This window comes from Macaca thibetana, chromosome 11 (genome assembly GCF_024542745.1).
Source record: "Macaca thibetana thibetana isolate TM-01 chromosome 11, ASM2454274v1, whole genome shotgun sequence".
Classification (NCBI taxonomy): domain Eukaryota; kingdom Metazoa; phylum Chordata; class Mammalia; order Primates; family Cercopithecidae; genus Macaca; species Macaca thibetana.
Genome location: NC_065588.1, coordinates 46,226,095 through 46,292,870, shown reverse-complemented (window position 1 = coordinate 46,292,870; position 66,776 = coordinate 46,226,095). Strand labels below are relative to the sequence as shown.

Below are 66,776 nucleotides of genomic sequence, written 5' to 3'. Positions count from 1 at the left end.
ATTCTGGAATTAGGTAGTGGTGATGGTTGCACAATTTTGTGAATATACTAAAGACCACTGAATTACATTTTAAAAGGGTACATTTGTGGTCGGGCGTGGTGGCTCATGCTTGTAATCCCAGCACTTTGGGAGACTGAGGTGGGTGGATCACCTGAGGTCAGGAGTTCGAGACCAGCCTGGCCAACACGGTGAAACCCCGTCCCTATCAAAAATACAAAAATTAGCCAGGCATGGTGACACACACCTGTAAATCCCAGCTACTTAGGAGGCTGAGGCAGGAAAATCACTTGAACCCAGGAGGCGGAGGTTGCAGTGAGCCAAGATCGTGCCACTGCACTTCAGCCTGGGTGACAAGAGTAAGACTGTCTCAAAAAAAAAAAAAAGAAAAAGGAGTAAATTTTACATTATATGAATCTTGTCCCAGTGCGATGGTTTGGATATTTGACCCTTCCAAATCTCATGCTGAAATTCGATCCCCTCTGGTCTGAAGAAAAGATACTAAAAAGAAAAAAAAATTTTTTTTTTTTTAAAGAAATTTGATCTCCAGTGTTGGAGGTGAGGCCTAATGGGAGATGTTTGAGTCATGGTGGCAGATCCCTCATGAATGGCTTGGTGCGGTAAAGCGGGGAGTTCTTCCTCTATCAGTTCCTCCTAGAGCTGCTTGTTAAAAAGGGCCTGGTTCTCTCCTCTGGGTTGCTCTCTCCCCATGCGATCTCCAGATACACCAGCTCCCGTTTGCCTTCCCGCATGACTGGAAGCAGGCTGAGGCCCTCACCAGAAGTAGATGCTGGCGCCATGATTCTTGTTACACCTGCAGAACCATGAGCCAGATTAACCTCTTTTCTTTATAAATTACCCAGCCTCAGGTATTCGTTTATAGCAACACAAAATGGACTAAGACAGTCAATAAAAAAGTAATTCATGGTTACCATGGTAAATTTGGAAACAAACATTTTTAAAAAGAAGAGAAATTGGCTGGGCGCGGTGGCTCACACCTGTAATTGCAGCACTTTGGGAGGCTGAGGCAGCTGGTACACTCGAACTCAGGAGTTCAAGACCATCCTGGGCAACATGGCGAAAGCCCTGTCTCTACCAAACAAAAAAAAATTAGAAAAATTAGCTGGGCATGGTGGTGTGGGCCGATAGTCCCAGCTACTCAGGAGGCTGAGGCTGGAGGATCACTTGAGCTCAGGGGGCAGAAGTTGCAGGGAGCCAAGATAGTGCCACTGCACTCCAGCCTGGGCAACAGAGCAGGACTGTGTTTCAAAAAAAAAAAAAAACGAAGTTAGGGCAAGACAGTCCTTGCCCTTGCCATTGCCCTTGCCATGGCCAAGTTAGGAGGAGGTGATTTATAATAAATCTGTCTGTCCAAAAGTGAAGTTGCCTGCCTAGTAAGTAATAGTTATCATGTGTTAAATACTTTCTATCTGTCATGTGTTAGGTGCTTTAGGTAGATTACCTATTGCATCCTCCGAACAGTCTTAGGAGGTAGTTACCAGCATTATTACTCCCTTATACATGTTAGCAACTTACCCAGGTTTCTAGATTTGGAAATGGTAGAGATTCTGACCCCAGAAGAAAAGACCTTCAAGCTCATACTACTAAGCTGCCAGCCTCCAAAGTGCACATAATGACTGCCTTTGTCAGCACGGCCATGAGGCACTTGCATACCTCCTCGACATCACTTAGTTGTGGGCCAGACGCTGGGCTGGGCGATGGGGACACAGTGGTGACTAAGGCAGGGCCCACCCTCAGGTCATGCACAGAACTGAGGTGGGAAATACACATGGATGCTGTTCTTTTCATTGCACAAAAGAGAAAACTGACACTTTGAGAGGTTGAGAGGCATTTCTGAATTTTACACGCAATGAAGCATGCAAAAGCTTAGCACAGTGCCTGACATGTAGTAAAGCTTGATAAATGTCAGCTGTTGTTATTATTTCCAAAGTCACACAGCTAGTCTGTACAAAGCTGTGGCTCAAATCCAGCTCTTCTGGTTCAAAACTCAATGTTCCTTCAAGAGAAGTGCCCGGCAAGGAAGAGCCTGGCTATGCAGAGGTGAGTTCGGGTTGTGTGGTTCCTGAAGCTTACACAACTTGTGGCAAGCTCTTTAAGAAAAATAAAAATTATAAAATATACAAAAATATATAGCCATATGAATGCATGGCTAGGGCCTGTTCCAAAGTCCTAGAAGAGCCCATACAAGCCGGGCCCTGAAGCTTAAGCTTTCTTACCTCCGTGGCAAGACCACTTCTGCTACCACATGTGGAAGATTTGCTACCTGCGTGGCGGGCTGCTGGCTGGCCACCGAGGTCCCTTCGGAGACTGAGATTTTGTGATTCTGTGTCCTAAAGTCTATGCAGGCGCACTGCACTCAGAAGCAGGCCAGGGGGCTCCTGCTCTGGCCCAGTGCTTTAGAGGGTTCTGCCATATCACGTATATCCACAGCAGAGACATCTGAAGGACCAGTGACTCTCAGGACACAGCACTGCCTGGAACCCAAACATCCACTCTCATGACCGACACCAGTCAGGCCCCAGGGAAATGCTTCTTCACACCTTTTACCTCATGTTCTCGAAGCCAAAAGTTCTGGAACCCTAATGCTGGGGAGGTTTGTAGGTTGTACAACTGCCACATGGGAGACAACTCTGCTTTCAGGGCAGGGCACAGGAAGCATTCAGGATTAGCTCATCCAAGCTTTCTTCTCAAATCCAATGAATGTAATAGACTCCTACCTAACAAAGTATCCTTTCCCAGAAATGCTGAGTGTCCCTATTCTTGTATGTCTTCCTGTTCCAATTCATGGTCCTGGACATACTCATGAGTTAGTTGCAGTATTCACAAAACTTACATGTGGCATTTGAGGAATGCTTTGTAAGACTGATTCTCATAACTCTTATATATTTGCACATTTATAGGTCTAGACATAACATGTAGCAGCATGCTACCAATTCTTTCCATCACTCTATAGCAGCCGTGCTCAAAGTATGGTCTAAGGATTCCTGGGAGTTCTTGAGCTCTTCTAAGGAGTCTGTGGGGGTCAAAATCATTTTCCTAATACAGGTTGTGCAGCCCTCACCGGAGAATCCAAAATCTGAAATGCTCCAAATTCTGAAACTGTTTGAGACTCAACATGACCCTACAAGTAGAAAATTCTACGCAGGACCCCCTGTGACAGGTCATAGTCACAATCCAGACAAAACTGTATCATGCTCAAAATTATCAAAAATATTTTATAAAATTACCTTTGGGCCATGTGTATTAGGTGTATAAGAAGCCTAAGTGAATTCTGTGTTTAGACTTGGGTCCCATCCCAAGATATCTCGTGATATATATGCAAATATTTTTTAAAAATCTGAAAACCAAAACATTTCTGGTCCCAAGCATTTTGGATAAGGGATACTTAATCTGTAATGCTAAGATATCATTTGCCCTTTTCGGGCTAATTCTTTCATGAGTATACAGTGGAGTTTTCCAGAAGCTACTCAGTGTGTGATGTCATCGTCACTCTGATGACTAATGGGATGTGTGCTTGTGTGCTGGGTTTTAAAAGTTATCAGTTTTAATTTCTAATTTGGCAAAAATTGATAATTATAATTTATATAAACAAAAGGGGTCCTCAACAGGGTCTTTGGGGTCCTCAATTACTTGTAAGAGCATAAAGGAGTTCCAACCTCAGAAAATTCGAGACTTGCTTGATATTGCTTTAGGAAATTTTCATGATGTACAGGATAGCACTTTATAAGATGAAATAAAAACGTTTTTGTAATTTTGTTGTGACAGTGATAATTTAACATACATCATCCCATTATTTAGTTTGTACGTGGCATATAAAATCCATGGTTTAGTTCTGTATCCAAGTATTGCTTTGAGAATTATATTGATAATTTCCAGCCTTAGAAGAGTGTAATTCACAATTTTTCCAGTGTGAAATTGATAAAAAACTAAAAACGATAATGACTCAAGAAAAGTTATCTAATTCAGTATGACTCTCAACAGAACACAAATTATATAAAATTGTGTTTATAACTGCATAATTGGTGGCTTTGCTATGACAAAGGCAAGAAAAATAAATTTGGTTAAATAAACATGTACAAATTTATGAAGTATGTATATATGTATTACTCAACCAAACATAGCCCGCCGATCATGTGCAAAATAACTAAATTTAGTCTTCTGATGTTTTGTCAATTTTCAGCTATATAAAAACCATAGCTTTACACATTTTTAAGTTTTGTCATTATGAAAGTATGTTGTCAAAGTACAGTCAGGGCATATTTTTATTTAACACTTTATTAGCCCAGTGGATCATTTTTCAATATTTAGTCACATGGTATGACAACCTGCCTGGGTCCTATGAAAGTTAAGCTGTGCCTACTACTATGGATCGGGTCATTTCTCCCAGAAGTGGGCAAGAGTTTCCAGAATGTTCAGATCCTGGATCAACCACTTCTTACTCTAGCTGGTAGTTCTGCCACTGAGAAAGAGATAAGAAGGTGTGGATCCACACTGATTAGCTAGAATCATGGTGCTTGCTGCCTTTTCTGTAGCTCTGGAATTCCCATCTATATACATGGAACCTCTTGAGTGTGCAGCGTAAGGCAAACATTTGGCATATGCAGAGGTCCAGATAGGGAGACCACACTGGGACCACGCCTCCTATCCAACAGTGTCCCCACATGGATTGCAAGGGTGAATGTGAAGTCCTGGATGAGAAGGAAGAGCAAGGTGAGTCACTTGGGCAGGATTGTCCTTCAGGGTGGCTGACCCAACACCTTCCAGAGGGCTGAAGTCTAGGGTTGTAACTGGCTCCGGGATGCTCCAAGCCTGAGGCACCCTGTGGCTTGGCAGGTTCGGCCAACAAAGCTCGACTTGCCCAGTCATGGTTTCTCAGCACAGGCTGCCTGTCAGGCCAGGATACCTGGTCCTTCTCCCTCCCACCATTCATCCCCTGCCCCAACTCCTCTGCCCAAGAAAACCTGTCAGCAGGCTTTGCCCAGACCTCAGCTGTCTTTCTAGAGGCTGCTCAGGTGAAGAGCAACCTAGAGAGCCGTGGGTAGAGGATGCAGGGTGGCAGCCAATAGGAAGGCGGTGCAGGGTCGCCTTTGCAGAAGGAGATGTGGCAGAGGAAGCCCGGTCCCCTGCACCTCATCTGTGTGGTGGAGCTTGACCTCCCTGTCTATGTCATATGCTTTTCTCTCCCAACACAGAAGGAAGGATGGAAAACTGAGGGAAATGTGACCTGTCAACCTCTGCTTTCCCCTCTGCCCAACCAGGAGTATGGGACATACATCAGTTGAGGGTTATAAGGACAGAAAGAGCCATCGCCATGGGTCCTCCTTTTCCGGTTCTTCCTCTCCAGTTCCCACTGATCAGCTCACACTGGGTGCTGCACAGGGTTAGAAAGGTGATGCCATTCTCCACTCTGCAGGCATCTCATGGCAGGATACCTCAAGGATATAGGTGCCTGCTGGTCTTCACCCGGGTGAAATCAGAAATATTTGGAAACTCGGCTGGGCACGGTGGCTCACACCTCTAATCCCAGCACTTTCAGAGGCTGAGGCGGGCAGATCATGAGATCAGGAGATCGAGACCATCCTGGTTAACACGGTGAAACCCCCCTCTCTACTAAAAATACCAAAAAAATTAGCCGGGCGTGGTGGCGGGCGCCTGTAGTCCTAGCTACTCAGGAGGCTGAGGCAGGAGAATGGCGTGAACCCAGGAGGCGGAGCTTGCAGTGAGCCGAGATCGCGCCACTGTACTCCAGCCTGGGCGACAGAGCAAGACTCCGTCTCAAAAAAAAAAAAAAAAAAAAAAAGAAAAGAAAAGAAAAGGAAAGAGAAATATTTGGAAACTCACTGGACAAGGCAAGAGGGCCAAGGTGGAATAGTGGAGGCAAAGGCAGAGGTAAGGGTGCAGGGCAGATGGGTTGCACAAGGCCCAGCCCTGAGAGTCCTGGGTGGTGGATATACTAGGGTGTGGTGGGGTGAGGTCAGAGGCTCAGGCCATGCCCTGTTGTGAGTTCTCATGAGCACCTACTACGACCTTATTCCCTGCAAAAATGTCCCTTTCCTCACAGCACTTACAATTTTTTCAACCAATGTATATGCATTGACAATTTACCATGTACTTGGCTCAAAGCTGGCCACCAGAGTCTCAGAGATAAATATAATTCTAAGACACTTACAGTAAAGTGAGAGTCACGTGTGCACACAGATACGAACTGATTAACACTGGAATAAGTCATTTAACTTCCAAAGAACTTGAGTTTTCTCATCTATAAACTAAGGGAGTTTGACTATTTGTAACATATCCTATCTACTTCCAAAAGATTTTCAAATAGCTTCCAAAAACACACATTTATAATAATTTTGTTAAACTAGAATTAGAAAACTAAACAGCAAGTGGAAGAAGAGATACCAATGGAAGGGGAGAGGAGACAAAAGAAAAAAGCTAATATGAGGTCAGGTTGGGTTGAGAAGTCAGATGCCAACCGCCCTGGCTACGTTGTCACTATAGTGGATCATTAGATGTGATTTTTGAGCTTCTTGGCAGCCAAGGAGAAAAGAGAAACAGAGGGTTTATATGATTACCATCGTATGGCAAAATAAAACATCAGGTCTTCAGGAGAAAATAAATCTTTCCTGGTAGTAAACACTGAAGATAATTTACTGTGTGGGCCCTTCCTTATATATTTAATGTAGATTATAACGCTTTTAGTGGTGGTTTATCCAGGACAAAAAAATGCAGGTTTTCATGTGGTCATTTCTTCTGCCAACCATCAAGAGATGCCAAGCATATAACATTAAAATGAAACCTGGCTGAAGGCATTTTTCCTGGGCAGCTAAGCTAAGGTGGTTCTAATGTGTAGTTTTTTAGTGACATGAACTGTTACTAGGATAGAACTCAGAATCTACAGAGGAACAGTTATATAAGTAGTTTTTCTCACACCATCACCATCCCTGAGTATTGGCAAATGTTTTCATTTTTGCCAAGCAGAAAGGTGAAAAGTAATGTTTAATTTTAGTTTTATTTTGCATTTCTTGAATTATGAGTGGTATTAAACATCTTTCTATATGTTTATGGGCCATTGATATTTCTCTTTTTTTTTTTTTTTTTTTTTTTTTTTTTTGAGACGGAGTCTCGCTCTGTCGCCCGGGCTGGAGTGCGGTGGCCGGATCTCAGCTCACTGCAAGCTCCGCCCCCCGGGTTCCCGCCATTCTCCTGCCTCAGCCTCCCGAGTAGCTGGGACTACAGGCGCCCGCCACCTCGCCCGGCTAGTTTTTTGTATTTTTTAGTAGAGACGGGGTTTCACCGTGTTAGTCAGGATGGCCTCGATCTCCTGACCTCGTGATCCGCCCATCTCGGCCTCCCAAAGTGCTGGGATTACAGGCTTGAGCCACCGCGCCCGGCCGATATTTCTCTTTTTGTAAACTACTTGTATTGGCAAAAACACTTTTGCACCAACCTAATATATATTCTTTGACTTTTTTTTTTGAGGGGAGTGAAGTCTTGCTCTGTCACTCAGGCTGGAGCGCAGTGGTGCAATCGCAATCTTGGCTCACTGCAACCTATGCCTCCCAGGTTCAAGCGATTCTTCTGCCTCAGCCCCTCAAGTAGCTGGGATTACAGATGTCCACTACCATGACTGGCTAATTTTTGTATCTTTTTCCCCCCTGAGATGGAGTCTTGCTCTGTTGCTCAGGCTGGAGTGCAGTAGCATGCTCCTGACTCACTGCAACCTCCGCCTCTGGGTTCAAGCAATTCTCCTGCCTCAGCCTCCTGAGTAGTTGGGATTACAGGTGTGTGCCACCATGCCCAGCTAATTTTTGTATTTTTAGTAGGGATGGGGTTTTACCATGTTGGCCATGCTGGTCTTGAACTCCTGGCCTCAAGTGATCCTCCTGCCTTGACCTCCCAAAGTTCTGGGACTACAGATGCATGCCACCGTGCCCGGCAGCTATTTTTTTAAAAAACTGCTTAGGTGTCCTCATCTATAAAATGGAGATGGTAATAATAGCACCTACCTTATAGGGTTACCTACTGTAAGAATTAAATGAAATAATCCATATACTTAAAATAGTGTCTAGCACATAGTAAATGATCATTAAGTATTAGCAATTAAAACAATTTTTTTTGTATTCATTAGTATGAGTTTCTTTGTAAATTAAGGAAATATCCCCATGTCATATTTTTCTCAGTTATTGGAAAAACATTTCTATGGTGGTTTTCCATACAGAAGTTTAAAATTTTTTTATGTGGTTGAATGTATCAGTCTTTTCCTGTATGACTCTGGGTTTTCCATTCTGATTAGAAAAGCCTTCCCACTATGCTATGTGGGTGATGGGTTTGATAGTACCCCAAACCTCAGCATCCTGCAATATATCCTTATAACAAATGTGCACATATACCCCCCAAATCTAAAGTAAAAGTTGGGAAAAAAGAGGCCGGGCGCGGTGGCTCAAGCCTGTAATCCCAGCACTTTGGGAGGCCGAGGCGGGCGGATCACGAGGTCAGGAGATCGAGACCATCCCTGGCTAACATGGTGAAACCCCGTCTCTACTAAAAATACAAAAAACTAGCCGGGCGTGGTGGCGAGCGCCTGTAGTCCCAGCTACTCGGAGGCTGAGGCAGGAGAATGGCGTGAACCCGGGAGGCGGAGCTTGCAGTGAGCCGAGATCGCGCCACTGCACCCCAGCCTGGGCGACACAGCGAGACTCCATCTCAAAAAAAAAAAAAAAAAAAAAAGTTGGGAAAAAAGAAAGGCTTTCCTATTCCAAAATGTAAATCAATTTACCCATACTTCCTCATAGAATTTACAAGACTTTATGACACTTAAATCTTTGATCCAAATGGAATTGTTTTGGTTCCATTTTTTTTTTTTTTTTTTTTTTTTTTTTGAGACGGAGTCTCACGCTGTTGCCCAGGCTGGAGTGCAGTGGCGCGATCTCGGCTCACTGCAAGCTCCGCCTCCCGGGTTCCCGCCATTCTCCTGCCTCAGCCTCCTGAGTAGCTGGGACTACAGGCGCCCGCCACCGCGCCCGGCTAATTTTTTGTATTTTTAGTAGAGACGGGGTTTCACTGTGGTCTCGATCTCCTGACCTTGTGATCCGCCCGCCTCGGCCTCCCAAAGTGCTGGGATTACAGGCTTGAGCCACCGCGCCCGGCCAATTTTTATGATTCCTCTCCAACAATAATCTAGGCATCCCAACACCATCGATTGAATATTCTATTTTCTCCATTGAGTTGAATGGACATGTTTGAATCTTTCACTAAAGTTCCGGAGCACTTTCCCTAGCTTAAGGTTCCTTTTGGCTATAATGTGTCAGGATGGATGCCGACCCATGGGAAGAGACAGGCATGGATGTGGAGTAAGGGAAAGAGGTAGAGCAGGGAGCAGAGGCTCCAACCCTTCTGTACCATCAGCTTGATGAGTGATCTTAACACATCATTTCTGCTTCCTAGGCCTCTGTTTCTCTCTCTGTAGAATGAGGAGAGAAGACTGGTTGTTTTCTAAGGCCTCTTCCAGTTTGAATACTGTTTGATTCTAGAGATTGCAGAGAGCAAGTGTGCGGGAGTGAGAGAGCAGGAACTGAAAATCGAGGCATCCATGGTATTTGTCAGTCTCTTCTTTGCCGGTCCTACCCTCTCCCACCATCCACCACCCCTCACCCCCCAGCTCCCCTGTCCAAGGCCCAGGGGCCTGGGAACCAACCAGACCTTAGCCCTGGCAGGGGAGGGCAAGACCTAAGAGAAGCTACTGATTGGGGGACAGCAGGCAGAGGACACAGGCCCCTGAAAAAGGCTGAGAAAGCCAGCGCTATACCAGCACCACTAGGGTCTAACCACCTCCAAGGCCCTAGACCCATCCCAAGAGAGGAAGGGCTGGGTAGGACCAGAAAGCGCCACTCTCAAGGTGGGATGTGACTGTAGGAACATACACATGCATGCACACATGCACACACACACACGCATGCATACACACACATGCACACATACACACACGCATGCATACACGCACATGCACACACATGCATGCATACATGCACACAAACACACACGGACACATGCATACACACACACACACACACACGCATGCACACATCATCCCAGGATGCATACACACAAAGGGGGGCAAAATTACTTAGGCTTTGCGGTGAGACAGACCTCAGTTCAAATCCCTGCTCCACCACTTAATCTGTGTGACTCTGGCAAGGTATTTAACTTCCAGAGCGTCCTTGCGAATGAACTTCGCAGGATTTTTGTGACAACTCAATGAATCCTAACAGTGCCTGGGACACAGTAGGAGGCCACTTCAGGATACCCCACGTCCACTTCTGCTCCCTCTTTCTATGTCTTAGATGCTTACGTCTTTGATCAGGCCATAGCATGGTCCAATAGAAAGAGATCTTGGCTTTGGGGTCAGACCACCCTGCATTCGAATCCCACCCATGCAGCTTCATTAGCTCACATCCATAGAGCAATCGGCATGGTGCCGGGCCCACAGTGGGCACACAATAAGTGGTGTAAATACTGCTGCTAGGTTCATTTTCAAATGATGAGGCCAGCATCCAGGCAGGATCAGGTAGGACAGGGTGTTCAGGCCTGGAGGGAGGAAGGCCTGAGTCTGAGGGATTCACTAACAAATAAAGGCTTAAGACGATCACGCAGTAATGATCCGACGGCCTCACTGGGAGCCTTGACACTGACTCATCCTCATGTTCAATTCAGTCCTAGGCAGCCTTCACAGAGCCATTTCCTGGCCTACACCCCTGTCATTCCCAGCCAGTCGATAAGCCGCCATCAATAAGGCCGCCAGATAAAATCTAGGACACACAGTTACATTTGAATTTCAGATAAATATCAAATGATTTTTTTAGTATAAAATGTGTCCCAAATATTGCATAGGGCATACTTATACTAAGAAATTCTTATCTGAAATTCAAATTTAACTGTGTGTCCTGTATTTTTATTTGCTAAAGATGGCACCCCAGCCACTCCATCATCCACTACTTATAATAGTAGCGACTTACATTTGTGAACACTTAAGCGACCATTACATCAGCTGCATGCCGCCCTTTGCAGTCAAGGTTACATTCACCAGCTGGTACATCCCTCCTTTGAAGAGGTGGCACATAACATTGTGGCGAGGGGACAGCAGGCGCTGCTGAGGAGGGCGGGGGACAGCGGGCTCACTGGGCGTGGATGGGAGCTCTTACAGCAATATCATTATTATTACCTGCATTCAACAAGCAAAAAAACTGAAGTGCATTCATTTAACAAACATGTACTAAGACTGGTGCTTTTCAAGGTCTGAGAGGAGAGGTTAACTGATGTGCCCAGAGTCCCCTGGCTGGTGGATGGTGGCCAGCCCAACTCTGCAATCCTAGGGGGAGGCAGTCAAATGCTTCTCTGCCCTCTCCATCATGCCAATGCTGGAGAATCCCCAACAATACATTGCAGGTGTGTCTGAATCTTCTGTGTATGTGTTCGTCTCCCTCTGCAGTTGGCTCCACTCCTCTCACCTCACTCCAGGCTGGGAGCCCCAATGGCTAGAGACAGTCTTATTAACCTTTGGATTCCACTGAGGAGCTCAGAGTGGGTGCCCAGTAATCACAAGGAGTTACTGACGGGGGTCCCATCTTTACTAAGCCACTACTTTCTTGGGAACAGGGGCGTGACACTGGTTACATATTTTCCACAGCCCTGCTCTTCTTCCTTCAGGTCACAAATGCCAAGGGCCTCTGGAAGGAGTCAAGAAGGGAAGGGCAGATACTTGGGTGGGACAGAAGAGGAGAGGTTGAAGACAGGATTAAGGCGGTAAAATACAAAACGCATACCTACACAAATAACATGGTTTTGGCATCAGCAGTGCTGGCATTTACTGTGATGGGTGGATCCCTAAAATTAAAGTTGATTGGGGAAGGGGTCAGGGCAGGGACAGGTTCAGAGTCAAGATACTCAGGGCAGTACTGAATGAGTCTTAGAACACTAGCACGTAGGAGCAGCATTCCACAGCTGGCCCCTGTCCCTCACCCCACCCCAGCCCTTGGCCACTCCACTCCAGCCACACTGGCCACCTTGTCTGCGTGCTCCCCATCAGGGCCTTTGCTCTTGCCGTTAACTGCTTGGAACGCTTTTCCCCCAGATGTCACTCAGTTGGCTCCCTTGCTCTTTCCAGTCCCCTTCTCAACAAAGCCAGTCCTGCTTTGTTGAGCCCTGTCTCAACAAAGACATCCTGCTGAGTCCTGGAACTGCCCCATCCCTGCCCTCCTCACCCCCTTGCCTAGCACTGCTTTCCCCTGTCCATAGCATCTCTAACTTCTAGAAGTTATTTGTTATTTTGCTCACTGATGTATCCTGACACTGCAGAATGGCACCTGGATGGTGGGTGCTCAGTAAACATGTGTTGTGTTAAATTTGTTGAACTGAATCTGGAAGGACCTTGATCATCTAGTTATTTCTAACCAGGTGTGCTTTCCGAGCTGCCGGTGGAACTTCTCAAAACACCCCAACCAGAGTTCCTACCCCAGACCTCCCAAGTCAGCTTGAGGAGCTCCCCAAGGTTTCAGATATTAAAGATCCCTTCTCTGGTGCAGTCTCCCCTCTTAGCAACTGGCTTGCCGAGGCTCCCAGAGGGCCCGTTCTCTCCAAGGCCACTGCGTAGTTGGGGGCTGAGCCAGCAATCCCACAGTTCTCTCCACTTGGAGCCCATTCCAGCTCTTCAGGCGGATTGGACAGCACCTCCTAGGCCAGTCTGGGGGACCCTCAGTCCAGAACACTCATTGTCAGAGAGAGTGCCTGGTGCTATTGTTCTGTGTCTAGTTTTCTCCCAGCCCAGTGCCTAGCACATAGCTGCAGCTCCTGGAATGTTTGCTTTTATTGTTTTCTGTCTTACTCTTGGTGAGCAGATATGCTTGGGCCTCAGTCCAGTTGATCTTCATCTCACGTTCTCCAGTGAGCTGAGTAGGCACAGGGCTGGAGAAGTGAGGAATGGAAGGATGCCCCTGCCTCTCTCACTATGACCTGAGTTTCGAAGCAAGGTCCTGTGACAGTGAGAGAACTGGCTTGGGGCCAGTTGTCTATTGCTGTGTGGCCTGAGCCGGTCTCATAACCATTCTGTTTCCCAGCCTGTAAAATGGGGCTGGCACCCGGGGTGGACATGAGGATCCGACCTGCTAAGGTATTGCTGGAGGCTCATCATACAAACCCAAGGTTGCACTCTTGGTCCATGCCTCCTGTGGCATCCCCACTCCCCACCCAAGGACAAAGTTCATTTCCTTGGCCTGGAACCTGAAGTTCTTTCACCTTGGCCCCAGTCCCCAGCCCCTTGCCTCATCTGCTGCCACTCCTCTCTACACACCCTTCACTCCGGCCACAGTTAGTCACCACCCTGAACAGGCCACACCGTATCACACCTCCACACCTTTACACAAACCGTTCCTTCTGCTGGGAATGTCCCCTCCCTTTGCTACCCAGAGAATCACAGCATCACCAACCTCTGCAACACCTTCTTCCTGGTCTGTCTGTATCTGATGTGGAGGCCCGCAGCCTGGGTTACACCCCTGGCTCCACCACCTACCTGCTGAGTGACCTCAGGCAAAGTTCTCTACCCTCTTAGCCTCAGTTTCCTCATCTGCAAAATGGAGAAGATAACAAGACCATCCTTCAGGACGTTGTAAGGATGAACTGAGATCATGTGGGACCTGGCCCCTTCCTGGCACACACGAGGTGTAAATGATAACTGTTAGTGCTGCCCTGTTCCTATCAGTACCTCACTCTGCCCAGCTGCACTCAGGATCTCTGCCCTCTAAGATGACCCAAAGACCACCCAGGCTAGCTGATTCTGCAGAAGCATGGGGATGGGGAGCTTTCCTGCAGTCAGCCCTTTCTCTTTCTCTTTCGCCCCCTCCCTCCCTTCTTTCCTTCCATCCATCCTTCCTTCCTTCTTTCCTTCCTTCCTTCCTTCCTTCCTTCCTTCCTTCCTTCCTTCCTTCCTTCCTTCCTTCCTTCCTTCCTTCCTTCCTTCCTTCCCTCTCTCTTTCCCTGCATCCTGCTCCCACGCCCCCACCCCCAACTACAACAGGATTTTGCTCTGTCACCCAGGCTGGAGTGCAGTGGTGTGAATACAGCTCACTGCAGCTCTGACCTCCTGGGCTCAAACAATCCTCCCGCCTCAGCATCCTGGGTAGCTGGAACCATAGGCACGTGCCACCATGCCCAGCTAATTGTATTTATTTAATTTTTTGTAGAGGCAGGGAGAGGAGTGAGGTGTCTCACTATGTTGCCCAGGCTGAACTCCTGGCCTCAAGCGATCCTCCCACCTTGGCCTCCCAGCATCAATCAGCCCTTTCTGATTAATGAAACAATTAGGAGGAGAACCATAATGGCAACGGAAACAGAACTCACCAAGAACAGCTGTGTTCTTATGCAAGGGTGTGGGTCACAGCAGGTGAGGGGGGAGTCTGGGGAAGGGGAGAGACTGCAGCTGCAGTAGGGGTTGCACCCTCCACACGCGAGGCTTGACTGTACTCCATTCCTGAGAGGAGGTGCCAGGGAGGGCTCTGCTCGCCTTCTGGCATGGTCTTCCCATCTGTCAGGGCCTGCAGGAGGGCATCATCATCGCCCTCTCTCTTCTCCACAACAACCGCTAGAGGACAGTGGGCTGCGGAGTCAGACGCCCCTGGTTCAGGTCCCTGCCGCGCCCCTTTCTAGGTGTGTGACCTTGGACAAATTGCTCAACCGCCTGTGCTTCAGTTTCTTCCTCATCTCTAAAGTGGGGACAATAATAACAACTCCCGCTTCACTGAACTGATAGGAGGATTAAATTGCCATCATGTCTTTAAGACGCTGAGCACAATGCCTGGAAGATAATAAGCACTCAGGAAATGTTAGCTATTATTAATCATTTCCCTATTTGGGGGGTGGGGAAATAGAAGGAAACAGAAGTTAAGTAACTTGACCAAAGCCATCCAGCTTGTAAGTGGTGGAGCCAGGATTCCACCCATGGCTTGTTTGCCTCCAAAGTCAGAGTTCTGTCCATTTTTCTATGTTGTCCCTTGAAATCACCCTCACTCCCTAAATTTAAGCTGGAAAAGCAATTTTTAAAAAATGCCCTAACTGGCTGGGCGCAGTGGCTCAGACCTGTAATCCCAGCACTCCAGGAGGCCGAGGCGGACAGAGTATGAGGTCAGGAGTTCGAGACTAGCCTGGGCAACATGGTGAAACCCCGTCTTTACTAAAAATACAAAAAGTTAGCCGGGCATGGTGGCAGGCGCCTGTAATCTCAGCTACTCAGGAGGCTGAGGCAGGAGAATCGCTTGAACCCAGGAGGCGGAGGTTGCAGTGAGCCAAGATCACACCATCGCCATCCAGCCTGGATGACAGAGCAAGACACCATCTAGAGAAAAAAGAAAAACAAAATACCCTAACTATAATGGCAATGGGTTGAAACATTTCAAATATATGTAAATCCATGAGTTCATGATAAAAATTAATGATCACTTTCAGAGATGCTAGGGAACTCGCTCATTATTTTGAAAACTACAGGATTTTCAAGCCTCTAGATCTAGGGATGCAATCAAACTCCAGACTGTGGGAAATTCTACAGCAGAAATGACCTGGTTTCCTCAACAAATAAATTGTAAGGATGGAAAAAGAGAAAAAGGGAGACCTATAATTTAAAAGAGACTTAAGGCCATGCGTGGTGGCTCACGCCTGTGATCCCAGCACTTTGGGAGCCTGAGGCAGGCAGATCACATGATGTCAGGAGTTTGAGACCAACCTGGCAAACATGATGAAACCCCGTCTCTACTAAAAATACAAAAATTAGCTGGACTTGGTGGTGCGCATCTGTGATCCCAGCTACTCAGGAGGCTGAGGCGCAAGAATTGCTTGAACCTGGGAGGCAGAGGTTGCAGTGAGCCAAGATTACGCCACTGCACTCCAGCCTAGTTGACAGAGTGAGATCCTATCTCAAAAATAAATAAATAAATAAATAAATAAATAAATAAGACTTAAGGCACAGTGGCTCGTGCCTGTAATCCCAGTGCTTTGGGAGGCCAAGGTGGGAGGATCGCTTGAGGCCAGGGGTTTGAGATCAGCCTGGGCAACATTGCAAGACCTCGTCTCTATAAAAAATTTAAAAACTTAGCTAGGCATGAAAAGAAATAAAAGAGAGAGAGAGAGACACTGAAGAAACATTAATCGTTTGCAATACAGTGTATGGACTTTATCTGGATCCTAATTTGAACAATTTTTTAAATGAGAAAACTGGACAATTGGAACAGTGACTAAGTATTTAATATTAAATTATTGTTAGTTTTTTAGGCATAATAATAGTAGTGTAGCTATTTGTTAAAGTCCTCTTCTCTTAGAGACACATCTGAAATAGTTACAGATGAGATGGTGCGATGTCTGAGATTTGCTTCAAAAGAACCCGGGGGTATGACTGGGCTAGAGATGAAGCTCAACTGGCCGTGAGTTGGTAATCATTGAAGTGGGGTGATGAGTGCATGGGGTTATTATATTACTCTCTCCACTTTTGTATATGTTGGAAAACTTCCATAATAAAAAGTTAAAGAAAAATCTGAATGATGTAAAGCCGTTTTGTCTTTATAACTGCTTCTAGGAATTGATCCTCTTGGAGCCTCATTTCCCCAACTGCAAAGGGAACTAAACTGTCTCATGGTGATCGCCAATGCCCAATGCTCACTGGGTGCCAGGCACTGTTTCAAGAACTTGATTTGCTTCCAGTCAATCTCTGAACCACACTATGGGCAGGAGACTTGTATTGTGCCCATTTTTGAGGAAACCAAGGTCTAAAGAAGTTAGTGGCGGGCTGGGTGTGGTGGCTCACACCTGTAATCCTAGCACTTTGGGAGGCCCAGGTGGGAAGATCCCTTGAACCCATGAGTTTGAGACCAGCCTGGCCCATGTAGAGGGACCTGCTCTTTACAAAAAATTAAAATAAAAATAACTAGCCAGGTGTAGTGGTGCATACTGTGGTCCCAGCTACTTGGGAAGCTGAGGTGGGAGGATTGTTTGAGGCCGGTTGGTCAAGACTGCAGTGAGTCATGATCATGCCACTGCATTCCAGCCTGGGCAACAAAGCAAGACCCCATCTCTTAAAAAAAAAAAAAAAGAAGCTGATTAACTTGCCCAGGGTCACATATAGCAGGTGGAGGAACTCCAGAGCCCTGGTGCTTATGTTGTACAATAGGCTGCCTCTTGGAGTGCAGAGCTAACCGTGCATCCATATGAGCCACTGTGGTGTCTTTTTTGCATTCACAGGTCCTCTCCCTCCTGCCACATCCCTACCTTGCCCACTGCTGGGCCAGAAGAGGCTTGCTAAGGGTGAGGACTGTGGGAGCTTGCTTGTAGTACCTCACCTTGAGTCAACGTGTGTGAGGAAGGTTTCCTGAGAGTTGCTGACCCATGACTTAGGCAAGGGTAGGGCCCCAGCTTGACGTGCGGGCAGAACCGGGCCAGGTGGAGGCAGCTGCATGTTTTATCTCCTTCCCGGGGCTGCCTGGGCAGCCTTTACCATCCTGGCCCGAGTATGGAGAGACCCACTGAACTTTCTCCTCGGGGGGGTGTGTGTGTGCTGGGGAAGGAGCAGGCTGAAGCTCCAAGGCTGCTTGTAGGAGGGAGAAGAATCTACTCCTTTGAAGGGGCTCAGAGGGGCAGGAGCCTGGATGTGATGACCCCAGGTGTCCTCACTGCCTGTTCCCAGCTGTCTCTAGCTACTGGGAAGTGCACATGTGGGTAAAGAGTGTGGCCACCCTGCTCTCTGGGAGATTATAGCCTAAAGGATTTAAGGATTAAAATCTCCAGCTGGGCGTGGTGGCTTATGCCTGTAATCCCAGCACTTTGGGAGGCCAAGGCGGGCAGATCACAGGTCAGGAGATCGAGACCTTCCTGGCTAACACGGTGAAACCCCATCTCTACTAAAAAAAGAAAAAATACAAAAAATTAGCCGAGTATGGTGGCAGGCGCCTGTAGTCCCAGCTACTTGGGAGGCTGAGGCACGAGAATGGGAGGTGGAGCTTGCAGTGAGCCGAGATCGTGCCACTGCACTCCAGCCTGGGTGACAGAGCCAGACTCTGTCTCAACAACAGCAACAAAAAGTCTCCAAACCTCCTGCGCCCTGGAACCATCCAGGCAGGCCTGGCACCATCTCAGCAGTTCTTTGCTGTCTGGATTCTGTCCCCTTTCTATCCCTCACTCACTCATTAATTCAGTGCATGTTCGCAAGCACTCGCTCTATGGCAGGCCCTGCGCTTGGCCCTGAGGGCGTGGCAATGAATAAAGCACAGTCTCATTTTCCTCACGTTGCTCACAGTGGATTAACAGGGAAATATGAGGGTGAAGGAGAAAATATCTGCTTCACGCGCCCCTCTTCCCAGGAGCCTGGTCAGGCTTAGTTGTGCAGCCCCCTCACATTCCTTCTGTCTGCAGCCTGGTCTGGATCGATCCTTCTCCCACATGTCACAATCCCTCCCCATCTGAGTCTCCCCATAACATCTTCCTGTGGGTTTGCCCTCTGGAGAGTGGGGAATGGTTCAGTCTAGATCAGCATAGTTCAACAGAAAGAAAAATAACATGAGACATAAATGTGAGTTACACACATAATTTAAATTGTTCTGGGCTGGGCGTGGTGGCTGAGGCCTGTAATCCTAGTAATTTGGGAGGCTGAGATGGGCAGGTCACTTGAGCCCAGGAGTTCGAGACCAGCCTGGGCAACATGGAGAGATCCTGCTTCTACAAAAAATACAAAAAAAAAAAAAAAAAATTAGCTGGACATGGTGGCATATGCCTGTAGTCCCAACTACTCACTCGGGAGACTGTAGTAGGAGGATCACTGGAGCCAGAGAGGTCAAGGCTGCAGTGAGCCGTGACCGTGCCAGTGCACTCCAGCGTAGGTGACAGAGCAAGGCCATCTCCATAAATAAATAAATAAATAATTTTAATTGTCACATAAGAAAATACATAAAGAACAGGTAAAGTTAATTTTAATAACATTTTATTTAACCCGATATACCTAAAATGTGATCACTTCAACATGTAATCAATATAAAAATTATAAATAAGATATTTCGTGTCTGCTTTTCATACTGTCTTTGAAATCCAGTGTGCATTTCACATTGATAGCACATCTCAACTTGGACTAGCTGAATATTAAGTGCTAACTAACCACACCTGGCTAGTGGCTACCACATTGGACAGAACAGATCTGGATTATCAATTCTGGGATCTGGTCCTCTTTACCTAGTTTCGGAGCTGGAAACGCAACTCCATTATCCAAGCAACAGGCTCCACCTCCCTGGGAGAATTTGCCAGGAGGAAGGGAGGCTGCGGCTTTGTGTCCCTGCCCATAACTCCAGCCTGGGGTGCTAGGCAGGAAAATGGGCTGAGGCTGGGCCAAGGGTGTGGCCCATTTACCAATCAGAGAGCTAAGAGGTGGGGGGTCTGGGAAACTCAAGGGTCCCACCTGAGCTTCGTCCAGAAGTGAGTTCCGTCACTTCTGATTTGGGTACATAAAGAGCTTGTAGACCCCACACCCTTGCTCTGCTGTCTCCTCCATTCTGAATGCCTTTCCTCCCCTTTCTTCAACTGCATCTGCCAAAATGTTATCCTTCAAAATGCTTAAGCTACAAAATTTAGTGAACAAAGAAAGAAGTGTAACACAGAGAAAAGACCAGAAGAAAGCACCTACGTTTTCGCCATGGTTTTCTCCGGGTTTTGGAACTAGATAACTATTTTCTTTTTACTTTTTCTTTTCCTTCCTTCCTTCCTTCTTTCTTTTCTTTTCTTTTTCTTTTCTTTCTTTTTTTTTTTTTTTTTTTTTTTTTTGGAGAAAGGATCTCCCTCTGTCACCCAGGCTGGAGTGCAGTGGCACAATAATAGCTCACTGCTGCCTCGACCTCCTGGGCTCAAGCAATCTTCCCACCTCAGCCTCCTGAGTAACTAGGACTACAGGCGTGTACCACCACACCTAGCTAATTTTTTGTTTTATTTTTTGTACAGACAGGGATCTATCTGTGTTGTCTAGGCTGGTCTCAAACTCCTGGGCTCCAGTGATCCTCCTGTCCTGGCCTCCCAAAGTGCTGGGATTACAGGCTTAAGCCACTGTGCCCAGTCCCTCTTCTTTTTACTTTTCTACATTTTCTTAAAAAAAAAAAATGTCTTTTTTGAGACAGAGTCTTGTTCTCTTGCCCAGGCTGGAGTGCAGTGGCGTGATCTTGGCTCATCACAACCTCTGCCTCCTGGGTTCAAATGATTCTCCTGCCTCAGCCTCCCAAGTAGCTGGGATTACAGGTGCATGCCACCACACCCAGCTAATTTTTGTATTTTTAGTAGAGATGGGGTTTCAGTATGTTGACCAGGCTGGTCTCGAACTCCTGACCTCGTGATCTGCCCACCTCAGCCTCCCAAAGTGTTGGGATTACAGGTGTGAGCCACTGCGCCCAGGTTTCTTTAAATTTTTTTAAATTATGAACATGTCAGCCGAGCATAGTTGCTCACGCCTATAATCCCAGCACTTTGGGAGGCCGAGGTGGGCAGATCATGAGGTCAGGAGATCGAGACCATCCTGGCTAACACGGTGAAACCCCATCTCTACTAAAAATACAAAAAATTAGCCGGGCGTGGTGGCGGGCGCCTGTAGTCCCAGCTACTCCGGAGGTGGAGGCAGGAGAATGGCGTGAACCCACAAGGCGGAGCTTGCACTGAGTCGAGATTGAGCCACTGCACTCCAGCCTGGGTGACAGAGCAACACTGTCAAAAAATATATATATATATGAACATGTCTTAACTACATGAAAAGAAAAGAAAAGAAGGAAGGAAGGAAGGAAGGAAAAGAAAAAGTAAAAAAAAAAAAAGCTACCTAGTTCCAAAACCCAGAGAAAACCATTGCGAAAACATAGGTGTTTTCTTCTGGTCTTTTCTCTGCGTTACACTTCTTTCTTTGTTCACTAAATTTTGTAGCTTAACCTTTTTTTTTTTTTTTGAGACGGAGTCTGGCTCTGTCGCCCGGGCTGGAGTGTAGTGGCCGGATCTCAGCTCACTGAAAGCTCCGCCTCCCGGGTTTACGCCATTCTCCTGCCTCAGCCTCCCGAGTAGCTGGGACTACAAGCGCCCACCACCTCGCCCGGCTAGTTTTTTGTATTTTTTAGTAGAGACGGGGTTTCACCATGTTAGCCAGGATGATCTCGATCTCCTGACCTAGTGATTCGCCCGTCTCGGCCTCCCAAAGTGCTGGGATTACAGGCTTGAGCCACTGCGCCCGGCCAGGTTAAGCATTTTGAAGGATAACATTTTGGCAGATGCAGTTGAAGAAAGGGGAGGAAAGGCATTCAGAATGGAGGAGACAGCAGAGCAAGGGTGTGGTGTCTACAAGCTCTTTACCAACCCAAATCAGAAGTGACGGAACTCACTTCTGGACGAAGCTCAGGCGGGACCCTTGAGCTTCCCAGACCCCCCACCTCTTAGCTCTCTGATTGGTTAATGGGCCACACCCTTGGCCCAGCCTCAGCCCATATATAATTGGAAAAATTAATTTGTTTAATACATATTTTTAAAAGCCTTACGTGGTCTTCAAAGACCAGTTAAAATGCCAACTCCCCCTCGGTCTGCATTGCTTTACTCTGCTGTGGTCCTTCTTTACTCCACAGCCTGCCTGGTACTGAGTTTAACCTGGGCCTGTCCTATCTCTTCTCCAGTGTCTTGAGGGTGGGGCCCGGCACAGTGTCAGCCACCCAGTAGGGGCTCTCTCTGTGTTGTGGACTGAATGACTGAGGCCAGCTACAGCCAAAAGGCTCCAACTGGGCCCCTGGGCCGGCTCATGCTCTGGCCTCTCTCCAGAAAAAGTCTGCAAATCTCTCTCACCCCAGAGACTGTCAGCTGCTCAGGGAAAGATCTGTTTGAAAATGCAACTGATCAAACACTTGCAACAGGCGCTGAGACATCTCCCAGATCTCGCTGTCACAAGTGCTGCAGAGGACAGGCTTCACAGCCTCGACTACACAGACACCGCTGAAATATTTACGAGGCTGCTGGCTTGTGAAACAGCTTTGGCTGGGGAGAAAGGGAAAAAATGTGGCGCTTGTTAAGTACCTGGACGTGTCACACGTCACACCGTGCAGGGAGCCTCCCGGCTCGGTGAAGGAGCTGCCATTAACCTCATCTAACCTCACTGGCAGGCTGAGACCCCAAGTCCCTGAAGCCGGACGGCATAGAGGCTGAGAGCTGGGCTCTGGGGGCTGACTGCAGGGCTGGGCAGCTGGCCCCATCACCTGCCAGTTGTGGGCAACCTTGGGCAAGTTACTTAACCTCTCTAAGTCCCAGTTTCCTGTCTATAAAATGGAGATGAGAAAGAGGACCTGCCACTGTTGGGAGGATTAAACAAAACAATCCATGTAGCATTCTTAGCTTGGGACCTAGCACATGTTAAATGCTCCATAAATGTCAGCAATTCTTATCATTATCAGCCCAGTCAAACAAGAGTGAGAGGGCTTGGGAAGGAGCCAAGGCCACTCACTAGCAGTGGCAACCCTCCAGGAATGGGCTGGACCCTCCTCTGTCTTCCTCATGTCCACTCAATCTGGAAACCTCTTCCTCTCTCTCACCTTCTACCGCCACACAGCCCTTCACCAGATCCCCCCTTAAATAGCCCCTGAATCTGTGAATTTTCTCCACCTTCACTGCCCAGCGTAAGCCCAGGCCACCGTCACCTCTCCCACAATGGCAGCGATAGCTTCCTCATGTCTCTTCTCTGTCCTGCAGCCAGGGGGGATTCTAAAATGGCCAATCTGGTCTGGACATGGTGGCTCACACCTGTAATCTCAGCACTTTGGGAGGCTGAGGCAGGTGGATCACTTAAGGTCAGGAGTTCAAGACCAGCCTGGGCAACATGGTGAAACTCTGTCTTTACTAAAAATACAAAAATTAGCTGGGCATGGTGGTGAATGCCTGTAATCCTAGGTACTCAGGAGCATGAGGCACAAGAATCACTTGAACCCAGGAGGCAGAGGTTGCACGGAGCTGAGATCGTACCACTGCACTCCAGCTCCAGCATGGGCGACAGAGTGAGGCTGTCTCAAAATAAATAAATAAAAATAAATTAATTAATTAAATGGCCAATGGGAGTGGGTGCCCACCCTTTCAACCTCCCTTATTCTGTGGCTTCCCAAAGCTCTCCCCTGTCCACAAGGCTGGCATGATCTGCCTGATGCCCCACGTACTTCCCCATCTCACAGCCTTTGCACAGGGGTTCCCTCTGTTTAGAACACTCATCCCCTCACCAACCCCACCTCATCATTCAGGGCTCCTGGAGGCCTCCCCCGGACGTGCTTCTCCACCCATCTACATTACTGCTCTGTTATTCTTCCACAAGGCAGCTTAGGCTTTTGCTTTGAGGGACTCACCATGTGGGATTCTGCATTCCAGCATGTGGCTATTTACTTAAGACCTGCTTCCCCCTCTAGAACGTGAGCTCCTGGAGGGTGGGGAGGGGATCTCTTGCTTGCTTCTGCTCTCCTAGCTCACTGCATGACGCTCTGGCTGGGCTGGAAACACTTTGTGGAATAAATGAATTCTGGTCCCCACCCAAGCACACAAATAGTGACCCACACTGCTGCTGGGCCAAACTGCACTGAAAAATGGCATTGCTGTGTGGACGTGGCCCTGCCCACCTCCAACAGGCACAGCAGGAAGGGCTGAGGAGCCCTGGCCAGGCCAGGGGAGTTCATGGACACAGCACCGACACCTGCCCACCCCTTCCCAGTGACCCAGTCCTGCCTCCCACAGCCGAGCAGTGCTCCGTCAGTATGGATAGCCTGGACAGCTGGGGTCAAGCAAGAGGCCTGGCATGTCAAGGGCTCTGGCCCCTGGCCCCACCTGGCTCTCCACTGTTCCCAAGTGTCTTTTCCCCATCACTCCCTCCTTGGCCCAGACCCATCCTTTCATGTTATTCCTCTGGGGATGGTCTGTATCCTACCAGAGGCTTACCCAAGGAAATGAATTTTTAGTGGTGGAATATTGAGCCTGTTATAGTCTCGGCCAAGGGTAGACAACTGGGAAGGGGGTCCCTCAAACCTCACCTCTTGGGCAGTTGCCTCCTGTCCCTGTGAATACAGCTGCTTTGCCTAGATCAGCCTCCAACCTCCCTCTGGGCTAGGCCACCTTCCTCCTAGGATTCAACTCCAAGTTGGCACCTCATGTTTTTCTTCCTCCATGCCTTCATTTGCATGCCGTTCTGGTCCCCTGTAGGGCCTCCTTCTCCTCCCCCAACACCACTGTCTCTTGTCTGTCGAAGGCTACCCTTTTCTTTAAGATGCAGTTCAAAAGCCACCTCTCCTTTAGGCCAATCCTTTTGGATCTCCCAATCAGATATAACTTCTCCTTCTTCTGAATCCTCCGAAAGCACAGTGCTGATAACCATCAATCATGTATGGCTTTGTCTGAAGGATATTGGGGGACAAAAGCTGTCTCTGTTGTACCTGACATTCTAGAATGTTATGGTTCTTTGTTGCATGTAATACAAGTTGGTGCTGGTTATAAGCTTCTGAACAATGATAAGGATGGTGCCATTTGACATTCAGTAGGTGCATTCGACTGTAAGTTCCTCGAGGGTGTGGAGGAGAGTTCCACATCTTTGTCTCCCTAGCACCTAGCATGGTGCCGGCACACGGTAAATTCTCAGCAAATGGTTCTCTGGTTCAGAATGGATGTTCACAATAATGGCTTTAACTTGTCACGCCTGTCGTACGCCAGGCACCGTGCCGAGCCCTGTCCAAATGCCATCTCACTGAGTTTTCAGTCACTCTCTGGGTCAGGCACCAATAGTCTCCACTAAGAAGTAACCCCACAGGGCCGGGATTTGTGTCTGTTGTGATCAGTGTTGTACACATATCAGTGCTTGACATGGAGCTGGCCCTCATAAATATTGTGTGAATAAGTAAATCAGTTAATGAGTATCCATTGTATAGATGAGGAAACTGAGGCTCAGATTTACCTAAGGTGTATCATCTAGTAACCGGGAGAGTCAGAATTGGCACCCAGATTGATCTGACCCCAAACCCTGTATTCTTCAGTACTGAACTCTACCAGGTCAAGAGATGGAGTAGGAAGGCCTAAGATACACAATCCATATATTTAAGGCACTTTCCATCTGGTAGAGAAACGGAAATGTACGCACAGCGGCACATGCGATGGCAACAGAACCTGTGAGACCCTGGGGAAAGAAATGACTTTTCAAGGGCCTGCTGCAAGAGAGGGGCTAAGCCTGGCCTAGAACACTAGTTTCCTGAAAACTTGATTTTTTGTGTGTGTTATTCTAATGTGCAGAGGGCCTGTACCAGGCCTACTGAGGAGTGAGCTGATGTGGCTGAGAGTTTTGGAATGTGAGGCTGGGATGACAAGCCTGGAGCCTGGCTCTTTTGCGCTCAGTGAGGATTGCTCCAGCCTCAGCCCCAACTCTCAGCAAAGCCCAGGTGTGGGGAGCAGGGGAGGCGAGACAGAGACGAGGAGGGACAGAAGTGTGGTTTCACACCTGGCCCAGCAATTCCTGCCGCTGGAAAGCACAGCGACTCAGGATGTCAATGCCTGCCAGAGGCTTGGGCTTCACGTCCTGCATTTTGGAGACTGTATCTGGAGAGGCACAGTGCGAGGGGCATCGGGAGGCAGGAGTGGGACCGCAGCAGAGAGGGGTTTTGCAACCAGCCTCTGGCTGGTGAGCACAGGAGTGTCAGGTTCTTTGCTGTGGGGCTGCTGGGGATGAGACAGGCAGGAAGAACCCCTGCGAAGAACAGTGAGAAGGGTAGGAGCCAGGGGCCTGCAGGGTGATGGCAGGCTTTGAAGTGTGTGGAGAGCTGACGCAGCTGAGGCCCAGCTATACCCAGAAGGGAGCAAGCAGCCTGATGCCTGAGCTGGCCTGGCCTATTCGCCTCTTGTAGCCCACCCTGAGAACCTTCTTGCTGTGGGTGAGCTGGGCCCTGTCTAGCCCCTGCCTCTGCACCCCCATCACTGGCCTCAAAAGCACAGGTTCTCTCTTTACCTACACTCTGGGGAGGCAGACAGTGGTGCAGCCTGGGTGTGTGGGTCTGTGTGTCAGGGGGTATTGGTGAGGATCTGGGGAGAGGTGCCTGGATAGCTCTGATTCTACCCACCTAAGAGATCTGAGGCCCTCCCAGCTCCTCCCCAACTTCCACCCTCAGTGTTGTCGCTGAAACCCTCGAGCTGATCGTGCCTACACGGGGTCAAATGCATTCTTCTCACCGGCGTTGGTCCCAACGTGTCATGTAACCTTGTGTTAGTCACTCAACCTCTTTGGCCTTGTGCTTCCATGTCTGTAAAATGAGAAGTCGCCTCCGTCCACACATTTGCCCCTTCCCGCCGCCAACCCACACTTGCCCCAGACAGAGCTGGCAACAAGAGCAGAGTGTGGAGTGGGAGGGCCTGCCATAGCATGGGCCTGGAAGGAGGAGAGAGGCAAAGCCTGCAGCCAGATCTTCGCTCCCCGCCGGAGCAGCCCTGAAAATATTCCCGGCTGGTCTTTGCCTCTCCACGCTCACAGCAGCCTCGTGATGACGATGGCAGGGGGATTCTACAGGGAGGACAGAACTTTCTTCCATCTTCTCCCGCCCCAGCTGCTGCCTGGGATCCACTCATCCCCTTCTTCTCTCCTTGGCCTCACTCTGCAGCGGGGGGCTCACTCACTCCAGGGTTCAGCCACTGTCCACCTGCTAATGAGCTAAGGAGTCCCAAACCTCCACCACCAGCCCAGCGTTCAACTCCATGGGCCCCAGGGCTGGGCACCAGGGTGGGAAGGGATGTGGTCCTCCCTCTAAACACAGCACATGGTGCCTCCTGGGGCTGCACAGGGAGGAGGCCTTGCCCAGACCTCTCTCCTGGGCACCAGGAACCTCTGGCCGACTGCCTACAGGACATCTCCACCTGGATGTCCTACAGGCCCTCAAACTCAACCTGACCCCCGAGCACCTCAGCTCCTTTCCCTTTTCATAATGGGACCATTCTCCCAGGGACTCAGTCTTCACACCTTTGCCCTTTCTGATGTCCCTTCTGCCTTTCTCTCACCTCTACTCTCTTCCCAAGTTCCGTCGGTCCTGTCCCATGCTGTCCCTTTTCTCCATCTTTTCTGCCCCTGGATCACTTGTCTTATTTTCTAGTGATCAAACATGCATAGAGCATGAGTTAGATGGCTGGCTCTGTTCCTAGTGCCTTATAAATCCTAGCTCTCCTCATTCTCGCAACCTTCAGTTTACAGATGAGGAAACTGAGGCACAGAGAAGTCAAGCATCTTGTGCAGGGCCAGGATTGGGACCCAAGCAGCCTGCTCTAGAGCTGGGCTCTGACCCTCCACAAAAGCCATCATTGAAGTTCCACTTACCCCTGCACCTTCAATCTCTTCCTCTCTCCATCCCTCCCACATGTTCACAGATGAAATCTTCTTCTTTTCTGATTTAAGAAAACAATATAATGACCAGCATGGCAAACAAGGCAAAACCTTGTGTCTATTAACAATAGAAAAATCAGACCGGGTGCGGTGGCTCACGCCTGTAATCCCAGCACTTTGGGAGGCCGAGCGAGGCAGGTGGATCACCTGAGGTCAGGAGTTTGAGACCAGCCTGGCAAACATGGTGGAACCCCGTCTCTACTAAAAATACAAAAATTAGCTGGGCGTGGTGGTGGGTGCCTGTAATCTCAGCAACTTGGGAGGCTGAGACAGGAGAACCGCTTGAACCCAGGAGACAGAGATTGCAGTCAGCGGAGATCGTACCACTGCACTCCAGTCTGGGTAACAGAGTGAGAGTTCACCTCAAAAAAAAAAAAAAAAAAAAGAAAGAAAAGAAAAAATAGAAAACAATATAATAGCGAAAATTAGTACAGAGGTTGGTTTTTCTTTTTTTTTTTTTTGAGACTGAGTTTCCCTCTTGTTGCCCAGGCTGGAGTGCTGTGGCTCAATCTTGGCTCACTGCAACCTCTGCCTCCCAGGTTCAAGTGATTCTCCTGCCTCAGCCTCCCAAATAGCTGGGATTACAGGCATGTGCCACCACATCCAGCTAATTTTTTTTTAATTTTTAGTAGAAACGGGGTTTCACCATGTTGATCAGGCTGGTCTCGAACTCCTGACCTTAGGTGAGGAGTTCATCCACCTCGGCTTCCCAAAATGCTGGGATTACAAGCATGAGCCACTACGCCTGGCCTGGTTGGTCTTTCTGAATCATGACTTTAAATATGTCATTTCCTTGTTCAATAAAATCTTGAGGCCAGGCACAGTGGCTTACTCCTATAATCCCAGCCATTGGGAGGGCGAGGTAAAAGGATCAGTTGAGCCCAGGAGTTCGAGACCAGCCTGGGCAACATAGTGAGATCCCGTCTCTACCAAAAATAAAATTAACCAGGCATGGTGGTGCAGGCCTGTAGTCCCAGCTACTTGGGAGGGTGAGATGGGAGGATTGCTTGAGCCTGGGAGGTTGAGGCTGAAGTGAGCCATGATCATGCCACTGAATTCCAGCCTGGGCGATAGAGTGAGATTCTGTGTCAAAAATTAAATAAATAATAAAATAAAATAAAGCTTGAAACTCCCCATTACTACCCCGCCTTGTACAAACAGAATAAAGCCTATCATAGGGCTGGAGATTTGAGGATGTTACCCCAATAAGTCCCCCAGCTCCCCTGGGGAGCCCCTTACTGTTTCTGATTCCCCTGAGGCACTCTTCCCCCAGCCCTCAGCCACCCCAGAACTGCCCGTCCCCTCTTGCCCTGGGGTGAGTCTGAAGGGACCTCATCCTTGAAGAATGGCTTCTACCAAATGTGTCAACAGGGACAGAGATGACAGACATGACACATGAATGAACAAATGAGTAACTGTGGAACTGAGCTGCCTTATGTGGTGGAAATTACTTCATTAAACAATATTTGTGGAACACTTAAGGCTAACACTAATAGCTAACACCAAGAGCTTACTGTGTGCTTATGGTTATCAAACATGCATAGAGCATGTGTTAGATGCCTGGCTCTGTTCTAAGTGCCTTGAAAATCCTACCTCTCGTCATTCTCACCACTCTCACAACTCATCTCTCACAATCTCTCATACAGCTTTTAGATAGAGGAGCTGGGATCTGGAGCACAGCGGCTTGACTCTGTAGCCTGGGCTTTCAACTACCACACCTAACCATTACCAGATCCCAGAGGAATGTTACACGAATGTTTAATATTTGAGTAATGTTGGCTGGGCACGGTGGCTCAGGCTTATAATCCCAGCACTTTGGGAGGCTGAGGCGGGCAGATCACCTGAGTTCAGGAGTTCAAGACCAGACTGGCCAACGTGGTGAAACTCTGTCTCTACCAAAAATACAAAAAGTAGCCAGGAGTGGTGGCGTGCGCCTGTAGTCCCAGCTACTCAGGAAGCTGAGGCAGGAGAATCGCTTGAACCTGGGAGGCGGAGGTTGCAGTGAGCTGAGATTGTGCCACTGCACTCCAGCCTGGGCAACAAGAGCAAAACTACACCTCAAAACAAAATTTTTTTTTTAGTAATGTCCAATGTCCAAAGACCACCTCATGGGAACATATACCCTAGTTACTTGGGAGGCTGAGGCAGGAAGACGCTTGAGCCCAGAAATTCAGACTGTAATAAATCATGATCATACCACTGCACTCCAGCTTAGGCAACAGAGAGAGACCCTGTCTCCAAAAAAAAAGTTGGGGGGACATATAAGCAATGTCAAGGTAATGGAGTCCAACATCTGAGAAACATCATAGCACTGACAATGTCAACATGTCTGAGGAATATAAGGATTTTGTATAATGCTGTACTTTACTCAACCAAATACTTATCAACCCACTACATCCATGTCAGGCACTATTTTAACCCACAGGTGTAGGGCAATGACACAACACCCCAAAACTCCTCCTCTTCTGTAGCTGACATTCTCATGGGAGAGAAAGAGAGAACTAAACAAACAAACCAACAAACAAAAAACATGTCAGAGGTGACAATTGACACAGAAAACATAAAGCTTAATCAGAAAAAAGGGACTGTCCAATGTACTGGATGGGGGTACGTGGGTGGCATTCCTACTTTGTTAAAGATCAGGAAGACCACCCCTGAGACAATGTCTGAGCAGAGTAGTGAAGTTAGTGAGGGAGGGAACCATGCAGTGATCTGCAGAATTTCCAAACAAGACACAGCCAGTGCAAAGGCCCTCAGCTAAGGGCATGCTTAGCCCCATCTAAGGAATGGCCGAGAGGCCTGTGTGGCTGGAGCAGAGTGAATGCGAGAGAAGGAATAGGAGGGATTCACAAACATGAAAGTGCTGAGGCTGATGAAAGTCAGGCTCTGCGTAGTGCCACGTCTGGGAAATATTAATAACTACAACTGATGGAGTGCATTCCACACACCTGGCACTGTATTCAGTCCAACTCACACCAAAACTGCTACAGGAGCTTAGAGTGTAACAGGGAGTCAGTCAAAGAAACTTCACAGCGCCACGTGACAGGCTAGGGAACTAAGAAGAGGAGCATCTAACTCCAACGCGGGGAAGGAGGCTTCCTGGAGGAGGTGGCATTCAAGCTGTCAAGCAGGAGAAGGAAAACACTTCCAGGATGCAGATGCAGAGAGGGAGGGAAGGCCAGAACCTGGACCAGCTGGCCAGAGCTCCAGGAGCAGTGCTGGGGACCAGGGCATAGCTTGCTGGAAGAAGAGCTCAGGTTTGCAGAGTTGAGAGAGCCTCTGGACACGGAGGCCCAGGCTTAAGTGTGTTTGTACAAAATTGGTGGTTATGGAGTGGGGGACAAAGGGCAAAAAAGGATGGGATAAAGACTTTGATAATTAGGCCAGGCGTAGTAGTTCATGTCTGTAATCCCAGCCCTTTGGGAGGCTGAGGTGGGCGGATCACTTGAGGTCAGGAGTTGGAGACCAGCCTGGTCCAGTGCATTTCACATGGTAAAACCCTGTCTCTACTAAAAATACAAAAATTAGCCGGGCGTGGTGGTGCATGCCTGTAATCCCAGCTACTCGGGAGGCTGAGGCAGGAGAATCACTTGAACCCAGAAGACAGAGGTGGTAGTGAGCCGAGATTGTGCCGCTGCACTCCAGCCTGAGCAACAGAGCAAGACTCTGTCTCAAAAAAAAAAAAAGGCTTATAATTTGTCTGCCCACCGGGCCCTGCTTTCTCAAAGTCTTTAGGTGGGTCCCTGGGCAGTGAGAGGGAAGCAGAAGGTAAGTGGCCACCCCCACCTGTCCCAGGTCTTAGTTCCTCATCCCATCATAGCAGGTTCAGATCCTTCTTTTAGGCAGATCTGTGGGTCCTCGCTCTGGGGCAACCCAAGACATTCTGGTAGGAGACTCCTCAGTTAATAATACCTCATATACTTCCAGCACTTCGTGGTCTTTTATGTGCTTTTACTGCCATAACCTGTGCGTCTGACAGTCAGTCTAGGATGGACAGAGCTATTCTAAGCCTTTTTCAGGAGATGCTGCAGCTCAGAGAGGTTAAGGGCCTTGCCAAGGCCACGTGGCCAGTGGGTGACTAAACTGGGACTTGATCCCAGCTCTTGAGATTGCAAACCCCACAGTGACACTGCGGCAGCTACAGAAAACGGGGCCTAATGATGGCTGGGTCACAAGGACACGTCTGGGGAAGCGAGGAGAATGAGCTCTGGCATGAGAGGAATGGAACGTGGGGAAGATGGAGACGGGGTGATGGAAGCTAAGCGTGGAGGCAGGAAGAGAGCTCTGGCAGGGGTTGTAGAGGCTTTGAGACAGAACTAGCGGTGTCTCCAGAAAGACCCCATGAAATGTCCCAGTAGGGTTGAAGGAAACAGAAGAGGTGTCCTCCCACCCCATGTTTCTGTGAACCAAGGCAGGGAGGGACCTACTGTGTGCATTTCACAGGCGAGAAAAAGGAGCAAGGAGAGGTGGCTATTGGCTTGCCCCAGACCCACAGAAGCGCAGGGCCCAGGGGCCCTGTTAGCAGCGGGTAGCACAAGCGAGACTTCCAGACCTTCCCCTCCACCGCGGATGATGAAATAGATGATGAGAGGAGAGGTGGAGATGGAGACAGAAATCAGGGCCGCATCCAAAGAGGGAGGGAGAAAAGGCAGAGGCGCAGCTGGAGCTGCAGAGAGGTGCAGATACGGTGGAGAGATGAGGCCCTGACGCCTGGCTCTGGTTTCACGCGGGCAGTGTCAGCTGGTCGGTGTCACGGAGTTCCCGCGTCCCCCGCCCGCTCAGCCCCCGCGGATCCATCCACTGAGGTTGCTCCGCAGCGCGACGCTCTCTTATCCCGGGGGAGGGCTAAGGGCGGCGGTGGGGGGCGCAGTGGGGAGAGCGGCGGGAGGGGGCGGTGCACGATCGCCGCCTCCAGGGCTCGCAAATCCGCAGCGTCCTCCGCAGCATCTTCCCAGGCCCGGCCCCTCCTCCCCCCGCGCCGATGGTACGCGCCGGCCCGGCCCGGCTGCAGTGGATGTTGCTAGAACCCACGCGGAGGAAGGAAGAGACGCAGGCAGGCTGCGGCTACCCAAGCGGCCGCCCCGGCCTCAGAGACCCCTTCCCCGAGAGACGGCACCATGACCCAGGGAAAGGTACCGTCATCTCCCCCGCCTGCACCATCCTCCATCCTCCGGCTCCCGGATCCCTGTCATCCTCAGCAAACCCTCTGGACCACGAAAGCGTCCTCCCCTGGCCCTAGGTTGAAGGTCCTCAGTGGTCCTTGCTGAAGTCAGAGGACCGAAAGGCCAGTGTCAAGGAATGGACCGGGCCTCTTCCAGCCCGCAGGCGCGCCTCTCCTCCCCTGTCTCCCTCCCACCCCTGCTTTGGCATCACAAGGCTCCTCCCGGATACCCAGGCCCCCTGTGAGGAGTCAGCCCGGGCGTCCGGTGTGACTGTATGTGTGTACATGGGTATGTGTGTGCCAGGGTGAGTCCTGAGGGGCAGTGCCTATAGGGCAACCCCCTCTGGCCCAGCCCTCCAATCCCAGACCCAACCACTTTATGCTTATCTTTTCCACCCTCCACAGAAACAACCCCCACCCCGCTCCCTGCCATTATTCCACATCTGGGCATCTTGGCTCCATCCCTGTGCTTGGGGCTTGCTGTGACAACCCTGCATCGGGTTGCTGTAATTGTTTTGGTTCTGGCCAGGCATGGATGGGTCCGGATGAAGCATCTCTTCTTCTCCAGTTTTAGGCCTGAATTGTAGGGGAGGGGCTGGGGCAGAGACTTGGCTGGCCTAGTAGGCTTATGTAACATCAATAGCCTGTGGAATTATACAACCACTAGGGCCTGGGGCTAAGGGGGAGGGTCCTCTGGCCCTCTGTTTGGGTTGCTAAGGATTGGGCAGAGAAAACAGGGCAAGGATCTACCCTACACTCCCCCTTCTTCTCTTTGAGAGGATCTTCAGAGCCAATGGCATTCTTCCCTGGACCCTCAGACCCTCCTCTCCCTGTGTGCAAGCTCTTTGGGCCTCAAATGATGTCATTGGATGATACCACCTCCTGCCATTGATCACACCTCACTTGGGAGTGCCGTATGTGTGTAGGGGGCGCTGGGCATTAGGGTTCAGGAGGCTCTGAGGGGCGGAGTGGCAGGGTGGGGGCTGAACTCGATTTTGGTGGGCATGATCCTTCAGATCCGGGTGATGACGGGGGCTGGGGAGTGGGAGGGAGTGGGAGGCCTGGGGAGTGTTCAGTTTGGTAAACATGGAGAACCCCCCCCTTCTGCTGAATCTCCTTCCACCCCCACCCCCCCTCCACCAGGCCCTTTAGTGGCGCTGTTCCCTTCCTGGCGTGAGGGGGACCTCTGCCTCCTCTGCCCCTTGTCCCCAGCTCACTCACAGGCTTGCTGGGTGACGGAGGGACCGCTCCAGTTCCGTGGTCCTTGGGCCTGGATGGAACCAGGAGTCTTCTGGCATGCCCATCACCAGGCTGCCTCAGCCAGACACCCCCTGCAAAGAAGGAAGTCCGCAGTCTTCCTCAGTGGCCCTTTGGGTCTAACACAATCTTCTGGGAACCACACCTAAATCCCATTTTCTGAGAACCGGACCTTTTGTTGCTGTTTCAATTTCACACCACCCCCTCCACCCCAATCTTCTCTGGCTGCCTCATTCACTTCCCAGCTCAAATCCTCCCACCAAAGCTAAACATGTCCATGGGTGGGGGGGCAGGGGACACATCTGAGTGTAAATGGACTCGCGTTTCCAAACTGCCATGGGGACATTTCCCTTTGAGCCTCAGTTTCCTCATCTGTTCAGTGAAGGAAGAGACTCAACTGGATGTCTTCTGAGGCCCCTTCCACTGGGTCACTCTGTGAGTCTGTTCTGGTTTAGGGGAGAGGCTGAGATTCCTACAGGATGAGGCCAGAACAGACCTTTAGCCAGGATCCTCTTGCCCTTCCTCCATCCTGAAGGCCCTTCCTCTTTTCTGTTTTCTCCCTCTCCTCTTCCCTTTCTGTTGCCCTTCTCTCCCTAATCTCCATCCTCCTTGCATCACTTCCAGCCCAACAGAAGGAGACCAATCCCAGTGGATAGTGCCTAGGCCCTGCCTCTCAGTGGGCCCACATGCAGCTCTGTGACCTAGGATGAATCGCTCTTCCTCTCTGATCCTCATTCTCATTTTAAAGCAGGGGTCAAAATACAACTAGCAAGTCTCAGGAAGATTAAATGACAGGACCTTTTATTTGTAACAGTCTACTACGTGCCAGGCCCTTTTCTGGAACCATAGAGGCCCTGCCCCTACCCCAGGGACAGTGACAGTGACAACCAGTGGTGGGCACTCCTAAGAATTTTCTTTTTCCTCTGTTCCTACCCCAGCTCCACCGTGTGCCCCAGCTAGCTCTGACCCCTCTGGAGCTTAGTTCTCTTGTCTATAAAATAGAGACATTCTTGTCTGCACTCCTGGCTTCCGAGTGTAGATAAGGAAGGACCCGTGAAAGTTCCAGGAATTGAGGAGTTGGTGAGGAGGATTTGGAAGGCTCCCTTTCCCTGGCGACTGTCTCTCCCTCTGCCTCTACTCCACAGCTCTCCGTGGCTAACAAGGCCCCTGGGACCGAGGGGCAGCAGCAGGTGCACGAGAAGAAGGAGACTCCAGCAGTGCCCTCAGCCCCACCCTCCTATGAGGAAGCCACATCTGGGGAGGGGATGAAGGCAGGGGTCTTCTCCCCAGCCCCCACGGCGGTGCCTCTCCACCCAAGCTGGGCTTATGTGGACCCCAGTAAGTCTTTCAGCTCCTGGAAAATGGAGCATCATGGGGTGGGGGTCGACCCGGAGGGAAAACCTGAGTAGGAGGAAGTTGTCCAGAAAGAGGTACACTGTGTGGTTGTATGAAGCTATCTTGTTAGATGCTTAGGATTTGGAGAACTGTTCTGAGGGTAGGTCAGAGACAACTCCATGAAAACGGAAAGAGACACAATGTCTGCATCAGGGTGCTCTCAATAGGGAAGAGGGCGTTTTTTTTTTCAAGTCACCATGCTAGAGTAAATGGAGGGGACAGATGAGGGAGAAAAGCTAAGGGCTAGTGAAGAAAGACCTCCTAGAAGAAAGAGATACAGAGAAGGAGGGGGCGTATGAAACTGCCACTGGCCATAGCCTTCACTGGGCCTGGCTCAGTGGGGACAGGTCCCCATGGAGGCCCAGGGCTGTTGGGGGATAGGGGTCTGGGAATCCACCTCACCAATCACTCTCCTCATCTGTGTTCCCTTCCCCAGGCCCGTGCTGGGGCAGGGGGGCATGACATGGCGAGGGAGTGTGGTTGCCAGCGTCAGTATCCCCCACAGCCAGGCACACTCCCCCAGGTGGATGCCAGATTCCTGCAGACCGAGAATCTCAGTGGGTAGGAGCTGCTCTGCTGGGTCGAGCAGCCTGTGGGAGCTTTACCTTGGGGCCAGGAACGTACAGCTTCCCAAAAGCTCTGAGGAAATCCTCCTCAGCCCCTTCGGCTGCCCTCAGCAGCCCCTTCCCCTCCCCCACTTTATCACCCCACCCCCAGCAGGATTCTAGAAGAGATCCCAGAGACAATGCCCCAGACAGAGCCTCTGCTCACAGGGAGTAGCCACCATGGTCTACACCTCCCACTACAAATCCCCTGGGCGCAGACCCCTGAAGACTCACCCCACCGTGACCTACTGGAGGGTCAATGAAGGTCTGGTGTTTGTGGGCGTCCTCCTCCCCTCTCTACACACCCGGTGGCCCACTTTCCCTCTCTTTTTCCCTTCTCTCTGTGGCCTGGCCACGTGGGCTTTGGCAGAGGATGTAGACAGGACACGAGGGAGAAGTGAAGGTCAAGAGGGCAAGGGTCTCCGGTCCTTAGGTTTGCAGTGGGTCTACCTCTCTCCCCCTTCCTCATTTCCCATATCCTGGCTGCTAGGACTGCTGCTTTAAGGTATGTTTTCTAAGGAACTGTCGAGGCAGGAAGGCAGCTGTGACAGACATTTACTAAGTGTGTGCCAGGGCACAGGGTCTGTGTCTGGGTTTGTTTCGGAGGATGCACTGATTTGCAAGACCTGCTGGGATCTCTGTCCTCGGAGAGCTGACTGTATAGACAAGTGATTGGACAACTACCACACAGTGACACAAACACAGTGACAGGTGCCTGGGCAGCTTACCTAACCCACCTGACAGTCAGGGAAGGCTTCCTGGAAGGAGGGGTATCCACACTGAGTCCCAAACGATAGGCATGAGTTAGCCTGGTGAAAAGGCAAGAAAATGAGTGTTTAAGGCTGAAAGAATAGAATGTGCAGGGGCCCACAGGCAAGAGAATACGTGGTGGAAAATATATACTCAGGTTGAGAACAGGGTCGGGGGGAGGAATGTGTAGTGGAGCTGGAGGGCGCTGCTCAGGGAGGCCGTGGAGGCTTTCTTAAGAAACTTGAACTTGAGTGAAGGGCAGTGGGGAGCCATTGAAGAGCTCAAAGCAGGGCAATGCCGTGGTCAACTTTGAAAGACCAAGTCAGAGGCTACTGCTGGGGGCAAAGGAGATCATGGACACCTAGTGGTGACAGTGGAGGGACAGAATGAACACATTGGAGGACTTGGAAATGGCCATGATGAGGGACACAAGGAGGGGGGCAGTGTAGTTCCCACCAGAGAGCAAAGGCTTTCATTTCACAGACCTGGAGGTTTTCATGTTTATCTCATTTGGGCCCCAGGAGGTGAGTATCACTAACCAGTATCAGAAGAGGCTCAGGAAGGCCAGTAACTTTATCAGGGTCACACATCTAGTACGTTCTAGGCAAGGGATCCACCCCTGGGTCTGTTTGACTGTGGAGTCCATGCTCTTCCGAAAGCCTCAGTTCTGGGACTAGGCCTGGAATGGTCATCCTCACTCCCACTTCTTGCCCGTGTCCTGGCTTTATTTCCCCTCCATCCCCTCACCCCGCTGAAGCCCTGATTTCCAGCTGGAGCACCAGCAGTCCACCACAGCCAACCAGTCCCCAGCTCCCAGCCCAAGGGCCTCAGCACAAGCCAGAGTCAGAGCTGGGCACGGTGGCTCATACCTGTAATCCCAGCACTTTTGGAGGCCGAGGCAGGTGGATTGCTTGAGCCCAGGAGTTCGAGACCAGCCTGGGCAACATAGTGAAACCCCATCCCTACTAAAAATACGAAAAATTAGCCAAGCATGGTGGTGTGCACCTGTAGTCCCAGCTACTCGGGAGGCTGAGGTGGGAGGATTGCCTGAGCCAGGGGAAGTCTAGGCTGCAGTGAGCCGTTTCATGCCACTGCACTCTAGCCTGAGTGACAGGAGTGAGACCCAATCTCAAAAAATCAAAACAAAACAAAACAGAAACAAAAAGAATGAGCCAGGGTCAGGATCTTTGCTGCTGGGTGGCCCAGAGAGAGTGGCTGGCCCTCTGTGATCCTTGACTGCAAGGGAGCCAGAATGTCCAAGGAGGAGGGTGGGGTGAAGAAGATGGGAGGTTCACATTCGTATGGCATAGCTTGGTCCCTGGGGAGCCCCAGCCGGGGTGGAGGGAGAAGTAGGGGATGACAGTTTCTTCCCAGGACTCAGAGCAGGAAAAGGGAGAATTGACCAGGGAGAGAGATCTGGGGGTTGGGGTGGGGCTGGGCTGGGCCAAGGCTGGGTGTTTGATAATGGGGATGCAGAGAAAGACTTCAGGGTCCAGAGAGCCAGGCTGACAAAGAGGCAGCTTTGAGATGGGGGCTGTTGGGGACAGTAATTCCATGTAGGGGGAACCCTCATGTCCTCCTCCTCCACATGCCACACAGGCAGCAGCTCCAGCTATGACAGCGGTTTCCCCACCGGAGACCATGAGCTCTTCACCACTTTCAGCTGGGACGACCAGAAAGTTCGTCGAGTCTTCATCAGAAAGGTAATGCCCCTCTCTAGCCCTCTGGGACTGGGAAGCTCAGTGGGGGAGCCCCTGTAGAGGCCCCTGGCCCAACCCTCTGCCTGCAGAAGCCATCCCTACCCGCTTCTCTTGTGATCCCAGCTGACAGCACCCACTAGGAATTGCTTCCTTAGGTGTCACTCCAGTGCCCCCTGCTACACCTAAACACACTGTCCCCTCTTTTCTCCCAATGCTAGGGGGTGCGCTTGGCTCTGCAGCATCTTTGCTTTCCTTTCACCTTGTCCTGGGTTCACTCCAATGACCCCCAAGAAGGAGGGTGGAGAGCACAGGATGGGGACCTGGAGAGGTGAACGAGTCGCTGAGGGGCTGACAGGTCCCTAACAGGGCTCCCCAAGCTGAGTAGAACCTCCTCCCACCCCCAGGTCTACACCATCCTGCTGATTCAGCTACTGGTGACCTTGGCTGTCGTGGCTCTCTTTACTTTCTGGTGAGTTGGCAGCATGGACCAGCACCTTCCAGGGGTGGCTATGGCCAGGCCTGGAGCTGGGGAACCCATGATCAGACTCCTGCTGGAATGCTGCCTGGAGAGATGCCTGTGGGGCAGTGGGCCTCCTCCTGCTGGGACAGAGCCTTAGAGAGTGCACCAGGCGAGGGGTCGTCTGTCCAGCGTGGGGTGGACCCGGGGTGCCTTCTGGGTGTCTGTGTGGCAGTCCTTCTGATCCGAACCACTAACTGCATGTGCAGGCACTTGCAGGTCCCAGCTAGGGACTGTGGGCTGGGACTCCCCGAGCCTCCAGGGGCTGCATTCCTTCGGCTCCCTCTCAAGTCCTGTGAACTGTGTGGGACAGATGCAGATGTTGAACCAGAAATGGAGACCTAGGGTACATTCTGACTCTCTCTCCCCCTCTCTCTTCTCTGCAGTGACCCTGTCAAAGACTATGTCCAGGCCAACCCAGCCTGGTACTGGGCATCCTAGTGAGTATATCCCAGTCCCCTTCCAGAGAAGGCTTAGTGGCCAGAAGAGGGAATCTCTGTCTTTCTTGACCTAATCTGAGCCCATAGCTTCCCCCAGCCTCATAGGGACTGTTCTCACAGATCCCTTCCAGCCCTGCCCCATTCTGCCGGCTTCAGAGCATGGCCAGAAGGACCTATCTGGGGTGTTAAATCTGGTGGAGCACAAAAGAGATGGGGGTAGGTTCTGCTGCCTGCACAAATTGGGAAGGGTTGGGCCAGGGCTGTAGCTGGAGTGACCCAGACCTCGGTCCTAAGAGGCAGTGAGGTTGGAACACTTTGGCCCACACTAATAATAATGTTGCTACTCTTATTAATGTTGTTAGTAATGCTTATGAAATATTAATCATAATTGCTACCACTTAAAGAGTGCTTAATAAGGGCTGGGCATTGTTCTGTGTGCTTGATGTACAGTATTGCATTCGGTCCTCACATCTACTGGGTATGACTACTTCAGAAAATTAAGGTTCAGAGAAATGAGGAATTTGCCCAAGGTCACACAGCTAGTCAGTGGTAGAACTGGGATTCAAACCCAGAATTCCGGTTAAGGCTTGTGCTCTTAATCGGTCTACTTGGCAGGCTCCCTGCAGCCCTCGAGCCACTTGGCTCCTGCTTGTCCTATATTCTTTGAGGAAACCAGCCGGTAACTTGGGAGAGGAGGTTTGAAGGTGTAGATGATTCTGATCCTCCTTTCTGCGTAATTAAGGAGTCATCCTGGATCTCTCCACACCAGAACCATCCTGGGGCTCAGAGCAGAACTGCTCTTGCACTCACTGTGAGCCCAGCCCTGTACAGGGGCTGCAGGAGAGGAGGCCTCTGCAGGGAAAGTTATTGGTGGCCCAAAGTAGCATGAACGGATGCAGCATTCGGAGAGGGGAGGAGGGAAGGAGTGAGCCTGTACACCAGCGCATGCAGCCCACATCAGGGGCGCCCCCCAAAGGATGGGCCATGAAGACTGGAGACAGCGTTCCCAGGAGAGAAGTGGCTTAAGCAAAAGCATCGGGCGAGAATGCACATGGTGCATTTTCTAAACTGGGACTTCTCTGGCAGAGAGGTGGAAGGCTCCATGCAGGGGAATTCCGGGCATCTTGGAGAGCAGTGGGGCCTTGTGGGGTCAAGGCTCTGACTGCCTGGCCAAGGAGCCTAAACACTGTGGCTGTCCCAAGTCTGTTCCTGGATAGGGCTCTGGTGGGGAGGTGGGCTCAGCCCAGAGCCCCGTGGACCACGTCGAGCCCAGAGTAGCCTCAGAGATGGGCCTAGAGTTCACAGAGGCCCACCAGAGGCTGACGGTAAGGACCCTAGCCTGGCCTCTGGGGGTTCCAGAGTCTTTCCTAGAGCAGAGGGCAGAGGGCCTGTCTGCAGGCAGGTGGGGAGGCATGTGTCTTGGGGGCCTGGGAGGCACTGTACGGTAAAACTAATGAGGCCCCAGAGTCTACCACCTGGGCCAGCCTATGTGGCAGGTTGGCATGGCTTCTGGCACATCAGCATGTCCTGGCAGCTTTGGGCCCCTGAGAACTTGGGAAGAGATTCTTAGGCCCCTCTCTGAGCCTTCTGGGGGAGGGTCTGTGGGATTCCATGCTCTGAGAAGGTGGTGGCAGGGAGACAGTCCAGGAGTGAGTAGGCCCAGGAAGTGGGGGCAGAGTGCACTCCATTGGGTGGGATGGGGGGATTGGGAGGGTGGAGTATGAGAATCTGACCTCTGAATGGTGAGATTTGGAGTCCCTCCTCCTCAACGTCTCTGGGCAGAAAACAGAGATGCTTTCTCTGGCTTCTACCAGGGTGGGTGCTGGCGAAAGTGGGAGGTGAGGTGGGCGTGAACTGGGCGCTTTTCATAGGGTGTCCCAAAGTGTGAAAGGTGCTTGGAAGTTTCACCACTGGGATGCTGCCCTTTTCCTCCAGAAACCCTGCCTGGGGTCCTGCCCTGCCCTGCCCCCTCACACCTCTCAACTCTCTCCATCCTGCCCCCTAAGTCGGCCTCGTGTCTGAGTCCTGGTGGGTCTCACCTCCTGCAACACATCCTGTGCTCCCTGAGGACTCCATCCGGGTCTCTTCCTTTTAGAATAACAATAGGAGCACTGAGAAGCAGACAGCTCTTTTTCTGTATGGAGGGCACCATGCTAAGCACTTTACATGTATTTTTCACTTGATCTTTCAATAGCCCTGCCAGGCAGACACTACTATTATCCTCATTTTACAGATGAGGAAAGTGAGGCTCAGAGTAACATAACCAGGGTAGAAATCCAGGTCTTTCTGATGGTGAAACCCATGTACTTGCCCTCTGTGCTCTGCTTCCTCCTTTGTCTTAGAGCAGGACAAGCTGGGGGAAGGCATTGGGTTTGGATGCTGGCCTGCACCTGAGCCTTACTTCCCTGTCCTGACATTCTGTAAACAGACTGTGGTTCCTGCCCAGGCCCTGGGGCTGGGGCTCTGATACATAAATCATTGGCTCTCTCTCTCTGACTTCTTAAGTGACTCATTCCCTGCCCCCTGGGCTGCCAGCCTCCCCCTCCCCGACCCACAGCCCAGCTTTCTCAAGGCCCTTGTCGCCTCCCTCCATCGATTCTCACCTTACTGTCTGATTGCGCCCACTGAGCCACCGTGTCTGCGGTGGTGGAAAGCTGGTGGGCCAGGAGAAATCCAGGCAGAGGAGGACAAGTGTGAGACCAGAGCTGGGTGGAGGTGGGTCAGAGCCTTTCCAGGAAGCTGTCCATCAGCCAGCTTCTAATTATCATAACTCTAGTGGGGAGTCCCACCCCTGTGCCAGGCCCACGCGAAGCGCTTGAACTGTGTTGTCTCATCAGTCCTCCCAACAGTCCAGTGAGTTGGTACCAGTATTTCTGTTTTGCTAAAGTGGAAGCTGGGTCTTGGCTATCGTCCAAGGTCACACAACAGTAGTGGCAGAGCTGGGATGTGAATTCAGGGTGTCAGGCTCCCAAGCTGTACCACAATCACAGGGTCTTTGGCCCCTCTGCCCTTCCTCTGGACCCCTTGTCTTGAAAGTTAGAGAGCTATGAACCAGAGAGAAAAGGAGACTGGGCTCTTGCCCTCAGGAAGCTTCCACTCTGGCTGGGGAGATAGAACCCACACCCACATGGACAAGGGTATTATTATTAGCATTATTGCTGAGGTGGCTGACCAATGACTCAAGTGAGACTGAAAGAGGGCAGGTTCCGAGTGTTTCCTAAGTTGGGCAGGATAGCTTTGCCATTCTGCACGGAGCAGGATGTTCAGCAACCCCTGGCACCAACTACCAGAAGAGCCCTCCAGTCACTGTGACAACAGTTCCTCCTTATTTGAAAACCACTGAAGACCAGGAAAGGGTTAAATTGAAGGGGTCCTACTCACCAAATCCAATATGCTTGTCTCAACTCCTACATCTCTTGTTTTTTGGGTTTTTTGTTTTGTTTTGTTTTGTTTTGCATTTCATCCAGAAATATTTGAAGAGCATCTACCAGGCACCAAGCTCTGGGTAAGATGGTGGGAATAGAACATTGATAAGTTGCAGGCTGGCCCCCAGATGCTATACCTGGGTGAGAAGTCACAGGAGCTGGCCCGAAGGGTGCGGCGGCTCAGGCTTTGGTTGAGGTATGCCTGTGGTGCACAGAAGATGCCCCCCTAACCAAGGCCTCAGGTGTCCTTGCCAGTCAGTCCCTTCCAGCAGGAGTAGAGTGTGGCAGGCACGTTTCCAGGCAACAGAGCAGGTTGTGATGAGAGGGGTGTAGTGGAGGGGCGGAGTGCAGTGAGAGAAGGGCTGGAGGGGTGGGTGGGAATGCATTGCCTGATTGCTCAGACAGGGCATTGCCAGGTCTTTGGGAATTTTATACAGGGAAGTCACATGATTGGATCTGCCTGCAGCATGGAGGGTGGAAGGCAGGGGGGCTCCTGCAATACTCCAAGCCAGAGAGAGAGAGAGGTGCCCTGACCACAAAGGGTGGTAGTGGGTGGAGGGAAGAGGGCAGCTTTCATAACTGCCTGGGTAGAAAAATCAACAAGTCCAGGTGGTTAATTGGGTGTAGCAGAGTGAGAGTTAAGGATGATGCTGAGGTCTCCGATTGGGTGACTTAGAGGATGCATGACATTCTCTGCAGGAGGGAATGCAGGAGACGAAGAAGGGGAGAGAGGGAGTTCCCCTCTAACCTGTTGAGCATTACTTGTGTCTGAATAGTCATGTCTGCCCAGTTGGTAGTTGAAAATTAGAGACTAGGGTTGAAAAGGAAAATATAGATCAGAAATGTGGGTGAGCAAGTCATGTGGTTGAGTGAGCCCACCTAGGGAGAGCATGGGGGAAGAAGAGCTGGAGAGGACCCCACATCGAGGTAACCACGCAGACTGAGAGAGACCCTGGAGGAACTGAGGAGTGTGAGGGAGGTAGGAGGGACCCAGGGGTCATGAGGAACTAGGGAAACAATCATAGTGACCAGATGTTGAGAAGCCAGGCAAGATAAGGACTGACAAGTATCCACTGCACTCAATAAGGTCCTAGTGATGTGGCAAAGCCAGCTCCTGTTGAGTAGTGCTGAAACTGTGTTTGTTGGGTTGGGAAGATGGAGGAGGGGGCATGGTGAGTGGAGACCACTTTTTCAAGAAGCCTGGCTGCAAGAGAGGATGAAGTGGCAGTAGCTGGAGCCAGGGAAGGTGTTGGTTAAAGATGGAAAACAGCTGAGGAGGCTTGTGTGGGAGGAGAGGTACCAGTGGAAAGATTTAAGTAATGGAGATCCCCAGGCAATTAAAGGGATGGGAGGATTGGCCTGGGATGGGAGGAGAGACAGGAGGGACAGGAGGGCAAGTAGCACCACATGATATTTGCAGGTGGCAGGCAGGGAGCCAAGGGAGCTCACCTCATTTCCAGTCTTTCTGGAACACCAGAGGCAGACTGTGCAGGAAGAGTGAGGGGGCCTGGGAGGTTTGTGGATGGAGGAGGAAGCTTGAAATTGTGGGTGAGAGAACTGAGGAAGGATATGGGGAAAGGATGGCAGTGCCATGTTCAAGGCCCATTGGGGGTTGGAAACTACGCATTGGTGGCACTGCTAACCTAGGTAGGCAGGGGAAAGCTCCACCCTTGGGTCCCCAGCCATCATCTCCCACCTCCTGGACTGGCCTCTGCTTCCACTACTCAGAAAATCTCAGTCCTCCATCCCTATCTCTGGATTGCCCTCAAGCTGCCTGCCAGCCTCTCACTGGACGTGGCCACCTGATATAAAAATTCATCCGACAGGTGCCACTTCCTGATTGTACCAGGTGCTGGCAGGACAGACGAGGGCCTTACCCTTGCTGAGTTTACAATTTAATAGGCTAGACCAACAGTAAAATAACTAACAAGATCTCTCCAGGTAATGATAAGGGCTGAGAAGGGCCTATGTGGGGCAGTGGTTATGAGCAGGGACTCTGGAGCCAGAGTGCCTGGGTTCTCATCTTGCTTCTGCAGCATGGTAGCTGGATGGCCTTGGACAAGTTGCCTGACCTCCCCGTGCCTCAGCTGTAAAGTAAAGATGTGAGGATTATATTCATTGATACTCATAAAACACTTTAAACTGCCTAGCACGTGGAAAATGCTGTATATGGGCTTTTAAAATAACAAGAGTGCCTGAGGAGGCCACTTTGGATTGAGTGGTCAGGAACAGCTGTCTCATGTGACCCAAGATTCCCTGTTTCTAGAAGCAGGCTTGTCCCATCCTTTTGCTCTCTTTTGGAACTGGACCACCACCCTGCCCACTGTTAGGTTCTAGGATGACCGTGGCCTCCCCATCCCATCCCGCCTGGCTGCCCTGTGGGTGAGGGTGGCAGAGAGTGGCATAAACAAGGGGTCTCGGGGAGAGCCCAAGAGAGGCTGGCTGATTCACCCATCCGTCTGTCTCTCACAGTGCTGTGTTCTTTGCAACCTACCTGACCCTGGCTTGCTGTTCTGGACCCAGGTATGCTAATGGCTTGAGGAAGAATTTGTGGGAATATGAGCAGGATCATGAAAGTTCTGGCCCCAGCCCTGCCTGCCACCAGTGAGCTGTGCACCCCTGAGAGGGCCTCATCCCTCTCTGGGCCTCTGTCGAGCAGGCAGCCCCTCCCTCCTTTACTTCGTGCCTCTGAGGTAGGGAGAAGGGGGATGGAGAAGGGAGCAAATGGGGATGTGGCTGAAGGAAGAGGCTCTGAGGAGTGTGGAGGGGGTTGGTCAGAGACCCCCTCACTGCAGCAGTGGCACAGCCCCCACCCCCCACTCTCCCCTGAACTCTGTGGCTTGCCTTGCAGGAGGCATTTCCCCTGGAACCTGATTCTCCTGACCGTCTTTGTAAGTGATCTGGGGTGTGCTGAGGACAGATGCTGAGTGGAGATGGAGAAAGAAGGGAAGCAGCGTAGACTGAGGACCAGGAAGACTGGGCTGGGGATGTCCAATGTGAGGTCCCTGGCATGGGGCAGGGGTGTTTTCACCCCACTTCTTCCACAAACACATTCCATCTTCTCTTTCCAAATGGGCTTAATCTCGCCCCACTCCCCATCCACTGTCTTTTTTCATTGTGAATTTTTTTAAGGGGTTTGCCTGAGGCATTCTAGAGCTATGGTAATGAAGAAGAGTGGAGGGTCTTAGAAGCAGGGAGCAGGGCTGCAGAAGAAAGGCACAGCTGGCACAGAGCCTGAAGCTGGCAGTGGGGACGCTCCTTAGCCAGGCCTGACTCCTGAAAGTCAGTGTGTGTGGGGGTGACAGAGACAAAGAGTTGAGGGGTACCTGCAAGGGACGGGGACCTGGGCTGGACCTTGAGGGTGCCTGGGCCCCCGCAGTCTGAGTTTGGAGCATTCCTTTACCTTGCTTCTCATTTCAGACCCTGTCCATGGCCTACCTCACTGGGATGTTGTCCAGGTAAAGGGAGCAGGTGGAAGGAGAGGAGGACCGTAGGCCAGGCTTGGAGCCAGGCACTGGCCACACCCAAGGGGCGCTGCCCCACACGCCATACTTCCTGGGAGCATGTAGATGGGGCTGGGGCTCAGGAATGCAGGAGGCTTTGGCCTAGGGTCCTCTCCTTGAGCACTCAGCTGGACAGCAACCCCAAGACCTGGCCTGGTGGATAGGGGGAGGGGAGCAAGGTGGCTCCTCCCAAACTGTAGCTTACAAGCCCCCAGACTCATGACCTGCAGTTACTTGTAAACCACCTCTGGGTCCGGCACAAACCCCTCCCCACTCCCACTCCCACCTCCTCAAGATCCTTCTAATTTGATTTTGAGTCTAAGCCTGTTGGGAGGGGCAGGGCCCAGCAGAAAGGCTGGGGAGGCAGACAGAGGGATCTGGGGAAAGGGCACCAGATTAGGGCCAGGGATCCCAAGACCAGGTCCTGGCAGAAGAGGGGGCCCTGCTAGGAGGGTGGGGGAGACCAGACGCCCTGCCTGGGAGCTGACCCCTCGGCCTGACGGTCCTCAGCTACTACAACACCACCTCCGTGCTGCTGTGCCTGGGCATCACAGCCCTTGTCTGCCTCTCAGTCACCGTCTTCAGCTTCCAGACCAAGGTCAGCTTTGGGGCTTGCAGGCAGGGACCCCCGGCCTGAGGCTGAGCAGGGGAAGGCAGATAGGGTGGGGGGCCTCAGAGCTGGGACCCAGGGCTGGGGAGAGAAGTAAAGGGGTGAGTTGGGTCTGGGGAGAGGGAGACAACCTGGTGAGGGCGAGGAAGGGAAGGAATGCCAGGTTCTTGGAGTGAGCACAAGACTGTGGCCTGCTGTATGCTTGTATGCCTGTATGCCTGTATGCCCATACAGGCTTGGCCCATACAGGCTTGGCTGTAGTTGGGGTCCCAGGAAGGTCAGGCCGCTCTGGCAGCTGACCCCATCCTGTCCCCGCAGTTCGACTTCACCTCCTGCCAGGGCGTGCTCTTCGTGCTTCTCATGACTCTTTTCTTCAGCGGACTCATCCTGGCCATCCTCCTACCCTTCCAATATGTGAGTCTCTGGGTCCCCCGGCAGGCCCCACGGGGAGGGAGGGGCCCCACTGGCCCAAGGTGCCGTTCCCTCCCCTGCCCACCAGGGAAGTCCAGGAGCCAAGCCCCACAGCCTGCCATCCTGTGCGGCCCCTCCTGGCACCTGTCACAGGCGTGCTGGCAGTGTAAGCAAACAAGGAGGCTTTTCTTGTCAGGCCTGGGTACCTGCCGGGCTCCACAAGCCACATCCGGCTTCACTTTTCCCATCCTCCTCTGTGGTGTGAGGGTAGGGTGTGGAGCATTTAAACCCTGGGCAGGGAAGGGAGTACTGGGGCTCCATGAGGCCCACCAGACCCAGAGGGGCCTGAGGAAGGGTCTTCTGGGGGCTCCTGTGGGATCAGCCAAGTCCAAAGAGGTAGAATCTAGCTGGCCAGGCAGGCGGGAGGTGGGGCCGTGGGGCATACCCACATCCTTAGAGCGTCCACCAGCTGGTGGCCAAATCTCGGCTCTTTTAGAGGTGTCCAGCCTGCCCTGGGGAATTAAACTGAGACTCTGCAGGCACCCGGGCCCCTGCATGTGGAGAAGGGGCAGATTGGGGGCATCGCAGAAAGGCCCTGAGATCTGAATCCTGGGAACCCAAGAGATGAGCTGTTGGACTGCTGCTAGGGGCCCAGTGCTTATACCCCTCACCCCTATAGCCACACATGGTGCATGGTCCCCCACTGCCCTTTTCTAGCAGGGCTGTGAGCAGTAGTCCTCACTTCCCCCTCCCCACCTCCATCCTGCCCAACCCCAGCCTCTGGGCACTTGGCGTCCATTCCAGGATGTCAGGATTGGTGCTGGCATTTCCTTGGCTCTTCCCAGGATCCTGTTGACGAAGGGAGGGGCCAGAGCTGGCCTGGGGGCCCTCTGTGTGTCTAGGATGGGGAGGAGTGTTACAGGAAGGGGCCACAGAACTTCAAAGAACCCTTTATTGATCCTGGTCTGGTTGATGGGATGCCTTTGTTTCCGAGTCTTCTGGAGGAGGGCCCCATGGAGGGCCCTAGCGCGGTGCCTCCAGCAGAGTTTTCCCCACAGTTGGCTGCTCCAGACCTGGAGGGAGACTCAGGGGGCAGAGGGTAGGGAGGTGCTGTTCCAGCCTGTGCAGGCAAGCCCACCATCACAGCTGGCAGAGACTCCAGATGCCCCCCACACACACCCCTGAGGTCAAGTCTTTATCCCCTTCTTCCTGAGTTCTTTGCCTCCAAGGCACAGCCCAGGAGCGCCCTGACACAAGAACAGACAGATCCTATGCTGGACAGGGATGAACGCACCCTGGGAGGTGGGAGCAGCCTCAAGCAGTCCCAGGCCAGAGGGAGGGCCCACCGAGAGTCATCTTCATCAGCCCTGAGCCCGGGGCTGTGTGCTGCGGGAAGAAGGACCAGGCTGGCGGGGAGTTCTCCCACCGTTCCCACCAGGATCACTCTTACCCCATGCCGCACTTCACCCACCCTGGGCACCCAGAGAATCAGGGTCCACTGTCAGTCCTGGGGCTCCTTAGGGAGCGCTGGGCGGGGCTACCCCACGTCCTCCATTCTCTAGACTGAGCCCTCCTCCCTGCCCCTCTGACTGCTGCCCCTTCTTGTCATCCCTAAGTCCGTTTTTCCTCTGCCGCAGGTGCCCTGGCTCCACGCAGTCTATGCAGCACTGGGAGCGGGTGTGTTTACATTGGTGAGTGTGGTCTGGCTCCTTGGCAGCCACCTTCCCAGCATCCTGACCATCACCCCAGTCCCCTTCTGCTCCCATCTTCCCCACGGCCCTCCTCCCTGGATCCTTGGGAGCACCTGCGGGTAGGGCTAGGTCCAGCGCTGCGTTTGTTTGTTTGTTCGGGGAATTCAACCTGGTTTCCAGGACAGACCAGCTGACCTGGGCAGGAGGGAAGATTGTAACAGCAGGTTGGAAGCTGTAGACAAAGGCAGAGCTGGGAAGAGGCACCCCTTCCTTCAGGGGAGGGGCAGCAGTGCTTGCGGGAGTGGGAGAGTGGGTGCATCCTGGCCATGTGGACCAAGTTAGTAGTTACCCTCCTAGGGGCAACTGGGGAAGACTTCTTGGAGCGAGGGGGATTCTAAGCACCCTGAGAGAGAGACACTGTTAGATTGAGCATGTTCTTTGCTCTTCTCACGAAACTGAAAATGTTGATGATGATGATTATGGTTGGGATAACAGTAACAGCTAATATTTATTGAACACTTGCTTCCCCCCAGCCAGCTCTCCATATGCATTTAATCGTCGTCTTAAGTCTATAAGATAGGTTCTACTGTTAATAAATTAAGATGGGGAGGCTGGTCATGGTGGCTCACGCCTGTAATCCCTGCACTTTGGGAGGCTGAGGAGGGCGGATCACAAGGTCAGGAGATCAAGACCATCCTGGCTAACACAGTGAAACCCCGTCTCTACTAAAAATACAAAAAAAGTAACCAGGCATGGTGGCGGGTGCCTGTAGTCCCAGCTACTCAGGAGGCTGAGGCAGGAGAATGGCATGAACCCAGGAGGCAGAGCTTGCGGTGAGCTGAGATCGCACCACTGCACTCCAGCCTGGGTGAGAGAGCAAGACTCTGTCTCAAAATAAATAAATAAATTAATTAATTAAGATGGGGAAACTGAAGCTCAGAGATATCAAAATAACATGCCCAAGGTCACACAGCATCCTAGGAAGTGACGGGGCCAATCTGGGAACCTGGACAGTCTGGTGTGAGTCCCCCTTGGGGTCTGAGGCTAAGTGGGGAGTGGCTGGAAGCAGATGCCCAGGAGATGAGATGACCAGGGACAGACGCCTGCCTGGAGCTGCCCAACACTTGCCTTCTGCTCAGGTGGGCTCCACGCACCCGAATGTGATCGTGTTCCAGGACCCACCCAGGTGGGCAAGCTTGTACTGGTGACATCCTCTTGGGAAGGCATTCAAGGTCAACATTTATTGACAATGGAAGCAGTGACCAGACTCTCTCCTCCCTAGCTGGAACGTTCAGCTCAATACAAGTGGCCAGAGTTGCAGCTTAGTCCAGATTCCGGAGGCTTGTGGGCGACAGGCTGGGGGGCTGAAATGGGGGACGGGATGGGGAGAGAGCAGTGAGCAGGGGTTTTGGGGGATTTGGATAGGGATCAAGCCTGGGGGGGGGTGTGGCAGGTTCATTCATGTGTCCTTTCCACAGGTCTTTATAGAGCACATACTGTGTGTGATGTGCAGCGTGGCTGCCCAGATGCCTGGTCAGCAGGGAGAGTGCAGTGCATGGTGCAGAGTAGCATTCAGCCAGTATTGTAGAATGAATAAATGACCTCCAGGCTTGGAACTGGAGGGCTGGGATCTAGTGAAACTCCCAGCCCTCTTCTTACAGATGAGAAAACTGAACTCCAGAGAAATGGAATTATTTGTCCGTGGTTTCCCGGCAAGATAATGGGTCGATGTGGCCTTGATCAAGACTAAAGTGTCAGCTTATTCCAGGCTACCTAGGACTTCCCCAGTTTCAGCACTGAAAGCCCCACTTCTTGAGGAGCCCTTAAATCCTGGGTAAACTGGGAGCCTGGTCACCTGAAGAGACTAACTTTTCTCAGACCCCGCACCATGCTCTTCCCTCCAGGCAATACTTCCTAAAGAGAGATTTCAAAGGATGTGGTGGGGAATTGGATTAGGACAGAAAGAGGAGGGCCACATTCGGGAGAGCTAGTCTGGGCAACAGCACCTGGAGGCCCTAGAGGGAGGCATTTGCAGGGGACAGAAGAGGGGTCAAGCCAGGGCAGACAGGCTGGTGATGTTGGAGGCAGGGAGCACCCATGGGGGCCGGCCAGGTAGTTTACTTGGCTTCCCGTGGATCAGGTCACAGTGAGTGTGTGAACCACCCGAGGGAGTCATGCATGCAAGTAAGGCTGGGTGAATAGTAATCCCTTAAATTTGTTTGATAAGCCCTAGTGCTATTAAAATAATAGCAATAGTCCCCACCCTCTGTTCTACCCTTTATGTTTTACAAAGCACTTTCGCACCTGTTACCTCCCTGCATCTCCACCACAATCTGGCCAGGGAGTGGGGGCAGGCAGCCCTGGTGCTGTAAGACTCACTTTCCACATCTGAAGCCCTAGGTGTTAAGGGGCTGGCACAGAGTCTTTTTTTTTTTTTTTTTTTTTTAACGGAGTCTTGCTCTGTCGCCCAGGCTGGAGTGCAGCGGCGCGATCTCAGCTCACTGCAAGCTCTACCTCCCGGGTTCATGCGATTCTCCTGCCTCAGCCTCCCGAGTAACTGGGACTACAGGCACCCACCACCACGCCCAGCTAATTTTTTGTATTTTTAGTAGAGACGGGGTTTCACCGTGTTAGCCAGGATGGTCTTGATCTCCTGACCTCGTGATCCACCCTCCTCAGCCTCCCAAAGTGCTGGGATAACAGGCGTGAACCACGGTACCCGACCATTCTCTCTTGATCCTCTTAAACACACTCTCATCCAGGTTTCAGGGACCTCCGTGTAGCTAAATCCAGGGACCCAAACTCAGTCCTAATATTGATGGACTCCCAGAAATATTGGATACAACCGTTCCTTCCCTCCACAACCCTCCCCAAAGCATCTTCGTCCCTTGGTGTCCAAGCCACCAATCGCCCAGGCTTTTCTACAGCCCTCTTGATCCTGCAAAGGGCCAACTCTTCTCTTTCTACCCTGCTCTCTCAGGGCCTCTGGCAGCCTCAAAGCTTTGAATGCGATATTTTATGATGATTACTCTAACATTTACATCTCTAGCCTGGATCTCTCTCTTGAATTCCAGACTAGAATTTCCGGTTGCCTAATGAGGGTCTGCATGAGGAAGGCTCATAGGCACCTCGGACTTCACATGTATAAAACCAAGCTCCTGCCCCTTCCCCGGGATGCCTGCTTTTCCCAAAGCCTTCCCCATCTTCCTGTAACTCAGAACAAATGCTTTGGTGACACCTTCCACTCCTCCCCTCTCCTCATCCCCCACATCACACCCCAGATCAATGCTGTGGCCCCTAATCCTATCCAGAATCTGACAACTTATCTCTACCCTCATGGCTACTCCCTGTCCCAGCCCCCATAGCCTCCAGCCTGGGTTGATTGTTGCCATGGCCTCCTGCAGGCTGCCGCTATGCCCTGTGTCTATGCGGGGCACAGCAGCTGGAGTGTTAGGTACCCTTGTTCCTCTGTTGAGCATCCCGCAATCGCTTCCCACAGCCTGCAGGCCCTCTCTGACCTCCCCACTCTCCTCTGCTGTAGCCACACTGGCCTCGTGCTGCGTGATCATGGCAGGCTCTCTCCAAACCCAGGGCCTCTGCACCTGCCTCTGTCTGTTCTTAGGGACTGCTCATAGTCCTCTCTCCCATCCTTCAAGTGTGTGCAGCTCTGTCCCTCCCTCTTCCTCCCTACTCTATTTCCCTCTCTCTGTAGTGCATCTCATTCTGACACACTGTCTGTTTTTCTTGATGTATTGCTCATTGTCTGTCTCCCTCCAGCAGAATCTAAGTTCCTTAAGGGCAGGGATTGTAGTCTGGCTTGTTCATCACTGCAGCCCCCATGCCCAGAACAGGGACTGGTACATAGTACGTGCCCAGGAGATGTTTGTGGCATGAACGGATCCCCAAGAGGTGTGGCAGGGGCCAGGGCCAGGCCCACAGAGGTACAATCAGAGCAAGGCAGAGAACCCACAGGCTGTGTGGTTGAATTCAGCACTGCGCATCAGTCTTCTGTGAGTCACAGGAGAGGGGGAACTGCAGTGCCAATTATCTTATTAGGAGATCAACACTTCAAAGGTCCCTGGTCGGGATCATCCTGCAGGTTATAGAAACAACAATGGAGAGCACAGGGCCAGTTCCCCTGGCTCCATCCCCTGCCCATGTTCATCTGCAGCTCCCCTGGGGCCCATGGGCAGGGGAATGTTGATGAGAGGGGCTTTGAGACTCATTCCCTTTCCCTCCTCTCAGTTTCAGGTAGATGAAGGCCCTCAGAGGCCCAGCCCCATAACTAAATCCCTTTACCCTCCCATTAACTCGAACTCAGGAACATGCTGACCTCGTCCTGACCCTCAGGACTGCAGACTCTGTGGTCCCCTAGCTCCAGTGTGTCCCATAACCAGCACCCAGCACCCCCTAGTCTCTCATCTGCCCATCCTGCCATCTCCCACCATACCCTTTGGGGAATTCTCAGCACAGTGGGGGCCACTCCCAGCCCTACAGCCGAGCAGAGCTGCACACTACACACTGCATGCAGGCGTCCCTGCCACGTGTGCCGCCTTGAGGAGACTGTGCGAGAGTGGGGTGAAAAGAAGTGGAGGAGGAGGCCCCAGACCCCGAGGGAGACCCGCCCCTCAACTCCCACCAACCTGAGCTTTGGAAGCGCTGTGAGAATCCAGCTTCGAGAATCCAGTTTCTCTCCCAGAAACATCAGCACGTCCCTTGAGATTCTGCCATCTTTGAGGGCAGGGCCGCCCAGTGGAGGGGGCAGCACCTGAGGGGATGGGAGGCAAGGTTTCTCAGGGCTCTGGTCCAGCTTTGAGGAACAGGCCCCTCCTAGGCCTCACCCATGTCAGCCTTAGTACATTCTCAGGGAGCCTTGGGTTTTTGGCCTCACCCCTACCCCAGACCCCTCACTGGATGCCAGAACCCAAATATGCCAGTAGAAGTGGGTGAGCCAGCTGAACAGCCCTGACCTCAGAGTGGCCGAATCCTCCCATTCCCCCTAGTGCCCTCTCTTTGGGTGCTTTTCTGTAGAAACTCATGGAAAGTCACACAGGGAGCATGAGGGTCAGGCCGGGCTGGCGTGATGGGGCAGGGAATGAGGTGGGGGCACATGCCTACAGCTAGCTTCTAGCCGCAGCTGAGACTCCAGGGCCCACGGGACTTGAGACAGGTTGCCGCATCTCAGAGTTGGTCCTTCCTTGGGGAAGCTAAGGTCTCTGAGCCCCCTAAATCGAGAGCCCAAGTCCCAGAGTCCTCGGGAAGGAATGAGGCATAGGACATTAGAAATTAGGTGATGGGCCCAGTGGGAATAGACCTCTTCACTCCCTGCCCAGCCTGGCCGATTTGAGGACCTTGGGAACCACTGACAGTTGCTAAGAAACATCACAGTTGTCGTGCTTTAAGGAAGATTAGTGAGAAGCTGAGTGGACAGACCAGAGGCTGGGAGACCATTTAGGAGGTCACTGCAGTGTCCCAGAGCTGGGGTGGGTGGGGGCAGGGAGACTGTGCATGGTCAGTACTGAATGCTGCAAGCCTAATGGCATTTGGATGAACAGAGCTGGGATAGGAAGATGCTCAGTAGGGGTGCTGGACCTCCAGTTCTGATGTTGACCACTATGGAGAGACATAGAGCTATCTGTCCTCAGTCTCTGGAAGGAAAGCAGGGCTGAGACCTCAGAGCTGACAGGGAACTGCCTGAGGCACCTGCTGCTGAAGCTGAGCATGCGCTGAAGCCAAGACAGCACTTCCAGAGAGACAGACACACACTCACATTCACGCATATACACACATGCACATACACATTCTCACATAAACTCACATATACACACGCACATACCCACATGCACACATACATACACACTCATATACACATATATATACACATATATACACACTCATATACACATATATATGCGCATATACCCACATGCACATACACACAGTCACATGGATACTTATACACACATACACATATACACACATGCACATACACACACACACATGCATATATACATACATGCACATACACATGCACACACACATGCACTCACAGGCAAACATACACATGCACATATACACACGCACATGTGCTCACAGGCACACAGACATGCATGCATGCACATACATTCACATGCACACATAGACACACATACACATGCGCATATACACATTCACATATATGCACACACACACACACTCGCATATACACATAGTCACATGCACACATATGCACACATGCACATACACACATGCACAGACACACATGCACACATGCACATACATACACACATGCACACATATACACATACACATATACACATGCACTCATGCACACACATATGCACATACACACATTCACACACATGTGCACAGACACATGCACGTACACACATACACTCACATGCACACATATACACACATACACTCATGCACACATATACACACATGCACATACACTCATACACACACTTGCACACATATACACGCGCATATATGCACATGCACACATGTACATACACACACGCGTACATACATGCACACATGCACGCACATACATATACACATATACACATGCACATACACACATGTGCACACATGCACACATATACACACATACATATACACATACACACATGCACTCATGCACACAGACATACACATATACATGCACACACATGCACACAAATACACGCACCTATACACACATGCACATACACTCACCTATACACACACATGCACACATACATACATGCACATATACACACATGCACATACACATATACACACATACACTCACCTGCACACATATACACATGCACACTCATGCACACATATACACACAAACACACGCACACATACAAACATGCACACACACATTCGTATGTACACATATGCACACATACACACATATATACGCATGCACATACACTCATACACACTCACATGCACACATAGACACAAACATACACATATACACACATGCACACATATGCACTCACATGCACACATGCACACATACACATGCACACATACACATGCGCACATATGCACTCACATGCACACACACATATGCACACATGCACTTATGCACATATATACACATGAACATACATACACTCATATACACACTCATATGCACACATATACATATACACATGCACACACGTGCTCACATGCACACACATGCGCATATACACATGCACATATATACACTCATACACATGCACACATGCACATATACACATGCACACACATTCACTCACATGCACGTAGACATACACATATACACATACACACACGCACATATACACACATGCACATGCACTCACATGCACACATATACACACACATATACCCACATACACTTATATATATACACTCACACACATGCACACACACACACACACACGTGCACACTCACACTCACACACACATATATACACATACGCACACGTATACATACATACACACATACACAAGTATATACACAGGCACACACATACCCACACACATGTGCACACATACACACACCATGACCAGTCTGGGCCAGACCCACAGTGTCGAAGGGATTTAAGAAAAATACGCCCGTCTACCCCAACCCCTCACCCTGCTTTTCTAGTGGGACGGCAATATATGCTCTACCTTCCTCACAATTAGGAAAACACTTCGAAAAGTTAAAATGGCCACACAAATCCAAGGCTGAGGCATGACTTTTAGACTTATCTTCGTTCCATTCAGAGCCTAGAGGCCCTTTTCCCTCAATGCATTACGTGAAGCTGAAGGAGCCAGTGAGAACCTTCTCTGTTAGGTCACCCACTCTCTGCCGCTGAAACAGTCCCAATGCCTACCCTGAGGCCTCCTCGCACCCCCTCCCCACGCCTCACCCAGACAACCTGGAAGTGGCGTGGGTTCCTCCTGAGGTGGGCGGACTGATCAGTGATTGCTCCTTCAGGGGAGAATGTGCAGGCCCCTCCTGAGGCCTGCCTGTCTCACTCCTGAGGCACTCATACCCCAGCCCACACTCTGCTCAAACCTGACAGGAGGAGGTGGAGAAGCCCTGGGGTGGCGGACTGAGGGAGGGGAGGCAGAGGCAGCTCCACACCTGCCTGGGGGCAGAAAGGAACTTCTGCTTCCGTATCCAGGACCTGGTTCTTCAGAGCAGAGCCAGGAAGAGGCACTGGCAGGGCCAGTAGGTGTGTGGAGTGGGGAGGGGGCTCTGCAGCTGGCCAGTGCCCCCCACCAAGTCACATTCAAGGCCTCGCTGCTCCTCCTACCATTCTGTGACCTTGGGCAAAACGACTTGACCGCTCTGCCTCACCGGCCTCGTCTTTAAAATAGGGCTCACCCGCCTGTCTCAGCAGGCTGTTGTAATGGATGAATAGGGTAACAAATGAAGGGAAAACAGCCTCCTCACACTTGGAACATGGCAATTCTCAATCGATGACAGCTTTTACTCTTATGGTAAATGATAACCTTATCATTTAGATCACCAGATTTAGCCTGGCTTCAAAATCTGGTGATCTAAATGACAAGGTTATCATTCACTATAAGTCTCAAAGCCCTTCTCTGCCACATTCTAGCTGTGTGGACTCACCAAGTTACGTAATGTCTTTGTACCTCAGTTTCTTTAGCTGTAAAATGGGGACAAGAACAGTAACTCCCTCATAGGTGGCTGTGATTTGGATGCATTCATATATGTAAAGCACTTAGTGCCTGGTGTGTGGTCAGTGATCAGTAACTCTTACCTGTTAGTAAGTTACCTAAGGTCTGAGCCAAGATTTGAACCCAGGTTTGTGGGACTCCCCAGCCTATGATCTTAAGCACTGTATTATACTGGACTCATGCCCTTTCTCATATGACCACATATGGTTCTTTCATGCAAAATATTTTATTCCACTTACTGCGACAGGCTATTGAAGCCTACCTTGTCTCCTGGTTCCTTTCTTTTTTTTTTTTTTTTTTGAGACGGAGTCTCACTCTGTTGCCCAGGCTGGAGTGCAGTGGCATGATCTTGGCTCACTGCAACCTCCACCTCCCCGAGTTCAAGCGATTCTCCTCCCTCAGCCTCCCAAGTAGCTGGGATTACAGGTGCCCACCACCACGCCCAGCTAATTTTTGTATTTTTAGTAGAGATGGGGTTTCCTCATGTTGGCCAGGCTAGTCTCGAACTCCTGCCCTCAGGCGATCTGCCCACCTTGGTCTCCCAGAGTGCTGGGATTACTGGCGTGAACCACTGCACCTGGCCTACTTTTTAAAAAGTTGATAGATAATCGTGTGTCATTAATACACTTTCATACACTACCCACCTTTCACCCTGGGCCAGGCTTTCTGATTCGAATGCCTGCCAGACCCTGTTCTTTTGGTGGCCCTCCTGGGGGTGCAAATGTTGTCTATGCCATCTAAATTTTTGACACCCAGGTCAATGGAGAGAAATATCTTCTATTGGTATCAGGCAAGAAATGGGCCCCAGATCTCCACTCAATGGTCTCTCTTCCCTCCCTCACCCCCTCACACTCCCCTGCAGCCCAGCCGGTGCACCTGGACATATGGCTGGTAGTCTCTTCTCCAAAGACTCCCCAAAGCCCAAGCTCACCCTCTAGCTGTCCCTGGGCTGTGTGACATGGGCAAGTCACTTACACTGTCTCTGCCTCAGTGTCCTCAGCAAATGATGGAGCTGATAGTGAGACACCTGCTGCAGAGGCTTATGGTGAGAATTGAGTGAAAGAGTTCATGAACTCTTCTTTTGTGCTATTTTAACCCTTCTATTTTAAACTTCTAATTATATAATATGTGAATACATTTATTCACATATTTCACTTTTGGAAAATCTTAAATATAGAAAAAAGCAAATGTCATTTTGATCGTGTCCCTCACTTCTTTCCCCAGCAGGAACCATGAATTATCTCTCCTTCCAGACCTTTCTTTGTGCATTTCATAGATATTTGCTATGTTGGCTCCTCTGACATGTATAGTTTTATGGGATCATACGATATGGATTTTTCGCAACTTGCTTTTTTCTCACAGTAGCGTCTGTCACAGATGTTTCCACCTCAGCACTGCTGCCCAGAGTTTATTTAACCACCCCCGTGTTGGTAGAGTTTGGGTTGTTTCAGCATCTCACTGTTAGAACCAATGCTGCAAACAACAGCCTGGGGGTTGCCTCCACGCGCCGTCACACTGGCATTTCTGCAGGACAGACACAGTCCACGTGTCACTGTTTAAGCTGATTCAACACATTGCAACCCCAGCTTTTTGTATTCAGTGCCTGCCTGCGGGTGGCTCTGAGCTGGCCTTTCCATGGCATGCACTGCCCAGAGCCCCTCAGTGTCACCTCTGGGGCCACATTCAGGGAGGACAACAGACATAAGCCTGGGCCCCAGATACGGCAGGGTCAGGCCAAATGTGAGGCTGGGGGCCCCGGCGAGGTTTAGCACTGGCCAGTAAGGTGAGGCGGGGAAGTTTGCCCCCTGCACATGCTCCCTCCCTCCCTGCAAGCCCACTCCTCCCCCATCTCCTCCAGTGTAGGAGACGACACTTGAGAAGCAGCCATCAGCAAATCACTCAGCTCTCAGACTCCTTTCCTCATGTGTAAGACCATGAGGACATCCACCTCCCAGGGCAAATGGGGAGAGGGAGATGAGAGATCAAGTGTTGGTCTAGGGAAAGACTCTTCAGATGTAACTTAATAGCATCCTTGTCCCTGGGGGCCTCCTGCCCCATCCCAAGTGCTCCTCCTGCAGAGTCTGCTGTTCAGCTGGCCACTAACTCAAGTACCTGCCCTCCTTTTAGGGGCTTGCAGTCAACTCGGTTGCTAGCTCTCAGCCAAGATCCCAGCTACCCACTAAGATGTTAACTATAACCAAGATAACTGCTCTCAACCAAGACATTAGTTAACAATGCTTTCCATCTCCAAGGAGATAGCAGCAGATGACTTCCCCTGTAAATGAATGCACTGCCATGCAGAATCTCTCTGATCATGTCTTTTGCCCTCGTTAGACTGTCAGTTCTATGAGGGCAAGTTCTCTGGAACATAGCAGGTGCTCAGCAAATATTGTTGGGAATAAATGAATGAAAAGACTTTGGTTGACTCCCAGGCATGAGGTGGCAGTGATGGGTCATACTGGGCAGTGGGGTTGAAATTTGAAGCAGGCCATCCCAGAGAACACCACATAGATAAGCATCTGTGTGCATGGACCAAGGGCTGGGGCTGAAATCATTTCATTCCTCCTCTCTCCAAGAGAAAAGCCAGCTGGCTGCTCTAGGGGGTCTCCTGCATGGGTGCTTCTCAGAAGGGCCACCCCCAGAGCTGGACAGATCCAAGCCTTCCAAGTTAAGAGACTCAATTTCATTAGCTCACCTAGGAGTGACCAGGCTCTGAGAAATCAACCAAGCAAGCTACTGATGGATTAGGCAGGTCAGCAGTTTATGAACTGATGCTGGCAGCTGTGACCGCCAAGTGGCCAAAGCCTTTGCACTGGGCCTTCTGCCTGCTCATTCTCTCTGCAGAAGGAAAATGTGCTTGGGAATCCAAATCAAACACAGAAGGAGCAGAGCGGAATGGAGAGAAATCATACTCAAAAATACAAATAGTGGATGCCACATACACTGTCATAAATCTACCCTCAAAACCACACCGTGGTGTGGGCATTGCTACTATCCCATTTTGTAGACCAGGACACTGAGGTCAAGTGGATGACTTGGCTACTGAGCAATGGAGCCGGGTCTCAAACCCAGGCATTTCAACTCCTGTTCCTGTCTGGAGTGCCCTTTCCTCAGTGCCACTGAGCTCAGGAGCCTGACACATCCTGCACAGGGCTCCTCTCAGCTCTGGCCATGGCTCCCCATTTTCGCTCTGTTAAGGCCACTGAGCTCCCCAAGGAACAGTGCTGCCTCCCTGATGAGACGCAAGAGACACCTGAGTCTCATCAGCAGTGTGTGCACGTCCTCAAGAGGGCACCTCTCCTTCTGCAGATAATAACAACAAAACCACATTAATATAATAGCAAGCATTCATTAAGTGCTTACCATGTGTCAGGCACCGTGCCAGGCCCCTTGCATGCATTATCTCATTCTCACAACAACCTCAGGAGGCAGGCACGCTCATCTCCTTTTTACACATAGGGACTCACAGGCCCAAAGAGATTAAATGCTCTGCCCAGCCAGGTCCTACAGCTAATGAGTGGTAGAGCAGAGCCTGCAGTCCAAGTGGATCTGACTTTCAAGCCTGTGCTCATAATTGCCCCCACCTCCCCAACTTTGAGGGTGGCCCTGCCTCAATGTCCTGTGTGCTGGAATTGCTCCCTGTTGGAGCCCTGGCCTCTTGGGCATGGGGGCGCATTGCACCGGAGCTGGGATTCAACTAAGATTCTACAGGGCTGCATCTATAGCAACTCTAAAGTCTGGGTCTTAGGAGTCAAGGAGTCCATGGCGGGTGAAGGAAAGGGAACTGGGCATGACCCCTGCCTACCGAGCAGAATGCAAGCTGCAAGGGCAGGCCCCAACCCCTTCCTCCTCTATCTACTTCTCCCATAGTTCCTGCCTGGCCGAGTTCTCCGCTCTTCACACAACACCAGTCAGGCCTCCCAGGCTTCCCTAGGCCTTCCTAGCTAGCAAACTCCTACTTAAGCCTCAGGTGAAATGCCACCTCTCCTGGGTCACCTTCCTCTGGCCCAATCAGTAGCTCCTTCCTTCACAGTCCTAATTGTGCATTTCGTGGATTTTCTTGTAATGACCTGTAAGTGTCCCCCATGACGCTGTGAGCTTCCCCAAGGCAGGCATGGCTTTGTGTTTCTTGTCTCTTCCACTCTCAGCAAGTCCCTGTCATGCAGCTGTCGCCCCATACATATTTATTGTATAATGAATGAGTTTCAGAGGACCCAGGGAACATGCCTTTCATACACAAGTGACCGAAGAGCCCAGTTAACAAGAATGTGAATCAATGTAAAATAATTCCAATCCCGGGCCGGGCATGGTGGCTCACGCCTGTAATCCCAGCACTTTGGGAGGCCGAGGCGGGCAGATTACCTGAGGTCGGGAGTTCGGGACCAGCCTGGCCAACATGGAGAAACCCCGTCTCTACTAAAAATACAAAATTAGCTGGGTGTGGTGGTGCATGCCGGCAATCCTAGCTCCTCGGGAGGCTGAGGCAGGAGAATCGCTTGAACCCAGGAGGCAGAGGTTGCAGTGAGCCAAGATCTCACCATTGCACTCCAGCCTGGGCAACAAGAGTGAAACTCTGTCTCAAAAAACAAAACCAAAGAAAACAAAAAACAAAAAAAAACCCAATTCCAATCCTACATGGATCAGTGCTTCATCACCTTTGAGATTCTGGTGGACATTTTGGCCTCTTTCTCCAGAAAAGCGCACCACGCCTGCCAAATTCCATATTCTACTTCTCAAGGGTTCTGCTCCCTAGGCTTGGAGCCCAGAGGAAAGATAGATGGGGAGGGGTAGGAGCCACTGTATACAGTGGGCAGACCTGGCAGGGGCAGCGGGGTGGCACAGTGCTGTCTTAAAGGGAATCTGGTCCTAGTCCATTAGGCCAAGCAGGTCCCCAGGGAAGAGCCTGCTTCCTGGGAGGAAAGGCATTAACCCCAGGTGCTGTTAGTAGCAGGGCAGAATGGTTACACCTGGGGCTCTGGAGCTGGACTGCTCGGGTTCAAATCTTGGCTTTGCCACTTTCCAGCTGTGTAACCTTTGGCTAATATTTAAGGTCTCTGGGCCTCACTTCCTGTAGGAAGAATCTGATTCTTACCGGATGGGGATGTCGGTATAGCACTGATGGGCTGATGTCAGTACAGCACAAGTGCTTGGGCCCTGCTTGTACCTGAAGCATTCGCCTTCCTCTGAGAGCAGGGTCCTGAGGGAATGGCCAAGAAGTCTAGGCCTCAGCTTGAAGGTCCCCTCCCCCAGGAAGCCTTCCCTAACTCCCTGCCACACTCACATAGGTGAGGCTCCTTGTTATCAGCCCCACCGCTGCCTGGAACCTTGTTATACTCATCATCCTAACAATTCCTCTAGACTCGAAGCTCTGTGAGGACAGGGACCCTGGCTGTCTTGTTCTCTGCTGTATCCCTGTGCCTGGCACATAGCAGAGGCTCAGTAAATAGCTGCTGAACAGAATTAGGGATAGAAGGTGTCTCAGGAGGGCCACTGGGCAGCCAGGCAGCAGGTGAGGGTAATAAAATTGGGGGTGGGGCTGAGCGGGGCACCAGGGCTGCCATAGTCAGTGTCACACTGCCTGGGCCTCTGACCCCTCTCTCTCTCCTCACTTCTCCCAGTTCCTGGCACTTGACACCCAGTTGCTGATGGGTAACCGACGCCACTCGCTGAGCCCTGAGGAGTATATTTTTGGAGCCCTCAACATTTACCTAGACATCATCTATATCTTCACCTTCTTCCTGCAGCTTTTTGGCACTAACCGGGAATGAGGAGCCCTCCCCACCCCACCGTCCTCCAGAGAATGCACCCCTCTTGGTTCCCTGTCCCTCCCCTGCGCTCCTACAAGACCAGATATAAAACTAGCTGCCAACCCAGGCTGTGGCCAGGCCACTGTCTACCCCAGCCCAGCCCAGCCCTCTGCCGCTTGTACATACGCCATGGGGACCCTGAGGAACCGAGGCCATGTCAATCCCTGTGCCGCCCTGTTCCCCCCATCACATCTTCCAAACTGGGACGGTCAAGGCTGAAGGCTCCTCTGGGTTTGAGGGCCTAAGGGACAGCGGGGAGAAGCCTAGCAGGATTTCAAATGCGGGAGTGAGACCCAGGAAGCCCAGCGGAGCCCTGACCCCCCACCACAATTCCTCCTAGGGCTGCACAACCATGTGGCCTTGGGTCCTGCGTCCAGTCTGTGTCCTCCTGTCTTTCTCGTGCAGGACAGGCATTGACACTTTGTAAGAAAGGGGGTGGGGGACGTAGCTGGGCAGGTGGAGTGAGTGGGCAGGATGGCTGTCCCAGGCTGCCCATCTTCTCTTGGCTCTGGGACCAGCAGCTTGTTCTAGGGATTTGGAGCCTGTGCTGTCTGCTGCTCGCTGTGAACGGCCCTCCCAGGTCATGACAGAGCACTGTTGGGGCAGGAGGTGAGAGCAGGGGGCCGTGCTCCTCAGTGAGGGCCTGTCCTGGGGCTCCCAGGGAAGTGGGAGCCGGGGAGCCAATCCACCCAGACCCGCGTCCACCTGGGAGGCATTTGGGGTTGCAGAACCGAGATCCACATCCTCTCACTCGCTTCTCTCCACCCACCAGGCTACTGCCACAGGCCTGAGGCTGAGTGAGGTGTGCTTGGGCCCTCCGGCTGGATGTTCTGGGGGAGGAGGCAATCACTCTAGCTGCCAGGCCAGCCCCATCTGGAAGGAGTCCCTGCTCTGTCCCAGCCCTAACCCGAGGCTGTGTGGGAGTCCCTTCTGCACCTCTTATTTCCTAAACCCTTCCTGTCAGCTGCTGTTTGCTGGCTTGTCCCCAGCCAGGCCTCCTGAGGCCTTCGTAGTTGGCAGAGTCCACATCTCTTCTAGCTTCACTGGCCGCTCACTCAGCCCAGAGTCCCTACGTGCCCCCCCGCCACCCCCCCACTTATCTCTGCATCTCTCCAATTTGGAAGCCATCCAGCTGATGCTAACAGCCAGGGCCAGTCCCTCCAGCTGGTCCCATGTAATGAGGCCAGGGCTGCTTATCAGCTTCCAGGCGGCTGGGATCTCAGGCAGGGTGTGCGTCAGCCTTCCAACCCCCAGGGGGGCGCCTGTGGGGAGGGAACCAGGAGGCCACACTGGGGGAGCGTGCAGCCAGCATGTGCAGTGGCCAGCTCGAGGCCAGTGGAAAGTTACTGTGTGGAGACAGGAAAGCTCTGAGTGGATAGCAGAACCCTCCCTTGGCTTCGCCCTCCTCCTCTTCTCTCTCCCCTGTGCTGGGAGCTCCGTCTGCCCTGGGAAGGGTGACGAGGTGTGCTGTTCCTTCCCAACCCCATCCCTCCCCACCCTTCCTACTCCCAGCTTTCAAGAAATATTGCAGAAGCATTTGAAGTTTTGTTCCATCTTGGATATTTGAAGAGAAAAGGAGCCAAGAACTGGCGGGTGGTGTGTGTGCAGCAAAGGCATTGGGGGCACGGGTGAGATGCCCACTGTGTGCTGGTCTAAATTAATCCATCGCAGTGATCCTCCAGAGACAGCACTCCGCTCATGTCCGTCACAGAGGGAAAAGCCGAGGTGCTCAGAAAGGCTCAGTAATGAGTCCCAGGTCATATGGCTAGCGAGTGGTGGGCCTGGGGTTCAGACCCACAGCTGCCTCACGCAAACAGGGTATCACTCTTGCCCATGGGCCTGGATGGGGGCTGGAATGAGACCACATGAGAACACAGAGAGGTGGGTGGTCAGGCCCTGATGTCCTGGGGATTTCTTGTCCTCAGCGCCACCCGGCCTCCCGTCTCTCCTGAAACCCCTCGCCAGGTTTTGTGCTCTGAGGTTTCTATCCTCCGGACATGAACTGGGAGGCAAGATTTCTGGTTTCTGGTTCTAACCTCACCGCCAGCGGGCTCCTGGTGTTAGGGGAGGGTTTCTTGCTGTCTGGGATTCAGTTTTTCTATCTGCCACGTGGAAGTTCATAGCCAGGATAGGGTGGGAGAGGCACCAGAACACTTCTCTCCACTGACTTCCTCACCTGGTTCCCACCCTCCTCCACCTCCTCTCCTCCAAGCCACTTAGTTTCCTCTCCTCATCTCTGGCCTCAGTTCCAGAGGGGTTAGTCCCAGCACCCCACTCTCCTGCCACTGTCAGACAGCCTTGGTCATGCTTCCTAGAATCTACTTGTCCAAGTTCTCCTCTCCCTGGGATAAGTTATTGCAGAAAAACTGGTGATTTAAAAGCTTATTCAGGGCTGAGTGCCAAAAGCTTGGGGGAGGAGGGACAGGTCCTCAGCTATAAACAACATCACACACGCATCACAGCCATTTGAGAAATGGCTTCTTTGCAGAGCTGGGGAGGCCAGGCAGAAGATGCTGCAGCCTCCTACTCTGGGTCCTGAGCGGGGCGTCCCGGGTACCACAGTGTCGGCAGCAGGGTCAGGGCCAAAGACTATGTGTTCCATCTCCAATACAGGCAGTGAGGATCCCTGAAACACCAGGAGAGGCGTCAGAAGGAGGAAGGGTGGGGGAACAGGAATGCAGGATTAAGGAAACCGCAGCTGAGCAGGTGTTGCAAGCTGTAAAGGAGGAAGGGAGCCTGAAGGCCACTCACATTTTTGGACTGGGTGGGGCTGGGCCCAGGAAAGGGTGGGCTGGATTTTGTAAAGCTGGAGGCAGCCAGGAATCTGATCGTCTGGAATACGAGGTGAGGGGTCTCCCCTTGAAGTCCTCTCCTGGAAGCTGCAGATGGGGGCCAGGGTGCGAGTCTGGGACTCATTCCTGGGCACACGCATGGCTCCTTCTGTTATCACCTGGGGAAGCTCCGGAATCTTAGTTCTTCCATTCCCTACTCCTCCTTCCGAGGGAGTCAGGATGGGACAGACACCCATTTTCCAACAGGCTCCGTGCCTCCCTCCCTGGCCCGCCTGAGGCCAAGTCCCAGGTGTCCTGGCTGCTCTCCTGGGCGGGTTGGAATTTTGCACAAGCACTTTGCTGCCCTCCGGTGGCTGCTTGAGGAAACACAGAGCCTGGTTTGGGAGAGTCACCGAGGGCCCATGTGGCTGGAGGTTGGGGGCAGGATCTGGCCCCCAGCTCTCCTCAGACCTCCCCAGACCTATCTGCTCATCAGCCGCCACTGTTCACTTTTGCCGAACGATGGTTGCATCTCTTGGACACAGTGTACCCCCTCCCGAGCCCTCCCTGAGCCGTTCTCCTGAGTCCCTGATGGCA

The 66,776-nt window shown here is 51.5% G+C and overlaps 1 protein-coding gene and 2 long non-coding RNA genes across 3 annotated transcripts; 2 read left to right on the top strand and 1 right to left on the bottom strand.

The window, feature by feature from the left end:
* The first annotated feature begins 24,551 nt into the window (after positions 1-24,551).
* LOC126931031 (uncharacterized) lies at positions 24,552-27,515 on the top strand. The gene is made up of 3 exons (XR_007717769.1): positions 24,552-24,601; positions 25,111-25,226; positions 25,348-27,515. It is a non-coding gene; the product is annotated as an uncharacterized LOC126931031 (long non-coding RNA).
* Positions 27,098-34,511, bottom strand: LOC126931029 (uncharacterized). Its single transcript, XR_007717767.1, has 4 exons — positions 34,390-34,511; positions 33,858-33,967; positions 27,410-27,477; positions 27,098-27,184 (listed from the first exon to the last, which is right to left on the bottom strand). It is a non-coding gene; the product is annotated as an uncharacterized LOC126931029 (long non-coding RNA).
* On the top strand, positions 32,362-63,474 carry FAIM2 (Fas apoptotic inhibitory molecule 2). The gene is made up of 12 exons (XM_050748697.1): positions 32,362-32,607; positions 35,039-35,231; positions 38,243-38,346; positions 38,748-38,812; positions 39,247-39,300; positions 45,198-45,248; positions 45,577-45,616; positions 46,146-46,183; positions 46,739-46,826; positions 47,157-47,252; positions 48,887-48,940; positions 63,220-63,474. The coding sequence occupies exons 1-12, from the start codon at positions 32,593-32,595 to the stop codon at positions 63,367-63,369; spliced, it is 948 nt and encodes a 315-aa protein (XP_050604654.1). The 5' UTR covers positions 32,362-32,592; the 3' UTR covers positions 63,370-63,474.
* Positions 63,475-66,776: the final 3,302 nt, after the last annotated feature.

Coding starts and splice junctions, on each gene's coding strand:
- FAIM2 (XM_050748697.1), top strand. Junction 35,232..38,242: donor CTGGGCTTATGTGGACCCCA/GTAAGTCTTTCA, acceptor CATGCCACACAG/GCAGCAGCTCCAGCTATGAC. Junction 39,301..45,197: donor GCCTGGTACTGGGCATCCTA/GTGAGTATATCC, acceptor TGTCTCTCACAG/TGCTGTGTTCTTTGCAACCT.